Consider the following 72,089-nt stretch of genomic DNA (forward strand, 5'->3'; position numbering starts at 1 on the left):
ATCAAGTTGACTCCAACTGGCCATGTTGGCCGATGTTTCGAAATCAAAAACTGTTGAAAGAGGAAATTCAAAGTCAAATGCCCACAAGGGCAAAAATAAAAGTTGAAAAGGTTAAGTCCCACGTGACTAACCATCATGGCAAAGTTCGGAAAAGCCAGAGGTTCTCCGAGGTTAAAAATGCAATCGATATTCAGGAAACAACCAGTTGCAACTGAAAGGACCGAGACCAAGTGACTGAAACAATCAAGGCCACAAAACCAACCATCATTTCAAACTGACAAATTATTCTTTGTTTGAAAAAAAAATAGAGAAACAGGTGCAATCCAAAAGCAACCTTGCAAGAAGCAGGTGCAACCAAAACGAAATTACGCAAAGGCTAGAAACAGTTTTGCAGCAACTACTGCAAAAGGGAAGTCTTCTCCAAACTCTTTCCCGCATTTTACTCATTATCTTAAAACAATATATGAAATTAAAAGGAAAGAAAAAAAATCATAGTAGTATAGGGTCTCCAATCCCTAGCTGCGTTTTCCAACATAGGGTCTTCACTCCCTAGTTAATAATTTTTAGACATAAGGTCTCCACTCCCTAGTCTCTTTTCCAACATAAGGTCTCCACTCCCTAGTTGATATTTTTAGACATAGGGTCTCCATTCCCTAGTCTGCTTTTTCAACATAGGGTATCCACTCCCTAGTTGATATTTTTAGACATAGGGTCTCCACTCCCTAGTCATTTTTCCAACATAGGGTCTCCATTCCCTAGTTGATGATTTTTAGACATAGGGTCTTCACTCCCTAGTCGTTTTTCCAACATAGGGTCTCCACTCCCTAGTTGATTTTATTTTAGACATAGGGTCTCCACTCCCTAGTCTATTTTCCAACATAGGGTCTCCACTCCCTAGTTGATAATTTTTCAACATAGGGTATTCACTCCCTAGTTGATGATATTTTATACATAGGGTCTCCACTCCCTAGTTGATGATTTTTCAACATAGGGTCTCCACTCCCTAGTTTATTTTCCAACATAGGGTCTCCACTCCCTAGTTGATGTTTTTAGACATAGGGTCTCCACTCCCTAGTCGCTTTTGCAACATAGGGTCTCCACTCCCTAGTTGATGTTATTGTAGACATAGGGTCTCCACTCCCTAGTCGTCTTTTCCAACATAGGGTCTCCACTCCCTAGTTGATTTTATTTTAGACATAGGGTCTCCACTCCCTAGTCGCTTTTCCAACATAGGGTCTCCACTCCCTAGTTGATTTTATTTTAGACATAGGGTCTCCACTCCCTACTCGCCTTTTCCAACATAGGGTCTCCACTCCCTAGTTGATTGATATTTTAGACATAGGGTTTCCACTCCCTAGTCTCTTTTCTAACATAGGGTCTCCACTCCCTAGTTGATGATTTTCCAACATAGGGTATCCACTCCCTAGTTGATGATATTTTAGACATAGGGTTTCCACTCCCTAGTTGATATTTTTAGACATAGGGTCTCCACTCCCTAGTCTTCTTTTCCAACATAGGGTCTCCACTCCCTAGTTAATGTTTTTAGACATAGGGTCTTCACTCCCTAGTCGCTTTTCCAACATAGGCTCTCCACTCCCTAGTTGAAGTTATTTTAGACATAGGGTCTCCACTCCCTAGTCGCTTTTCCAACATAGGGTCCTCACTCCCTAGTTGATGATTTTTAGACATAGGGTCTCCACTCCCTAGTCGCTTTTCCAACATAGGGTCTTCACTCTCTAGTTGATTTTATTTTTAGACATAGGGTCTCCACTCCCTAGTCGCCTTTTCCAACCTAGGGTCTCCACTCCCTAGTTGATTTTATTTTAGGCATAGGGTCTCCACTCCCTAGTCGCTTTTCCAACATAGAGTATCCACTCCCTAGTTGATTGATATTTTAGACATAGGTTCTCCACTCCTTAGTCTCTTTTCCAACATAGGGTCTCCACTCCCTAGTTGATAATTTTCCAACATAGGGTATCCACTACCCAGTTGATGATATTTTAGACATAGGATATCCACTCCCTAGTCTCTTTTCAAACATAGGGTCTCCACTCCCTAGTTGATGATTTTTAGACATAGGGTCTCCACTCCCTAATCGCTTTTGCAACATAGGGTCTCCACTCCCTAGTTGATGTTATTGTAGACATAGGGGCTCCACTCCCTAGTCGTTTTTTCCAACATAGGGTCTCCACTCCCTAGTTGATTTTATTTTTGATATAGGGTCTCCACTACCTAGTCACTTTTTCCAACACAGGGTCTCCACTCCCTAGTTGATTTGATCTTAAATGCAGGGTATACCATTCCCCGATATCTTTGCCAATATAGGTTATCCCATTCCTTGCCCACATTTTTCCAACATAAGGTACACCAATCCTTAGTTGAGACATCCTTTTGATAATAAAAGAACACAATCCAAAAAACAAAAAAAAACACATGACATTTTCAGGGTACACCACTCCCGACCTTTTATTGCTTTCAATAAAGAAGTAGTTTAGAATTTTGTTACAATAACTCACGAAATTTTCTTAGTACAAACTGGGGCAGAAAAATTTTGTTCGATTGTTTGTTTTGGTGTCTGGTTAATTTTTACCTCGAGCCACAAGGTTCGAGATGATCAAAAGAAGAAGTCTCAATTCAGAATAAAAGAAAAGAAAAAAATAAGTGAATCCAAAATGCAAAAGCAATTGAAAAGATGTGGAATGCTAAGACATGACTGAAGCCACGAGCATTGGAGTCCCGGTTTGATTAGAAGAAGCTATAGAACAATAAACTAGAACCTAGAGCTAGCGAGCATCAAGGTTTAGATCAGAGTCTGCATGAAGAACCAGTCAAGACTCAAGATCAAGTTTCTGAAGACTCATAGATAGGAATCTTGTAACTCATAATTGATAGGCTTGTTTAGTTTCTTTTTTTATTTTGATATAATAGCAGGACCGCGGACCGGGGCCTCGACGGAACCTCACTCTACTCCTCAACTCATCATTCCACCATTCTCCTTGAACTACATGCGACCTGATTCCCCTATAACCCGGGATATGTAGGCTGTCCAAAATCAGGACTCGGTTGCACCCTATCTTTTATTTCTTTTCCTTTTGAATAATGGTTTGGTCAAAAATTAGTCACGTGGCTCACCTAGTCTTTGCCTGAAAACTCTTCATATTTCCAAGCAAAGAGGGGGCAGCTGTGAGCACCTAATTTTTGACTATATTTAAATTTTTATCACCTTCTACTATGCAAATATTTCAGAATTTAATATAAATTTTATATTAGCTTTGTTCAATTATATTAGAAAAAATTATTAATAATTTAAAAGGTCGATTATTATTATTAGTATTATTTTTATTATTATTTTTATCTTTATTTTAAAATAAAATGAATTAAAAACTGAAAATAAATAAAAATTAATTTTTATTTTTTTTAAAACAAATTTCGGATGGGAATTAAAAAATTGGAAAAGTAGAAATATAAAATTAAAAAGTAAAAGTAAAAGTAGGTAGAAATTGTTTAATAAAAAAAGTAAAAGAAAGTGGAAAATTAAAAAAATAAAAGTAAAAGAATGTGAAAATTTAAAAAATAAAAAGTAAAATAAAGTTGGAATTAAAAAATAAAAGTAAGGGTATCTGATTTTTTTAAAAAAAAAGTAAAAGTAAGTGGGAAATAAAAAAAAAAAGTAAAATAAGTGGGAAATAAAAAAAGAAAAGTAAAAAAGAGGGGTTTTAAATATATTAAAAGTAAAAATAAGTGAGAAATTAAAAATAAAAGTAAAGGAAAGTGGGGAATTATTTTTTAAAAAAAATAAAAAAAAATGGGAAGTGGAAATTCTTTTTAATTAAAAATAAAACAATAAATAAAAAATAAAAATCTGAAAATTCCGAAATTTTTTTCTATAAATAGAAGAGAAATGTGATGAAAAAAAGAGGGAGAGAGAGAAAAAAATAGGGAGGAAGGAATTGAGAGAAATTTATTTTCTTATTCTATGATAAGGAAATTTCTACTCGTGTCATTCTTTCTCCGTCTTTCTTTCGAAAAATCCAGCAAAATCACTCCCCCCAAAATAAATAGCCTTAAAACCCAGCAAAAACAAGCAACTAAATCACCGGTCTTGCAAGGTCGATTGAGGTTGCAAGTCGCGATTTGTTGTTAGAGGTTTCGTGGCCGGTGAAAGTTCCAGTCAACACTCGTCGAATTGTTTAGCGCTCTTGTAATTTTATCTCTGTTAATTTATATCAAAGGTCCGTTATTTTTATTTCTTCACTGATTATAATTGTCCATTTACCTTCTTGTCTATTGGTGTGATTATTGGGTAGCATGAAGTAGTAGTTCACTCTATTGATATTTGGATTATTTGAATCTGATTATTTCCTTGTTCATATGTTTATTGGACCATGATGTTAATTTTAGAGTTGCAAAGTTTTGTTTTGAGTTGATTTAACCGGATAAAGGATCTATTGAATCACTGTAATTTGGCTTGTTTACTAATTTTGTTCATGAGATTGTGGTGTCATTAGTTTTGTTTAAGAAATGTACAGAATATGGGATAATGAGTTGGATAATTTTCTTGGGCCACGATTTGTTTCTAAGAAAATTGATTTTTGGGCTGTTGGAGAAGAAAAGATTTTGGACTAAAAGATTTAGTCTCATCAGGCCCAACGTAATAAATAACATAGTTGGCACATCTTTCTCTAAACTAGCCTACTTTTCTATAAATAATAAATCTATTTCTTCCACAAATAATTGCATACCTCATGACCTTACAATAATCTCAAAATTAGTAATTAAATAATATTCGAATATCGTAGCTTGCTTTAGGCGTGATTAATAATAAATCATCGTGATTGTGGGTACGGTTCCCGTGGCATGGTCACGATACGTAATCCCCAATTTGAGTGTGTGTTTCACGTGACTCTACCACAACTTCAAACAATAATAAATAAAATTAAACGCGTTGTAGATTGCAGGTGCATTTCACGTGACGCGATTTGCGATGTGTATAAACAACGAGTGTACGACAACGTAACTCGTCTAATATTAATTCCATAAAAGTTTAAAATGCAGTAATGTAACAAAAGCGGTAAAAGGAATAAAAATGCACATATAGGTTTAAAATATGTATTAAATCAAATAACTAGGCCAATTATTAATAGTTGAGTGACCGTGCTAAAACCACGGAACTCGGGAGTGCCTCACACCTTCTCTCGGGTTAACAGAATTCCTTGCCCGATCTTCTGTGTTCGCAGACCATAAATAAGAGTCAATTTTTCTCGATTTGGGATTCTAAAATAAATCGGTGACTTGGGACACCATAAATTATTTCAAGTGGAGACTCTAAAAAAAAAAAAATCAAATTCGATTAATGTCACTTAAATTGGAAAAACTCCCCTATCCCTGCGGGAAAAGGAGGTGTGATACTCCTCACCTTGCTCTTGGGGTGACTCGAACTCACAACCTCTTGGTTGGAAGTGGAGGGTGCTCACCACTAGAGCAACCCACTCGTGCCGAAATTGACATAAACAATGGGAAAGTAAATGCAAACCGCACAAGTTGAACGGTCTTAGCCTTAGAAGGTTAGCCGCCCTCGAGCCAAAAGTACTTTTATCGATATCATAACAGAATGACAATAGAATAATAAGAGCTAAAAATAATAATATATTGATTTGGGATGCATGTTACAATGTGTTCAATGAATTATCATATCTCCTTTATATAGTAGAAGAGTCCTACTTTAGGTACAATTCTATAGAAGGTAAAAAATCTCTTAATATGCTGATTGCCGGTTCCTTATTGATACGTGCCGAGATTTCCGCCGCAATATCTGACCGGTCACGGATATTTCAGTCTTCTGTTAGTTATCTCAACAATGTCTCTCCAAGCTCGTTCAAGGCTAAGGTCGACATCGAACTCACCGCTAGTCGAAAGCAGGCGTTCCGACCTCGGGTCCTAGCTCGGTGGGACTCGAGGTCGATCTTCATTCCTTGGTTGCCACGTTCCAAACCTAATCTACTAAGTCGTAGGCGAGCTCGATTTCGACCGTATACAATTATAGTATCGTGCAAATAACGTTAAATAATTTTTGTTAGTGAAATGAAAAGGGAAAGGAATTGCTTTTAAAAATGTGGAATTTAGGAGCTTGTATATAATTTGGCGAACTTACAACCAATACCGTACAACTTTTCTTTTAATACTATAGCAATCGACAACTTAATATTTATTTTTGTTGCTTTGTTTCACATCTTCTTTTCTCCTATTGCGCATTTATCGATTTCGTCTGGTGATTTAGTAACCAAAGAGATTTGAATAAGGTTAATTTGTTTGGCACACTATTTTGTATTAGTCCAAAAAATTTAACATAGTTTTATATTTAAAAATAATCTATTCATGTTTAAATTATTTAGAAAATACAAGGTTATAGGATCGGCCAAACCTGCTCTCTGCACTTTAGTCCAAGTGAACACAATAGAATATAGGTTCGTTTTGTAATTTACAAATGTTATAACAATCATGGTTAAGTAATACGTATGTTCATTTTAATCTTTTAATTACTAAGATTAAATTATTATTATTATTATTTTCGTGTGATATTTACTTATGTAATTGCAGTATATGGCAAAGTGCAAAACACTGATTGGTTAAACTGTTTTGTTTCATCTGCTGCTTAGCCCTTCTTGCATAACTTAGGATCACAACTACTTGACGAAAAGCTACAAGACAAGTGCAACATTAACATAAGGAGGGGACAATGTCCCACTTATCCACTTGCTATAAACATGGTCCTAAAAGGGGAAACTTAAAAGTAGAATAATCCATAAAACGAGAACAAATAGCGAGTCAACACCTATTCTCACAAGGCAAATTCTTGAGTCATAGGTTCAGTTTTTGTGATCTAAATGAAGATTTTAAGAGATAATGAAGTTTTGTATCTTCGATTGAATAATCAGGTGTTAATATATACAAACCTATATCTTGTTAACTAAGAAAATTATCGTAGAAAATAAGGCAACCACTACTATAGTCTCCAAAACATATACAGTTTCCTAAAATAAACATAAAATAATACTACATCATATTTATAATTATGTTATATCTCCCAATACTCCCCCTCAAGTTGGAGCATGAAGATCGTGAATGCCCAACTTGCGAAGTAGGTACAAAAATTGTTGTTTCCCAAGTGCTTTAGTAAATATGTTTGCTAGTTGTTCAGAAGTGCGCACATGAAATGCAACAATGTTACCAACTGTTATTTCATCACGTACGAAGTTACAATCAACCTCAATGTGCTTTGTACGCTCATGCAAAACTGGATTTGCAGATATATATAGAGCAGCTTGACTATCACAATACAAACGAACGAGATCCTTGTGAAAGACACCTAAGGATCATAACAGGGCCTTGAGCCATTTTAACTCACACATCGTTGTCGCCATAGAACGATATTCCGCTTCGGCCGAGGAGCGAGAGGCAGTATGTTGTTTCTTGGTTTTCCAAGAGATAGGTAAATTTCCCAGTAGAATAAAATAACCAGTTAAAGAACGTCGTATCATCGGATAGCTTGCATAATTAGAATCACAATATGCATGTAAGAGCAAATTGCTATCAGCTCGTAAGAAAATTTCCTGACCTGGATTGCCCTTCAAAATCTCAGTACACTCAATGCTTCCTCCCAATGTCTCTCTTTTGGACAATACATGAACTGAGCTAATATATGAACTGAATAGCACAGCTCGGGACGAGTGATGGTCAAATAAATTAGTCGAACGACCAATCATCTATATTTTTTAGGTTCAACAAAATCATTACCATTGTCCAATGCGAGCTTATGATTCTGCTCAATAGGAAAGCTAGCAAGTTTGGCTCCAAGAAGTCTAGTTTCACTCAAAATATCAAGTGCATATTTTCTCTAACAAAGAAACAGACCATTTCTGGCCACTTCTATCCCCAAAAAATATTTTAATGGCCCAAGATCTTTCATGTAAAAGCAACGATGCAAATATTGTTTGAAGTAAGCAATAGCACTAGAATCGTCTCCGGCAATGATCAAATCGTCGACATAAACAAGAACATGTAATGTTAAACCATTTTTTATACAAGAGAATAAAGAATAATTTGCAAATGATTGCACAAAACCAAATGTCCTTAAGGAACTAGCAAGTTTAGCAAACCAATCTCTTGGAGCTTGTCACAATCCATATAAGGATTTGCGAAGGCGACACACTTTCCCTTGAGTCGAGGTCTCAAATCCGGGTGAAAGTTGAATATAAACTTCTTCATCTATATCCCCATGCAAGAATGTATTATGAACATCCATTTGATGCAACTCCCATTTTTTAGCCACAACAATGCTAAAAAAAATTCGTACAGATACCATTTTCGCCACCGGAGCGAAAGTTTCATTGTAATCAATTACAGTCACCTGCTTGTTACTAAGAACCACAAGCCAAGCTTTAAATCGCTCAATTGTACCATCAGAATTATATTTGATTTTATATACCCACTTGCATCCGATAGTCTTCTTTCCCGGGGGAAGAAACTCTAATGTCCATATACCATTCTTTTTCAATGCGTCAATTTCTTCTTTCATAGCACGTCACCAAAGAGGGTCATGCACAACATCATAAAACCTTGTGGGTTCAATACCTGCAGCAACAGCTACCAGAAAGCTCTTGTGTCTAGAAGAAAAATTATTGCAAGTCACATAGTTAGCTATGGGATACGGCATACCTGAGGACTGTGAATGAGTGGGTGATGAGCTTTGCGTTGGGGTATCTATGCACATAGTAGTATGATACTGAGTTGTGTAACATACATAATCTTTTAATCTGGTGGACACTTTATGTTCCCGATGTCCCCGACCAAGAGCTTTACCCACAGTAGTAATAGTAGTATGAGGAGTCTCTGTACCCACAATGGTAGAACTTGTGTTCATATTTTCCTCATGAATGGGACTAGGAGAAGTAACATCTACCCTCATTTCTTCATTTATGTTAGGCTCAATATCAAAACTCCCCCTTGAGTGAATAGAGGCTGCGTGATCATGTTGCATGATATGATCATTAGTGGGGGAAGCACCAGAGAAATCCAGCGGAGTGCTAGGCTCAGAGTCAAACACTAAACCAACATAAGGGAAGACTCTTTCATCAAAAATAATATCACGAGACACAAAAAAGTCTCCAGTCTCTAAATCATAGACACGCCATCCCTTCTTCCCGGAAGGATATCCAACAAAAATACATCGACGACTCCTAGAGCTAAACTTATCTTTTTCATGGGACCTAAGATGAGCAAAGCATAGACATCCAATACTTTTAGAGACTTATAGGAAGGTTCTTTTCCAAAAACTAACTCATAAGGAGTCTTTCCATCCAATATGGGAGTAGGAGTACGATTAATAAGATAAACTGCAGTCAAAACATATTCTCCCCAAAATGAGATCGGCAAATTAGCTTGGAAACAGAGTGCACGAGCAACATTCAAAATATGATGATGCTTCCTTTCCACTCGTCCATTTTGCTGAGGTGTATCAACACAAATTGTTTGATGGACTATTTTCTGCTTTGCATAGAAAGTACGAAGACAAGCAAACTCCTTACCATTGTCGCTTCTAAGTATTTTCACCCTTTTCTGAAACTGAGTCATAACCATGGAACAAAATTATTTTATTTTATGTTTAACCTCACTTTTCTCGGCCATTAAGTAGACCCACACACCACGAGAAAAATCATACACAATAGTAAGGAAATAGACAGCGCCACAAGAAGAAGGAACACGATAAAGGCCTCACACATCACAATGAATTAATTCAAATAAATTACTTTTATTCATACTATTAGGAAATATTCCTTTTGTTTGTTTTGCTCTTAAGCAAACATTACATAACTCATCTGTTCTAGTATGACTACTAATTCTAGGAAGAAGAGAAACTATCTTATTGGAGGGATGACCAAGCCGACGATGCCATAAATCAAAATTATCCACCTTATAGGTGCTATTTGTTTGTGCTCGTGCCACTAACATCAAACAATATACCCCATCGCATTGTTCACCCATACCAATCATTGTCCTCAAAGTCCGATCCTAATCACACAAAGCATATCAGCAAATATGACTAAGCAATTATTTTTATTAGCGAGCTTAGACACAGAAATTAAATTGTATTTTAATTGAGGTACATAAAGAACATGATACAATTTGAGATTATTTTCGAATATAACAATCCCTGCCTTCGAAGCCGTAGTCGTGGAACCGTTTGGAAGGCCTACTAGAAATGGTGTCACATCATATAAATTTATAAATAATTTGGCATTACCACTCATATGGTGAGATGCCCCCGAGTCGACAATCCAACGAATTCCAAAAGTGTTACTTGATAATTTATCATGGTTCTTATTGTGGAAATTAAGCATAGATACCAGTACACTCCACTGGTCATTAGATAATCTCGTCCAAGCATTAATATCTGCCTTTATTTTACTATTTGACTCAGTTGCTTGTGCAGCATTAGCAACTGCTGTAATCCCACGTCTAGTGCCACCACGTCCATAATTACCAATGTTTCCAGATCGTCCACCACGACCACATCCAGTAGTCCTTCCTCCTCCTCGTCCTGTACCCCACCATTCAGGATACCCGATCAACAGAAAACAATCTTTCTTTTCATGTCCAAGTTTTTCGCAACTATACATGTTGGTTTATCTGAATTATTAGATGTTCTGCTATTGTAGTTGATGCGAGCATTAGATAAGGATTGCACAGCAAAAGTGTTGAGGTTCTGTTTTTAAGATGAAATAGTCTTAAAATGAGGGTGAATGGGAAATAGAGGGAAAATGAAATTTTTGAGTAAAATTTTAAGTTTCCTCCTCTTGACAATGAGACATTGTCCCATATTGGAAGAGGAAAAGATTTTTGGTGGGTATATATATAATTGCTCTTCTTGTAGCTCTTAAAGAGTTAAGAAGAAAGCAAGTCTCGCGCCGTCGTCGTCGTCGCTCGCTCGGCTCGGCCTCGGCTTAAATATTTTGGACCAAATTTATTTGTTAATAGTAAATATTAACGTAAGATTATCCGCATTTATAACGGATATTTTCCAATTCGTGTATTGACCACCAGCTGCAATAGCAGCCCTTCCCACCATGGCCAAGTGCTTGCTCCACAAACAAGCTAGTGCATGATTCACCATGGAGGATGGAGGGTCGTTCATCTTCAAAGCTGGCTGCTATATATATGTGCAGCAACTGTTGAAGAAAGACACGAACGAAGAACGAAAACACCAACAAAACTGTAAAACGCTCAACTTTGGCTATACATTGCACTCCTTCCTCTCAGCATTTCCATACGATTTTCTGAGCTTCTACTCCTTCGTTCTGCATTGTTTTAACGTCAAACAAAGCAACTGTAAGTGTGATTTGCTACCGAACTTTGTGTTCGCTGAAACACTGGGGTTTGAAGTACCGCTACACCAGTGTGTGATTTGTTCTATCCTGAGAGGAAATAATTCATTACCTTGGGTACTAGGAGGGGATTAAATTCCTTAAGGAAACACTGTGAATTCAGTGGGCTCGAATTAATTACTGTTTCATTACGATAACTTATATTTTGCAGAATTATTATTTACAAATACAGCAATATTGGCGGGACTAACAAGAATGACTTTGAGGCTCCGATCAAATGTGTAACGTTCCGATGTCGCTCCTATTGTATAATCATGACATAAACTCGATTCAACGTAGGTAGGGGTTCCATGCTTAATATGTTGGAACGTGTAGTTCCAAACACATCATCATCAAGTCCCATTAAGAACTGATGTACTTTTTCTTTTTCGCGTTCTTGTACCAGTTCCTTTGATGCCCCACACCTACACCCAGCACATGTACATATCAGATTCTTTGTGTAACAATAAGTTCTTCCCACATGCTCTTCAATTTACCGTAGTACGCAACAAAAATCTGTACTTCTTGTTTACAAGATGCAAGTTCGTTTTTCAACTGATGTATTCTCGTGTCATTACCAATTGAGAATCGTTCACTCTAGTCTTCCCATAGTTCTTTAACAGTTTCTATGTAAGAGATCGTAGAACGAAGTGGACCCATGCAATCAACATCGAATTGACGGCATACCAATCATCGAGTTCAAATCCTTCTTCCTTGGGCTTTGTAATCATTCCCATTGATAAAATCCAATTTCTTTTTTGCTCTAAAAGCGTTTCTCACGGCCTTAGCCCATTCGTCATAATTGTCGCCCATCAAAACCACATGAGTTATGCATATTCCTGTGTGGTCTGCTGAAAGCAAGAAATATGGCGATGTTGGATTATTCATGGGAGTTTTGCTGCTTCCTGATTCACTGCCTCCGTCTCCGTCCTTTTTCTTGTTGGCGGCGGCCATCTCACTCAATTCCTTCTGGGTTATGGCTCTGATACCATGAAGAGTTTAAGAGAGAATGAAGTTTTGTATCTTCTATTGAACAATCAGGTGTTAATATATACAAAATATATGTCTAGTTAACTAAGAAAGCTATCGTAGAAAATAAGGCAACCACTACTATAGTCTCTTAAGCATATACAACTTCCTAAAATAAACACAAAATAATATTACACTATATTTACAACTATGTTATATCTCCCAATACTAAATGCAACATCTAAGTTTGCATAGAGTTAGTTATAGTCTACTTTATTAGGTAGCATTGCCCGTGATTATGAATATTTTGTGAATAGAAAAAATAAAGCAGTAGCAATAAGCAAGCTTTCTTTAACCTTAGCAGGAACATTTGTTTTATAACATCTAAACTCAGAAGCGCATGGGCGTATCTAGGGGGTTCCATGGGGCACGTGAACCCATGCTCCCCGCCCTAAATATATGTGTGTGCACCCATGCTCAAAGTATTATATGATGTGATGGTTATTGAGTGTACCTCTCTAGGTGAGGTTGTGAGTTCAAATCTTATGTCAATCTTGTTCCCTCCGCCTCCGTCTAAACCAGCCATTCCTAACATGGAAGTATCTTTGAACTCCTCCCACCACGGCATAGTAACATGTGGGAACAACAAACAGAATAATAATCCCATTATTGTGTTAAATAATGAAAGGCACATGGCTTTATTATAGGGTCGATTTTTCGCAATTAACTCAACATTAGGGGCTCACACTCTTCCACAAGGATGCTAGTGACACAAAGTTATGGGGAAAAAAGTCTTTAAAATAAACAGAACAAACCAATTAAAGAAAAATAAGAAGATCACAGTCCAAATGCCTTAAAGCTCAAATCTGCAAACGAGCATTGCTAACTTTTTTCAACGGGAAGAGGCTTTCTACATAAGTATAAATGCCATAATTGTCAATCCAACCCTTTACTGAATGCATCAATATTTCCAATTTTCTCCAGCTATTTTTCCTAACGTCATAATTATATCTCAAATGATCTAAAGCAGCATTCCACAATTTGATATTTCTTTTAACATGGAATGCAACTATAATTTTTTTGGAATAATTCGACATATAGATAACTCCACTAATGCAAATTCCACTTTTATATGGTAAAAACTCAGCCATGCTTTTAATCTCTCTCCAACGTTCTTCTGTTCCTAAAGTGAAAATCTAATTTCTTGTGAACCCTCTTGAAACACCAAGTGTCATCAAAATCTTCTGGTTCATCACCTAGTAAATAGGAACATTCATAGTATAATAAAAGATCAAGTTCTTTTAATCGGGGAAGAAGTCTTACTTCTTTTGTAGCGGGATTGAAAATTCTAACAGACTCTACCTTTTCCTCACAGAAGCAGAAAAAACCCATTAGCGTGTGATATATTAGGGGTGTACAAAGTACAAACCGAATCGGGGGAACCGAATCGGAGAAACCGCACAAATCGAAAAACCCGTCAAAATCGAACAAATCCAAACCGATATAGTTTGTTTGGTTAAGTTTCGATAAAAATCGAATCAGCCCGGTAAACCAAAATTACATCCAGAGACTTTTCCATCTTTCTTCATCTCTATACTATAAAATCCTTCTCTTTCTGGCACAGAGAATTTTATTCTACTCGCGTGTGTCATAGAGCGACATTGATGGATATCGACCAAATATTGATGACGTTGATGGATAACTGTTTGCTCAATCCATTTTGCTACCACTATGTGGCAACAATATTTTGGATGACCAAATTTGTTTTACAGTAGTAACTAAAGCAGCTTATCGAATTTCTTTAATGGATAGAATTTTTTTTTTTTTTTTTTACCCCTCCCAAATTGGAATTACAAAGTAAAATTCAGTTTAGAGTTGAAATTCTTATTTTTCAAGCTTATTGTTAGAACTTGAATTGTGAGCTTACAATCTATGAATGAAGAAGTGAGATCAAAGGAATTTTCTAGAAAGAGAAAGAGAGAGAAGTCTGTTATTCTTCTTACATTGTTACCGAGAAGAATGAAAGAGGGAAAATGAATTAGTACTAATTAATTTCTGAAAGTTTACTATTTATCAAAAACTAACCGACTGCTAACAAACTCTAACTTTCTCTAATTACACATTGACCCTATAGTTTTGATACTACCCCTCAAGCTGGAGGGTGAAATACATCTAACACCCCCAGCTTGGACAATAAAAGATGGTGTTGGCTTACACCTAATCCTTTGGTCATAATGTCTGCAATTTGCTCGTTGGTGGGCATGTAATCAGGTGCAATCAGTCCTTCTTTAATCTTCTTCCTCACAAAATGGAAGTCTATTTCTATGTGCTTGGTCCTTTCATGATAGATTGGATTAGCTGCTACTGCATTGCTGCTTTACTATCCGTGTATACTCCCACATGTTCTTGTACTCTTACATTGAGATCCTTTAGCAGTCCCACTAGCCAAACAATTTCAGCAGTGACTGCTGCCATACTCCTGTATTCTGCCTCTGCAGAACTTCTGCTCACTATCTGTTGTTTTTTAGACTTCCATGAAACCAATGAGTCACCCAACTTGATCACATAACCAGTCACTGACCTTCTTGTGTTTGGGCATACTGCCCAATCTGAATCACAATAGGCAGTTACTTGTGTTAGTGCTCCTTTTTTCAGAAATATACCCATGCCTGGTGACTTCTTGATGTATCTGACAACCCTCATGGCTGCTTCTAGGTGAGACTGTTTTGGATGTTGCATGAATTGACTCAGCAACTGTACTGCAAAGCAGATGTCCGGCCTGGTTATAGTCAAGTATATCAACTTGCATATTAACCTCTGATATCCATTGATATCCTTCAGTTCCTCATCATCTGTCTTGTTCATGTGTTTGTCATAATCAATTGTTGTCAGCTTCAGATTTTGTTCCAATGGAGAACTAGCAGATTTTGCACCACTTAATCATGTGTCTGAGATGAGTTGTAGAGCATATTTTCTTTGGTTTAATAGGATCCCTCTCTTGGACCTCATGATCTCTATTCCCAGAAAATATTTAAGTTCTCCCAAATCCTCATTTTGAAGTTGTTATGCAGTGTGTTCTTTGCTTCATCTACAAGTGTGTTGTTGCTGCCAAAGTTGGTGATTGAGTGTGCATTGTTCCGAGTAGGTGTCCACCCAGTGACAAAATCTTTATGCTAAATAGGTGGTTTCACTCCTCTACCAGATCTCCTCAGTTCAGTAGTGCCATTGACTGGTTGCATAGGCTCCCCTATTGAAGATGTTGTAGGTGCTGAGGCATCGGATGGATCATGTGCTATTTCTTGTGTAGGATTTCCATCTGGTTCAACTGCTGTCTGATCTGCTGCTGTTGGTACTGGTAGTTCTGTTTCAGCTCCTGTTTGATTTGCTGCTACTGGTACTGGTAGCTCTTCTTCAGCTGAATATGCTTCATCTTCTAAAATAATATCTCCAGCACTTGCAGTATCATCTCCATCTACTGCAGCAGCATTTCCATCTCCTGTAATAGAAAAATGCTCACCTTCATGTGTTGGTCTTCCTTCTGAGTGTATTAGTGCACTAGTAAATTGAGTAAATATATCCTCATTGTCTTCTGTGAGATGCTTAAAAGGAAATATGTCTTCCCTGAAGCTTACATCCCTGCTAACTAGGAAATCCCTGGTGTCCAAGTCATATAATTTGTACCCCTTTTGAGTTTCTCAATACCCAAACAAAACAGTCATCCTTCCCCTTGGTGAGAACTTGTCTTTCCTAGGTAGTATACAAGCATAACATAGGCACCCAAATACCCTCAAATGGTCTATTTTAGGTGTCCTACCAAACAACATTTCATAAGGTGACTTTCCCTTTAACACTTCAGTAGGCAACTTATTAATCAGATAGACAGTAGTTTTTACACAATCACCCCAAAATCTTGAAGGCAAACCACTTTGGAATTTTAGAGCCATAGCTACTTCCAAAATATGCATATGCTTCCTCTCAACCACCCATTTTGTTGGGGTGTATAAGGACACTACGTTGATGTATAATTCCCAGTGAAGATAGTAACTCATTACATTTGCTATTGAAGAACTCTGTTCCATTGTCAGATCTCAATGTCTTTACACAAGTACCAAACTGATTCTTTATTAATAATAAGAAGTCCATCGATACAACTATCACTTCACATTTTGAATGTAACAAACAAGCCCATGTATATCTACTAAAGTCATCAACCAAAGTAACAAAATAATACTTCATGTCATAAGGTGTTGTCTTATATGGACCCCATACATCAATGTGCACAAGCTGAAAGATACTATTAGTCTTACTGATACTAATAGGAAACTTTAGTCTACTTTGTTTTGCTAATGGACAGATATGACAATCTCTTTGTACATCTAACTTGACTTTATTTTGCAAATCTGGTAGGTGTTGCATAGCTGTTGTTGAAGCATGTCCTAGCATGTTGTGCCATAGTGTAGTGTTTATTTCTTCCCTTTGAACAGATGCTACTGCTATATCCTTCTCCCTTCTAAGTATGTACAATCCATTGTCCTCTCTACCAATCCCCAGAACCTTGCCATTGTAGAGGCCCTGAAAGATGACAAAGTAAGGATAAAAGCAAGCTGAACAACATAGTTCTTTTGTCAGTTTTGATACTGAAAGCAAGTTGAACTTAAAATCAGGGACATGTAGAACATTTGTAATTCTCTGTGTATCCATTACTATTGCATCCCCTGTGTGTGTAATTTCTGATCTAGATCCTGTTGGAGTTTGTACTTCATCATTACTCTGTCTGTTTATGCTCTGGATACTTTCCAAAACATTTTTGCAAAAAGTAATATGATGTGAAGCTCCTGAGTCTACTATCCAATCATAACATTGGGCATTAGACAGTAGTGACATAGTACCTGCCAAGTTTGAGGATGCTCCCCGAATTGAAGAGTTTTCACCTATTGAGGTCTTTGACAACAAGTTCACCAACTGATTGTACTACTCCTCAGTAAAGTAACTCCCCTGCTGAATTTGAATCTGATTCTTCCCAATGACACTTTCTTCAGTATTTGCAGTGTTGGCAAAAGGTTTGGTCACATTGTATTGTCCTTTCTTTTTGCTCTTGAAGTCAGGTGGATACCCGATGATTTTTGTAGCAATTTTCCTTTAGGTGACCCTTATAACCACAATGCTCACAGATCATTCCTGGCATTTTGTTCTTAAACACTTGGCCTTTTCCTGCTGCTAACATCGTTAAAGGATCCTTATTGGAATCCACTACACCTAATCTTCTTTGGCTTTCCTCCTGAACTACAACTGCATATTTTCACGGGCCCAAATCCTTACGTTGGGTAGCGGCACCTGCTCGCCCGTGCGGCGCTCGCGGCTCCCCTCGCCGCGGGCCAGCCTTTTTCCTGTCCCAGGATTCCCAAGCACGATCATGTGCCTGTTGGTGGGGCTCGCCCGTAGGCATGCGCCCCACCTTGTGCTGCCCGTAAGATGCCTAGGCCCTAGACATGTCGTGGCGCTTCATCTTAGGATCACAATCCATGCGCGCCCTGGGGGATTGGCTTAGGACATACCTTGTCCTTAGCCCAAGACTGAGCATCACTCCCGCGTGCACAGCCCAATCCTCAAGCTTGACACTCGCCTAGTGCATCCGCGACTAGCTCGTGCCTCGCCTGAGTAAGGCAACCTTTAGCCCTTGGCCATTGTCATGCGCCTCTTTCGTGCCATGCCCATACATAGCCCTCTTGCAGTACGCTTCCATTCCGAAGTAGTGCAGTGTCGCCCACACCTGCACCTTTAGGCCAACGGACCCTTGCTTGCAGGGTTAAACCCAAGCCATACTCACAAGTCGACACATGATGCCTCTATGACAGGTGCATCAAGTATCCAATCGGCACGGAGGTCTCGTTCCAACATTCGGTAGCCCGCGGGGCTGGCCGTTCCACACATCGAGCCTCCAACACCACTTTGATGCCCAACGCATGCCCGAAGGCATTGCGCCGTCCATACGAGTTCCCAAACTCGTGTGGATACCTTTGACACTCCTTTGAGTCATCTAGGCAGGCCCTTGAGGTTGCCCCCAAGGCAGCTCGTTCGATACGGCTCGGTGGCAGCACGTATGGGGGAGGCAGGTCGGAGCTTTCATCACCTATACCCCCTTATATATGCTTAAAATTAAAAAGCCCAAGTTGCCCGAGTAGACTACTCTACGTCAGACCATCAGAAGGACCTTTTCTCACCAGTTCTTGGCCGAAATCACAACTCCAAAATGCGAGTTGTGACAATATGCTTAATTAACACTTAAAACTGGCCGTTTCAGCAAAACATCACTCCTAACATGACTATAACTCCCATTCAGTCCCATTAGAAATTGTAGCAGCCTTTGTCTTACTAGGTGTTCTACATAAGGTCGAGATTCCTCACAATCACATGAAGGTAAAGGTGCTAGTATATCTAGCTCATCCCACGGATCCTTCAATTTTGAGAAATAACTTGTGACAGAATCTGTACCTTGTCTTAGGGTTGCAATCTCTGTCCACAACTGATAAATTCTAGTCAAATTGTCTTTATCAAATCTCTCCTTGAATTCAGCCCAAACCTTCCTTGCACTAGAAGCGTACGTGATGCTTGGTACTAATTCCGCCGAAACAGTACTGCTCGGCCATGACACCACAACCGCGTTACATCTTTCCCACTTTGTGGCCAAATCACCTATATAAGAGCTTTTGACAGAAGTGCCATCCACAAACCCTAATTTGTTCTTCACCAGCAGCGCAACTCGCATAGATCTACTTTAAAGGGCATAGTTTTCTGGCCATGTGAGTTTGAGCGAGATTAGAGTTGTTCCTGGTGCATCAGAATCTTTTAGGAATAGTGAATGATTATGAGGTAAATTCGCAATCTCGTCGTCCGCCATTGATGAACTTAGGTCAAGCTTCGAAGAATGAAATTGATGAAACAGAGTCGCAAAACTACTTCAATCCAGTAATCGATGCTCCGATACCATGTTAGAACTTGAATTGTGAGCTTACAATTTATGAATTAACAACATGCAATGAACGAAGAAATGAGATCAAAGGAATTTTCTAGAAAGAGAAAGAGAGAGAAGTCTGCTATTCTTCTTACATTGTTACCGAGAAGAATGAAAGAGGGAAAATGAATTAGTACTAATTAAATTCTGGAGGTTTACTATTTATCAAAAACTAACCGACTACTAGCAAACTCTAACTTTCTCTAATTACACATTGACCCCTATAGTTTTGATACTTATGTATCAAAAGGAAACAGACAAATATATTACTTCCAAAATGATCTGATGGACTTGAGAATTCTATTTCCGTCTGAGGACCTGGAGTGACAAACAAAAAATTAAACATAATGAAGAACACAAGTCCAAATGCCTTAAAGGTTAAACTTGGTGACGAGTTTTGCAATTTCATTCCACTGGGAAGAGGCTTTCTACTTAATTACTAATTATAGCTTAATGATTCATCAGGAGTCCTAAATCCATTTTATTATAGAAAGCGAAAGCAATGACCATACATCTAAAACAAATAAATATATAAAAGCTTGGACTTCAGTTTCTGCTCCAATAGGAAATTAGGAATCACAATATCACTCAATGGTTTTCAACCTTTTCTTGCCATAGTGACTCGAGCTATGTAAATTCTTAAAGTTAAATGGTGATATCAACCAGCTTCAATTTCAGCATATGAACAGTTGTGATTGACTGAATGTATAAAACCAATCAACCTAACTATTGCAAGTACGAGGAGCATTGCAGATTTATAATTACAATAGCAAAATCGAGGAGGTCATTAGCAACTAATAGGTCTCATCCTACTATTGCATATTCCTCGGATGTTTCCATCCGCTTCAGCTCTAGTTTGGATCTATTTGCATCGGAAAATGGCTTTCAGCTACAAGGATAAGGAAAGTAAAAGAAATCACCTACTTGTCACCCCAATGACACTTTGAGCTGGAGTCTTTACTAGTCCAATTTCATCCATCAAAAGTCTCACATTCTCTGCATCTTTCCATCTTCCAACTGCAGAATAGATCTTTCCCAACAGTACATAATTTCCTGTGTTCTCTGGCTCCAGCTTAAATAGCCACCTTGCAGCCAATTCTCCCAGTTCCACATTTTCATGTATCACACAGGCCCCTAGCAGTGCACCCCAGATGGCATGACTTGGTTCGAGAATCATAGTTTTTATAAGTTCATATGCTTCCTCAAGTCGTCCGGCTCGACCTAGAAGATCAACCATACAGGTATAATGATCTGTTCTAAGACTATCAGAGTGATTTCTAAGCATGAAATTAAACAAACAAAGACCGTCATCCACCAATCCAGCATGACCGCAAGCATGCAAAGCCGAGGTGAAAGTGACTTCGTTAGGTTTGATCCCAGATTGTACCATCTGATTAAACAGCGACAGAGAAGTCTCGCCGTGCCCATGCATCCCATAACCAGCTATTAACGTACTCCACAAAATTATGTCCCTTTCTTTCGTGGGTATCCCATTGAAGATCTTGTGACTATTATCTAAATTTCCACATTTTGAGTGTATATCAACTAATCCAGTAGCCACCTCAGTTCTTGTAACAAATCCAGATCTTACAAGATAGCTGTGTATGCTCAACGCTTGCCTGAGATCAGCTTCAATAGCAAATGCAGGAAGTACACTCTTCAAGGTTGCATCATTAGGTTTGACAGCTTCTGACAACATTAGCTTGAAAAGCTCTATCGCTTCTCTTGCAAGCTGATTATGAAGACACCCGGACAAAATTGCATTCCACGGAACAGTCCTTTTCTTGCTAGTCCTTGCAAACACCTGATAGCCAAGTCTAAAACAGTTGCATTTAGCATACATGTCAATAAGGCCAGTTTCTACATTAACATCAGACTGAAGGTCCTGCCTGATAGCCCAGCCATGCAGGCATTTACCAAGACTCAAATGAGGCAACCTAGCGCATGCAGCAAGAAGGGATGACAGAGTTACTGCATTCGGCTTTGCACCTTCAAGCTGCATCCTTTGAGAAAACCATAGTGCGTTTTTTATGTCACCATCTGAAATGAACCCGTGGATCATTGTAGTCCAAGTCACCACGTCTCTATCAACCATCTTCTCAAAAACCAACCTTGCCTCATCCATTATACCACACTTAACGTACATATCAACGACGGCATTCCTAACTGACAAATTGTCCCAAAAACTTAATTCTTCGACCAGTGAGTGAACCTTTCTACCCATCTCAAAATCCTTCAGACGCCCACACGCAGGCAATAGGGAAAGCACAGTGGCACAATCAGCATCAACACCAGCATCTTCCATTCTCTTGAAAATCATTAGGGCCTCCTTGGGACTATCATTTCGGCAATACCCACTGATCATAGTGTTCCAGGTCACAACGGTTCGAGCCTGCATTGCATCAAAGACCCTCCTAGCGCCCTTCTTATCTCCACAACTCATATACAAGGTCAAAAGTGAATTTCCCACAAAAGTATCCCACATAAACCCACTTATAACAGTCAACCCATGAATAACAACACCCTGTTGAAGTAAGAACAAGTCACTGCACGCCCTAATCACATACGGAAAAGTATGTCTGTCAGGCTTGTGTTTATCCGATCGCAGCATTTCCCCGAAGATTTTGAGCGCAACTTTAGGCAACCCCTTTTCGGTGTACATTCTTATCATGGACCTGTATGAGAGCAAGGTTCGTTGAGGCAATTCATCGAACACTTTGCGAGCGTATGAAGTGTGACCACAGAGTGCATATGCAGCTGTCAGGAGAGAAAGCAAATGATTCGAACTGAGGGACTGAAGGAGGCCGAGGGTAATGGTATGGGCATGGACTCCTTTTGTGGTTCTTAAAGATTTGGTTTTGGCGCAGTTTTCCAGGAGAGACTTGCATGGCTCTGCTGTGGCAGTTGTTTTAACGACTCGTTTAAGGTGCGTCAACTTCTTTGATGGGCCATTCATGAATTAGAACAGATGTCTTTTCTGCGCTAAAAGCAATTGACCATTTTCTATACCATCTCAGTTATAGTACTCTCTTTTTTCACTAAATTTGTTCCTCTGTTTTTATGACCTCTTTTCTTGTTTTTGGTCTAACTTTTCGGTTTATGGCAGGTCAGCTAGTTGGTTAAACTAGATGATTATATGCAACAACTATAATATTTTTTACTCCTAATACTACTCACTTCTTACCAAAACCATTTTTTGTTCATCCAAAGTTAATTTAATCAAGTTTTAACATAATGACACAAATTAATTCCTTCTTTGAAAAATAAAATTCAAATATTCAAAAAGTTGCATACCAAATTCGAATTCAACTTACCAAAAAAAGTTTTACATCGATACATTTTAGTCAAAGTTCACGTAATTTGATCCTCCGAAAAGTAAAATATGAGGAAATAAAGGATTTTTCTTTTCTTCGTTCTCACTTTCAAATCGATCTGCAAGTTATCAACGGAAGCTCTGAAAATAATATTATCAACTTGGACCTATATTTCACAAATTAACACTAGTAGTAAATTTGTGCGTGTTTAGGCTCTTTGACTCTCTCAGATTAACTTAGAGTGACTCCCTTCTTGAAACTTCCAACATATAAGCCTTTTGACTTTTCTTGAGCTGATCACCTGTAAGTTTGTTTAGGCTTTGTTAATAAGTCGACCACACTTTTATCTAGAAGAAACTTATGCATCCTCAACATTCTTTTAACATCAAGCGACAGACATAAAATGTACTTTAGCTTTCAGGACGACAAGTTTGGAATGGATTTTGTTTTCTTGTAAGTTTGGAATGAAATTAGGAGGCTTTTACTATAAGAATTTGATATTTATCATAAGTTACCACTGAAAGCAAAGTAGTAGTACTTCTCCAAATTGACCATTCAATTCAGCAATAATAAGGAAGAAAGAACTTTTTTAAAGGTTAAAACAATTCCACAAGAAATAGCCACCTGTTGATTTATTTTTGAACAAAATGCGACCTCTAACACTTCAACAATCTTCATTAAGATTTAAGACTTACAGACCAAGGCCATTACACCCAAAAGATCTCCCTTTCGTACAACAATGGCAGAAAAGAAAACAGCCAAAATCCAAAACTCCAAAACACATGAACTCTCATAACCAAGCCTAACAGTAGTCATCAAGATCAATATCATCACTAACAGTTACAAATAATTCCTGAGAATTGCAGAAGCTCTAAACTTCCACCTAATTGTCAATGCTCAGCAAAATCCAGCAGGAGACTATTCAATTGTCAAAGTTCAAATCTTGACATCTTGTTGGGAACCAACTATTCAATTGTCAACTATTTTGACACCATTTTCCTGTTGATATAATTATCAACTGCTCTAGCTTCCATCTTCACAGGCAATGGTGCTGAGAACAAGAAACTCTCAGTTTCATTCTCATTCTCATCCTCATCTCTCACATTCCTTTCATTATAACCATCATCTTTTCTTGAAATGTAGTTAATTGGATCCATTATTTCATTATCACTACTTCCACTATACCGACCTCCATCTTCTTCCTCATCAACTTCAGCGCCATCCTTTGATAAAATTCCAATTTTTTCAACTCTTCTGCTAAGGTTTTTCATGAGCTCTATCTCATCAGCATCAAATGATTCTTGCCCATTAACATTCTCTGCAAAGCTCACAGATTTCTTTTGTTTTGGTTTAAGCCCACCTTCATCCCTATTTCGTCGTAAAACCCCAGATTTTCTAGCTTCAGAAACTCTAGGATTTTTTAGGTGCTCCTCCTCTTCCTCTTCAGATTCACTTACCGTCGCAACAAACTTATCAATGGCTTCGTTAAGATTTGTGCCAAGTTCCACTTCACGGTCACTGTTAAAACACCTAGATTTGTTGCCACTCCTCACATTCTTCACTACTCTACTTGAAAATACCGAAACCCCATTAATTACCTTCATAAATCTAGTCAGTTCGTTGTTTATCGACCTTTTACCATCTCTAATTAATTGATCATCCCCCTGCAAAAAAGAACCCCTTTTTCAACACTTTTGAGCTATTCAGTCACGAATCCAGGAATTTCCATAAGGTATTTAAGATTTATTATATATGTATAAAAAATTAAGATTTGACCTATATACAATTTTTCGTCCAGAGGGTTGTGATTCCACCACAAGGTATTCACATAGGGTTATGATAAGTGTATAAAGCAAATGTACAAAATTGCAATTAGAGCATAATTATTACCTGAATAGAATCAAGTTTAACAAGTAAATCCATAGCTCTGTGAGAAACTGCTTGAGTATCAAAATGGGGTTTACCAGAAACTGACGATTTGAGAATATTGAGAGTAGTTTTGATGGAAGCCAGCTGTTTTAGCTGCCGGAGGGTTCTCGATCTACGAGCAAGGAAGGCTCTAAAGTGCGTTTGAATAGTACGCGCTGCAGCATCGCGTAGGGACTGACGATAACGAGGAGAACTAGAAGAGCTGCGGCGGAGGGATGATTCTAAGGCGGCGATCCGACGGAGAAGTGAGGTAACAATGCGTTGGGTTTGTTGGTCTTGTACTTTGTTGGCTTGATTAACTTCTTCAAAATAGTGATGATTTTGGTGAGGGGGTTGAACACATTGGCATTGGTTAGGAGGGTTGTAGGGTGGTGGTGGTGGGCAATGGGTATAAGGGGTAGTGGAGTGTGGATTTGGTGGAGGAGGAGGGTGAGGGTAGGGGGAGTGGTATGGGGAAGGGGTGGGGTGACAAGAGTAGCAGTAACAGACGGAGGAGATAGGGGTGGGGTTGGTGGCGGCCACCGTGGGGTGGTGGTGGTAGTAATGGTGAGAAGCCATTTTCCGAAATGGAATCTTTGGGAAAAAGTGAAAGACAGTGTTTGGCTCAACTTCTTTTTAGGTAAATAGACATTTGGTTAAGTTAGAGAGACGTTGATATGATCGTTCAATACTGTACTGTACTGTTCTATTTTGAGTGCTATGTAACTGTGGTTAAAGCCTAGAAACTTTATTCCCCATAAAAACCTTTTTAGAAAAAATAATCTTTTCTCAAGCACGTGCGAAGCGACAGTGAGGGCACCAACCTGGCACAGAACTGCATTTCCTATATATGACTGTTGTTGACTGAAAATTGCTTATATATTTAAGTTTGATTTGAAAAAAGAAAGGTCATTTTTACTAGTATTGTTCGGATTTAGGAAGGGGGTATTTGAAAGCTTTACAAAAGTTTTGGAGAACATTAAATTTTTTGGTTAGGGAGGTAAAAATCATATGAAAGATATAAGCCAATATTCAAGGAAAAATGATGTAATATACCTAATTTAGAACATTATAGAGCCCGTTTGGATTGACTTATTTTAAGTACTTTTAAGTCAAAATAGCTTTAAAGTCAAGTTGTAGTGTTTGTATAAAGTAAAAAAAAGTACTTTTAAGCACTTGTTTTTAAGCTAAAATGACAAAAATAAGCCAAAAGTCAAAAACTAGAATTCCTAACTTATGGCTTTTGGCTTAAAAGTCATTTACAACAAGCCCATCCAAATGGGCTCATAGTTCATCCGTCTTATATTATCAGTCGTGGATCTTAAAAATAGTTGTCTCAAATTGTTTGTCATTTTAGAAAATCACCCTTAGTAATAATTATCCTTGAAAACTACAAACATCTCAATTATGACTAAATATTAAATAAAGAGAAATTATATCATAAAACATAAATAAGGGTAAAATAGTCAAAACATATTATATTTTATATTTTCTTAAGGGACATGAAATGAGAAACACAACATATAATTTCAGACAGATTACTAAATTCATAACAGGGTCAAAGATTTTTCCCATATTAAAGGGACACCTACTTTATCTTCTCTCCTTGTAGTCAACGTTTATAATCTTCCAAACATATGGGGGGCAGGAAACATCATCTAAACATGTTTCTTTCCAATTAAACAAATTAAATCCAACTCTTGACTGCACAGTAGCCAAAAACAAGAAGTACTCCCAAGAGTTAAAAAGTGATAAAGACATTCATAGGTGTACTGTGGCCTGTGAAAAGATGTAGTAATACCATGCAAGAATGCAAAATGAACAGAAAGTAAACAGTAATGTGGGTACTGATTTGTATGCCTTAATTCTCATTATGGTTTATTCAGCTAACTGGAAACTCAAATCTTTCCTGTGTTATTACAGAAATGTAGAACTATTCCAAGACTCAAACTATCTTTACAATGATGAAATTCAAACATGCAAAAGAATCATGAATTATCTAATTCTAAAACCTTTTCAACAGAAAATCAGAATGAATTATCTCAACTACTTCCACCAACCTACCAAAGGTTGAGCTCAACAACATCTTTTTCCCCTCCATCAACAGCATTTACAGGATTATTCAGATCAAAACTTCTATGATTATCAGCAAGGTCCTCCAACTTTTTCACCATAGTCTCTTTAGTTTTGCTTTCACTGAATCCAGTGTAATGAGCCCTCTTGTGCCCTCCCAAAGATTGGCCTGATGGAAAAATCTTGAAGCATATTGGACATTTGTGATCCTTGCTTTTGATAGGCTCAGGACTTGTCCTCATTGCTTCAATTGTTCCCAGTTCAACTGGAATATCAGATACAAAGGTTGTCTCTGGATTCAGCACTTGAAAATCAACCCCTGCATTCTTAAGTGAACAAGAATTCAGAAAAGCAAGATCCTCACTTGGATCATTATCCAACCCCAGCATAGTAGTAGAGTAACAGGCCCTTGTAATCTCAGTGTTGATCATCATCAACTTGCCTGAAAATTCATCATTTATTGCCTCATTTTCACACTTCTTTTCATAACCATCAACACAGCCAGAATCAGAACAGCCAGCCTGAGACAAATTCTTTCCAGTAAAAGCATTAGCAGAAATGACATTTTCATTTTTAAGAGGCTTTGAAATTGAAATGTATTCATCCCAGTCCCTCACACCACATGAAAGCATCATCAAAGTCTTAGCAGCCTCTTCCATTTCTTCAACTTCACTAACCGCAGAAGAGGAAGAAGGGTTTGCATCAATCTGGTACTTAATCTTTGATCTCTTCTTCCGAATTGGACACACAGTCTCAAAATCAGACAAGCTTTGTTTTGATGATTCAGATTCTTGATCAACCCTTGATCTTTTCACGTGAACTTTCATGTGACCATAAAGAGCCCTAGTTGAACCAAAACCTTTACCACATTTCTCACAAATATGACTTTTTTCAGTCGTCGTCCCTTTTTTCGAATGAGTCCTCAAATGACCTGCTAGAGCTTGTGTAGAGGAAAATTCTTTGCCACATTCTTTACAGAGGTTTTTTGTTTTCAAAGAGCTAAGCTTTAACTCAGAAACCCTCCAAGATTTTCTTGGATTTTCTCTTAAACCATAACCAATTGAGTCAATATCATCAACATCGTTGGTGCTGATATTATTGGCCTTTTCTTGACTCATGCTACTGTCAGATTGCTCTGAAATGCTCAAATTTTCGAAATGATTATCAGCTTCTTCTTCTTCTTCTGCAAAACCCATCTTGTTTTCAGCTTTAATTTTCTGTTTCTTTTCTGCTGAAATCAAGTCTAAATGAACCCGCATGTGACCTCCCAATGATCTCCCACTACTGCAACTCAGGTTACAAAACCTGCATTTATGCTTCTGTTCTGGTGTTTCTTCCATTTTGATTCGTAAAAGAATCTGAATTGAATGAGAATGATCAGTAGAAAATGTTGAAAGAATAATGATGCACTCAAAGGAAAGGCAAAAAAAATTACTGAATCAAGAAAAGTGTAATGGGAGTTGTGTATTCAGAAGTAAAATTCAGATACTATGGAACTATGAAACCCTTTTAAGTCGGCCACTCCAGTTGCCTCAAAGCATAAAACTGAGTCTTGAACTTGACTCTAACTAAATGGAGAAGATGGGTTGTTACGGGGGTTGGTTTTTTGGAGGTTTTATATACTCGGAAACTAACCAATTAAAGAGTGAGCTGAAAACAGGATTCTTGAATTTTGAATTCTTGAAATTCTGGTGCGACTTTCAGTCTTTATATCTATAGGACTAACTAATAGAGGAGAGAGCCTTGCATGCCAGCAAAAATTTGACACGTGATCTTTTTATTTTTGCAAAATAAAACAAAAAAAGGACAAAAAGAATAAGTAAACTTTAAATTGTCTGGGCAGCTTAAATAAACTTAATATTATGTTTAAGTTCCTAAGATCAAATATTGAGTTTTTGAATTACCAGTCAACGATGTAAAAGAAGTGGGATTACAAAAAGGGCAAATGCTGTCCGTTAACGAAAAAAACAAATGAGAGAATAACTCCGATTAACTATCAAATGTCAATCAACCAAGTCCGCATCAAATTAGTTAAATTCCCTATCACTATTGCTCTATTTAGAGTGAACTCATATCCAACGGATTTGGTCTGAACTCATATCCGATTAACTATCAAATGTCAATCAACCAAGTCCGTATCAAATTAGTTAAATTCCCTATCACTATTGCTCTATTTAGAATGAACTCATATCCAACGGATTTGGTCTAAATTCAATATAGTTAAATATAAATAAGTTGTTTTCTTACTTGGAACCGGCTAAAAAAAAAGAGGAAATGAAGAGGCGTCAAGAAATTGGGAAATGTACAAGTCACTTATAAATATATTATATTATGGATATTCATTTAGTACTCCGTTATAAATAAGCTTCCTCAAGAAGCTTATTCATGTGAGACTCCGCCGTAAATATGTTTATCTATTTAGTACTTTATTGGAAATAAGCCTCCTGAAGAAGCTTATCCTTTCGATACTCCGTTATGGATAAATATTGTCATGGTAGAAGATTATCCATATCTGGCACAATAGCTTAGAGTAGCAACTTACAAATAGCTTACACAGCAGCTTGCAGCAGTAGCTTACACATCAGCTTCCTTTCTTCTATAAATAGAGGAGAATTCAGTTCATTATGTAAATAAGTTTGAAGTTTGAATAATATATCAGTTTCTCTCTATACTTGTCTTTACTTTACTGTCTTTATTTTATAACACGTTATCAGCACGAGACTCTGCCATCTAGAGAAAATACTTTGAAAGTATCAGAGGTACGAACTTTCTTTTTCTTAATAATGTCAAATCTTTCTAAACTTGAGTTTGTAGCCCTGGATATATCGGGCAAAAGCTACATGTCTTGGGTGCTTGATGCCGAAATTCATCTTGATGCGATGGGTCTGACAGACACCATCAAAGATAAAAATCAGGCATCAAACCAAGACTGTGCCAAAGCAATGATATTCCTACTTCATCACCTTGATGAGGGCCTGAAAATGGAATATCTTACTATTAAAGATACAGTCATACTGTGAAATAATTTGAAAGATAGATATGACCACCTGAAGATGGTCGTTCTTCCACAGGCACGTTATGATTGGACTCATCTAAAGCTACAAGATTTTAAATCTATCAGTGAGTATAATTCTATTATGTTCAGAATTATTTCCCAATTGAAACTATGTGGTGACAATATTACTGATCATGATATGTTGGAGAAAACTTTCACCACTTTTCATGCCTCGAATATGCTCCTGCAGCAGCAATATCGAGAGATGGGATTCAAAAAGTATTCTGAATTTATCTCATATCTTCTTGTAGCCTAGCAACATAATGGGCTATTAATGAAAAATCATGAAAGGCGACCTACTGGTTCTTGTCCATTCCCTGAAGTGAATGAGACGAACTTCCACCAAGCTAAGCATGGAAGAGGACGTGGCCCCAATCATGGTCATGGCCGTGGTCGGGGAGGAAACTCTAATCGTGGTAATAACAATGCACCAAAGAACCCTCCTCACCACTAGCAGTGAAAAATGAAATAACAAAAGCATGAAGCAGTGCAAGCAGCAAAGCCAGAAAATGCATGATATAGATGTGGAGGAAAAGGGGTACTGATCACGTACATGTCGTACGCCAAAGCACCTGGTTGAGCTGTATCAAGCTTCCCTGAAGAAGATAGAGAAAAATGTTGAAGCAAATTTTATTTCTGAAGATAATTTAGACTTCATGCATTTGGATATAGCTGATATTTTGCACTCCCGGAAGGAGAAACAAGTCATGTGATCGGTAGTGAATCTGTAGAAATATAAATATTTTAATTTTTGTTGTTTGCAGTAGATAGTATGGTTATATAATTATTGTACATAAATAAAAGTTATGCTTTGAAAATGATATTTACTATCATATTTATTTTGTTTATGTCATTTTGAAGAATATGGATAATCCTCAAATTATGTTTGGATCAAAGACCAATCATGAAGATATTTGTGTAATTGATAGTGGAACAACTCATGCCATATTCAAAGATCAGAAATACTTTTCTTATTTGCATAAGGAAAAAGCAAATATTTCAACAATTTCTGGTAATATAAGTTTGATTGAAGGCTCTGGAAGAGCTACTGTATTTATGTCTAAGGGAACAAATCTTATTATCGACAATGCATTGTTCTCCTCCAAGTCCCGAAGAAACTTGTTGAGTTTTATAGATATCCGCCGAAATGGGTATCATGTTGAGACAATAGATGAAAATGAACGTGGAATATCTTTGTATTACAAAGAATATTTTTCGCCAGAAATGCATTGTAGAAAAGTTACCAACTTTATATTTTTGCTTATACTATTCAAAGATTAGTACAGTTGAAGCACACTATATCGTAAACCAAAAGTTTACTGATTCAAATACTTTTGTGCTTTGGCATGGCCGTTTGGGCCATCTTGGATCAATAATGATGAGACGAATTACTAAAAATTCGAGTGGGCGTCCATTAAAGAACGTGAAGATTCATACAAATGATGAATTTTCTTGTGATGCTTGTTATCAAGGCAAAATGATCACTACACCATCACCAATGAAGGTTGGCATTGAGTCCCCTGCCTTTTTAGAACATATACATGGGGATATATGTGGACCTATTCACCCACCAAGTGGGCTGTTTAGATATTTTATGGTCCTAATAGATGCATCTTCAAGATGGTCTCATGTATGCCTACTATCATCTCGCAACCTGGCGTTTACAAAGTTATTAGCCCAAATAATTCGATTAAGGGCACAATTCCCAGATTATCCTATAAAGGCTATTCGTCTTGATAATGCTAGAGAATTCTCATTTCAAGCTTTTGATGATTATTGTCTATCAGTTGGGATAAAAGTTGAACATCATGTAACTTATGTTCATACTCAAAATGGCCTTGCATAGTAATTTATTAAACGGCTACAATTGATAGCAAGACCACTACTTATGAAAACAAAATTGTCCACTTCTGTTTGGGGCCATGCTATCTTGCACGCATCATCATTTATCCATCTTAGACTAACACATTATAATAAATATTCTCCGTCACAATTAGTTTTTGGTCATGAACCAAATATTGCCCATCTACGAATTTTTGGATGTGATGTATATGTGCCAGTAGCGCCACCACAGCGCAGTAAGATGGTCCTCCAAAGAATGTTAGGAATATATATTGGGTTTGAATCACCCTCTATTATTCGTTATCTTGAACCATTGACGGGAGATTTATTTACTGCTCGATTTGCAGATTGTCGATTTGATGAAATAAATTTCCCACAATTAGGGGGAGAGAAAAAGGAAATCAAAAGAGAAATTGTGTGGAAAGTTTCATCATTATCTCACTTTGCTCCACATACCCCCTATATGTAATCAGGAGGTCCAGAAGATCATCCATTTACAGAATATAGCAAATCAAATACCGGACGCATTTACTGATTTGAAAAGGATAACTAAGTCACATATCCATGCAGAGAATGTGCCTATCTGAATTGATGTCCCAACAGGACCATCTACTAGCATGAGAGCTAGTGAACCTAAAGAACGCCTGAAGCGTGGTAGACCTTTGGGTTCTAAGGATCGAAATCCTAGGGAAACAAATCGACAAATGATCAAAATGATATTATGAATGGATCTCCTGAAGAGACCCAAGATCTGATTAGTTCTGAGATTCCTGAAGAAATCAATGAACCCGAGACTCAAGTGAGTGAGGAACTTTTAATAAGTTCTACTGGTGATGGGATTAATTTAAATCGATCTGAAATAGTGGTGGATAATATTTTTGCATATAATGTTGCACTTAACATTATGCAAGATAGTGAGGATCTTGAACCCCGATCTGTCGAAGAATGTCGACAAAGATCTGATTGGTCAAAAGGGAAGAGTCAATTCAATCGGAATTGAAGTCACTTGCTAAAAGAGAGGTCTTTGGACCAGTAGTCCAAACACCTGCTGGTATAAAGCCAGTTGGTCATAAATGGGTTTTTGTGCGAAAAAGTAATGATAAAAATAAAGTTGAAAGATACAAGGCTCGCCTTGTTGCACAAGGATTCTCACAACGACCTGGAGTCAATTATGAAGAAACATATTCACCAGTTATGGATGCCATAATATTTCGATATCTCATCAGTTTAGCCTTACGTGAAAGGCTTGAAATACATCTAATGGATGTGGTTACAGCTTATCTGTACGGGTCACTTGATAATGAAATTTACATGAAAATCCCTGAAGGATTTAAAATTTCTGAAGCATATTCAAAATCTCAGAAAATGTACTCAATCAGATTACAAAGATCTTTGTACGGTTTAAAGCAATCTGGGTGCATGTGGTATAATCGCCTCAGTGAATATTTGCTGAAAGAGGGTTACATAAATGATGTTATTTGTTCATATATTTTTATAAATAAAATGGCTTCAAAATTTGTTATACTTGTTATTTATGTTGATGACATAAATCTTGTTGGAACTTTAGAAGAGCTCCAAAAGGCAATTGAGTATCTTAAGAAAGAATTTGAGATGAAAGATCTTGGAAAGACAAAACTTTGTCTTGGTCTGCAAATTGAACATTTAGCAAATGGGATCTTTATCCATCAATCTACATATACAGAAAGGATCTTAAAACGTTTTTACATGGACAAAGCGCACCCATTGAGTACACCAATGATTGTTCGATCACTTGAAGTGAATATAGATTTGTTCCGACCTCCAAAAAAGGATGAGGAATTCCTTGGTCCCGAAGTATCCTATCTCAGTGCAATTGGTGCACTAATGTATCTTGCTAATGCTACAAGGCCTGACATAGCATTTTCTGTTAATTTACTAGCAAGATATAGTTCTTCTCCTACACGGAGACATTGGAACGGGATTAAGCATATATTGCGATATTTAAAGGGAACTCTTGATATGGGTTTGTTTTATGCTAACAAAGATAGTGCAGACCTTGTTGGTTATGCAGATGCAGGTTATTTATCTAATCACCATAAAGCTAGATCTCAAATAGGGTACGTTTTTACATGTGTAGGTACTATCATATCATGACGCTCCACAAAATAATCTATTGTTGCTACTTCTTCAAATCATGCTGAAATAATAGTTATTCATAAAGCAAGTAGGGAATGCGTATGGTTGAGATCAATAATTCATTTTATTCGAGAAAAATATGGTTTGGAATGTGAGAAAAGATCCATAATTTTATACGAAGACAATGTTGCATGCATAGCCCAATTGAAGGGGGAATTTATAAAAGGAGATAGAACGAAGCACATTTCACCAAAATTAATCTACACACATGATCTTCAGAAAAATAGTGACATTGATGTGCAACAAATCCATTCAAGTGACAATCTGACAGATTTATTCAATAAATCTTTACCAACTTCAACTTTTGAGAAGATGGTATACAAGATTGGAATGCGGAGACTCAAATATTTAAAATAAGGTTTTCATCGGGGGGAGTAAAATACGCGATGTACTCTTTTTTCCTTACTAAGATTTTTTCCCACAGGGTTTTCCTTATAAGGTTTTTAATAAGACAGCTAGCAATGCGTATTACTAAATATGTGTACTCTTTTTCCTTCACTAGAATTTTTTCCCACAGAGTTTTTTCCTAGTAAGGTTTTAATGAGGCATATTATCTTTTAATGAATATTCAAGGGGGAGTGTTATAAATATATTATATTGTGGATGTTCATTTAGTACTCCGTTGTAAATAAGCTTCCTGAAAAAGCTTATCCTTATGAGACTCCGCCGTAAATATATTTATCTATTTAGTACTCTATTGGAAATAAGCCTCCTGAAGAAACTTATCCTTTCGGTACTCCGTTATCGATAAATAATGCCCATGGTAGAAGATTATCTATATCTGGCACAACAGTTTAGAGTAGCAGCTTACAAGCAGCTTACACAACAACTTGCAGCAGCAGCTTCCTTTCTTCTATAAATAGAGGAGAATTCAATTCATTATGTACATAAGTTTGAAGTTTGAATAATATATCATTTTCTCTTTATACTTGTCTTTATTTTACTGTCTTTATTTTATAACAAAGTCAACTTTAAAACAGTAAACGAGTCGAGCTTCTTCATCTTCTTAAAGCAGTTTTTATAGTAATTTGGCCAAGCTTCTAAAATCTGCTTATTTTGAGAAGTGCTTTTTTCAAAAGTGCTTTTCAAAATAATACTTTTGGTGAGAATCGGTTTGTGTTTGGCTAATTAATTTGAAAAGTACTTTTGAGCAGTAATTAGTATTTGGCCAAGCTTTTGAAAAACTGTTTCTAAGTGTATTTTTCTCAAAAGTGCTTCTCAAAAAGTGCTTTTAGAGATAAGCTACATTTTTCTGCTTCTCCTCAAAAGCATTTTTTTCCTTCTAAAAGCTTGGCCAAACACCTCAATTTTTGGCCAAAAGCACTTTTGGCCAAAAACAAAAAGCTTGGCCAAACAGGCTATAAGAAAGGTCATCACTTATACCCTGTTTGGCCAAGTTATTTTTGGGTTAAATTTTTTTTTTTTTGGTCAACAAAACATTTATTGCACTTCAGACCTTTTGGCCTTAAGTGCATCTGAAGTGTAATTTTTCACTTCAAGAGTTATTGGCCTAAGTGTAGCAAAATGTTTGTTACACTTCAGACCTTTTGGCCGTAAGTGCATCTGAAGTGTAATTTTTCACTTCAGACTTATTGGCCTTAAGTGCATGAAACTATTGGTTACACTTTAGACCTATTTAGTCTTAAGTGCATCTGAAGTGTAAATTTTCACTTCAAACTTATTGGCCTTAAGTGAATGAAAACGTTTGTTGCACTTCAGATTGTTTGGCCTTAAGTGCATGAAACCATTGGTTACACTTCAGACATATTTGTCCTTAAGTGCATCTGAAGTGCAAATTTTCACTTTAGACTTATTGGCCTTAAGTGAATGAAAACGTTTGTTGCACTTCAGACTTTTTGGCCTTAAGTGCATCTGAAGTGCAAATTTTCACTTCAGACTTATTGGTCTTAAGTGCATCTGAAGTGCAATTTTTCACTTCAGACTTATTAGCCTTAAGTGTATGAAACTATTGGTTGCACTTCAGACCTATTTAGCCTTAAGTGCATTTGAAGTGTAATTTTTTCATTTCAGACTAATTTTTTTAACTTCAGGCCCGATAAGTCTGAAATTGATCGTAAAGTGGGTACACTTACAAATATTTTTGCAAAGTGGGTATAGGTTCAATTGTGACCCCAAAATCGAGTATAGATGCAAAAGCCTCGACTTTTTCCTTGAAGCCCATGAAGATTAAGAATTTAATGGTACAACTGTAAACTCATTGCTTTTTAGTTTTAAAAATAAATAGTTATCTTGTATTTTCAATTTTAGTGCAATGAACCAAACCTGCACCCAACAAAAATAATTTATATACTATTAAACCTTATATAACTAATTCTACATAACTAATAGCATGTTTGGCCAAATTTCTAAAATCAGCTTATTTTGAGAAGTGCTTTTCTCAAAAGTACTTTTCAAAAAAGTGCTTTTGGTGAGAAGCAGTTTGTGTTTGGCTAATTAATTTGAAAAATACTTTTGAACAATAATTAATGTCTGCTTCTCAAAAACTTCTTCTTCTCCTCCTCAAAAACACTTTTTCCATCTAAAAGCTTGGCCAAACACCTCAATTTTTGGCCAAAAGTGCTTTTGGCCAAAAAAGCACGTTTGGCCCAAAAGAAAGCTTGGCCAAACAGGCTATAATTCTTGTATTATAATCCACAAATGTAGGAGATACAAAAGATAGTCTATATTCACTGATTTAAAATCTTGAATTTTTCTCAAACAAGAAACTGTAAGAATTCTTCTTAAAACCTGAATATGCCCTGAAAATAATAGCATGTTTGGCCAAACTTCTAAAATCAACTTATTTTGAGAAGTACTTTTCAAAAAAGTATTTTTGATGAGAAGCAATTTGTGTTTAACTAATTAATTTGAAAAATACTTTTAAGCAGTAATTAGTGTTTGGCCAAGATTTTAAAAACTACTTCTAAGTGTATTTTTCTCAAAAGTACTTCTTAGAAAAGTGCTTTTGGAGAAAAACTACGTTTTTCTGCTTCTCAAAAACTATTTCTGCTTCTCCTCAAAAATATTTTTTCCATCTAAAAGCTTGGCCAAACACCTCAATTTTTGACCAAAAGTACTTTTGTACACTTAAGGCCAATAAATCTGACGTGTAAAATTACACTTCAGATGCACTTAAGGCCAAAAGGTCTGAAGTGCAACCAACGTTTTTATACACTTAAGACCAAATAGGCATGAAATGCAAATTGCCCAGAAACAAAAAATTGTTATTCGAATTATAACAATATAATATACGATTTAATACCTAAATCTATTCCAAATGAGCTCAAATTTGAAACATAACCTCCAAATATCACCAGGAACAAACCACAATCATCAATTTGTCAAAACACCAATAAATCTAATGAACTCATGTTGCAATTAAGAAAAAGAAGAAGAAACCCTAAGCAATAGTAAAAACTAAAGCGTCATAATAGCTTGTCATTGTAAAACATCATAAACAACATTAAAATATGTTCACAGCCACCATATAAAATCATTGTCACCCGAAGAAGAAGAAGAAGAAGAAGAAGAAGAAGAAGAGAGGAGGAGGAGGAGGAGGAGGAGGAGGAGGAGAAAGATGTCTGAAGTTGTTTAAAAAGTGGATACAAGTTAAAACTTTTTTAAAAAGTGGGTATAGGTTAAATGGGGGAGCCCAAATAGGGCGCCCGTGCAATTTTTACGAAAAAGCCTAAGGTAATTTTATCCTCTCGGTGCTTTATCCATGTATTAGTTATTTATAAGTGAATTAGTTATTTCATGTTGTTGACCATATTCACAATTTATAAAGGTGGATGATTGTTAGAGTGCCATTTCAAGAAGGGGCGGGATCTAGAGGTATGGAACGTACAAGAATATTTAGATGGGAACCCTGTTCAATCTACCTGTGACTAGGAGTGAACAAACAAAACCGATAAACCGCACCAAACCGATAATTCGAGTCAAACCGAAAAAAAACCCCGATGTGGTTTGGTTTGGCTTGGTATTGGAAAATAAAACTCAACCATAATTGGTTTGGTTTGGTTTTAACTATAAAAAGTCTAACCGAAACCAAACCAACCCGATAGTACATTTATATAATTTTTAAAAATATTTTATACATATAAATATTTATTGTAACATAATTTATAAATATTTATTAAACTTTTTCACAGTTTTATCTTTTAACGTGTTATTTCAGTTTAGACTTAACATTCTTGAATGGTAAATAAATTTTAAGGCACATAAATGTAGTAACTCAAACAAAGTTCAAATCAATATTAATGCTAACAAAAGAAATTCAATTCAATACTAGGAATGGCGATAGTGTTGGATAATTATTTTAGTTTTACATTGATTTATCATGACAATGCATAACTTCGTTTATCTTTTTCTTTAGTGCTTAGTTATGTAATTAATATTAGTACTTATTAGCTATACTTATTTTAGCATGACCTATATAGTATTTCTAGATTATGTTAATTTTCATTATGGCTTATTAATTAGCAATATTTGTTTTATGTAATTTTATTATTTTATCTTTGTTATTGAATATTTTAGTATAATGCTATGACTTATCTCACATTAATGTGTTAGTTTCTTGGAAATATATTATATAATTGTATTTTACTAGGACTTAAGAAATATTTGGAGCACAAGTTACATATTTTATGCCATGAAAATTTTACCGGAAAAAAATTCGAAAAATCGAAAAGTCCGAGAAAAATCGAGATTGAAAAATCCGACTTTGTTGGTTTGGTTTATAAATTTAAAACCCGACACCATTGATTTGGTTTGATAATTGAAAAATTCAAATTAACCCGACCTATGTACCGGGTGAGCCTGTGACCCAAGGATACTGGAACCCAGCTTCTGCACACTACCTGTGACCCATTGATGCAAGTTTATAAATCTCTTTAAGCACATTCACTTTTCCCTTTATTTTTTTCTTGGGCTTTTAACAAAACGTTACAAAACACCACTCGATCTTACAACTACACTTTTAATTTGTTTCTTAGTTTATTTTTTAAAATAAAACATAATAAATGACTAAAGTCAAACTAAAAAGAGAACCGAATCCCAATTTTCCAAATCAAACATTGAAACAAAAAGGGTGAGAAATAAGAAGAGGTCTGGTTTTTAAAAGCCTTGTTGCACGACTAAGAGCCCGTTTGGATTAGCTGATTGTAAATAGTTGATAAGTTTGAAATGCGAAAAAGCATTTTTAAGAGCTGAAACTGATTTTTTAAATAAGCATTTACGTGTTTTGATAGACGAGCTGAAACTGATAATAAACAGTTGATGTATTTGGTAAAAAAATGCAGATAAGTTATTCTTTTATTAAAATGACTAAAATATCCATAAAAACTTTACAAAAGATTATAAATTAAAAAGGTTCTTTGTAAAGAAAAAGATGAAGAATGAATATGGAATGAAAAGAAAGTTAGAAAATTTATTTTGGGAAAAATATTTTGTGAATTAGAAAATATTATTAAGAATAAACTAGTAAAAACCTTGGTCAAACTAAAAATGCTTATAAGCTAAAAAACGGGGTGACCAACTTACCCAACTTATAACTTATGATGATTTTAGCTTATAATCACTTTGAGTATTTACCAAACGCGTAGATAAGCCAGCTTAGCCAAACACCCTCTACTTTAAATTGTAAGAAAAAGTTCTTTCACTAGAAAATAAAACAAAATCGGAGCCAATTTTCGACTTTTGTCACTGCCACTTAAAGTAAGCCATTGCCATTTGCCAGGTCCTTCACCCTCCCTCCAGCTTTTTTTTCTTCCTTTCATTTATTTTCCTCTTATATTATATTTGTTATTTTTTAAAATATATGTTGAATATCTTACTCATTCATTAGTCAAATTATTATGATATATTAACTTGAGTTTGTGGTAGAAATCCATAATCTTCAAAAATTCTAGATCCGTGCGGTAGAAGTTCATAAACTTCAAAAATCCCAGATCCGTCTGATTTCAAGTCGGAATACTAAAGCCAGTCTGTAGTACTGAATCTTATACTAACTAGGAAATGATGCTGATCAACATGCAGGACAGGGAAGGTTTGAAGTTTGATGCCATATGGCTATATCGATCTTTCATTTCATTAACTTTTTTTAAGTCTTTTACTTCCCCGTACATTCATTTTCTTTTTCTCATGGTGAGGAGCTGATTTGTTTAAACAAAAATTTGTCTGTAATAATACAAATTTGCTTTAAAGAAAAACAGATTCTGGTCCAAAATTTAAATACCTTTCATAATCGAACAAATAAATCCTCCGACATGACAAGTAAATGATAAAAAGAAGTTTCATCAATACAAAAAAAAAAAAACTTAAAAACATCTTACATACGACTCATATCAATGATGGTTTTATGACTACAAGGGACAAAATGAAGCAGAAATTGAAGTGGTAAAAAAAATAGTAAAGAATCCCAGCAGACTGGCTGATAACTAATATCGTTAATACCAAAACAAGCAACTCGAACAAAGTAATGCTCTTAAGCGACAGCAGGCATGTCCTTAAGCCAGGCATCGAGCGGCTTACCAATTGAGTAGACAATAAAGCCAATCTCTCTTAGCTTGTCAACATTCACAACGTTCCTGCCATCGAAAATGAAAGCGGGTTTTTGCATGTTTTCATATATCCTCTGGTAATCAAGGGTCTTGAACTCGTCCCACTCTGTGAGAATGCAGACAGCATGGGCATCCTTTGTTGCCTCGTAGGCATCCCAAGTCACACTGACTAGTTTCTTGGTTGTGGGACTCATTGGCTGGAGGTGAAGGGGATGATCCCAGTCAAACTTGTTCATTGAGAGGTCTCTCTGGATTTGGTCCTCTTGCACCTGAGGATCATATATGCTCAACCTAGCCTTATCCCCCAACAGTCCCTTGCATACATCAATAGCAGGGGTCTCTCGGGTATCACCAGTGTCTTTCTTGAAAGCAAAACCTAGGATTGCAACTTTCTTGTTTGAGACTGTGTTGAACATAGAGGCTACAACGCGGTTGACAAAACGATTCTTCTGATAGTCATTGATCTTGATAACTTGTTTCCAGTATTCAGCAACCTCAGGCAGACCATTGCACTCACAAATGTAAACCAGGTTCAGAATATCCTTCTGGAAGCAAGATCCACCAAAACCAACACTAGCGTTGAGGAACTTGGGACCAATCCTTGAGTCCTTACCAACAGCATATGACACCTGTGAAACATTTGCGCCAGTAGCCTCACATAGAGCTGACATAGCATTCACCGAAGAGATTCTTTGTGCCAAGAATGCATTGGCAGCCAACTTTGAGAGCTCAGCGGACCACAAGTTGGTGGTAATGATACAGTCTTCAGGAACCCAATGAGCATAAACATCCTTCAATGTTTGGATAGCCTTCTGGCCTCCTGGAGTTTCCCGGCCTCCAATTAGGACTCTGTCAGGTTTAAAGAGGTCTTCGATTGCGGTACCCTCTGCAAGAAATTCAGGGTTTGAGAGGATCTGGAAGTTAATTCCCTTGCTGTTGTGGGTCAAGATTTTTTCAATTGCCTCAGCAGTTTTGACTGGAACAGTTGATTTCTCAACAACTATTTTGTCAGATTTCGAGACATCGGCAATCATACGGGCTGCACTCTCCCAGTAAGTAAGATCTGCAGCCTTGCCTGCTCCAAGACCCCTAGTCTTGGTAGGAGTGTTGACAGAAACAAAAACTATATCAGCCTCACGTACATGTTTCTCCACATCTGTGCTGAAGAAGAGGTTCTTGCCTCGGCACTGCTTAACTACATCGTCAAGGCCTGGCTCATAGATGGGAAGCTGGTCACTGTTCCAGGCAGTGATGCGAGGCACGGAGATATCAACAACAGCCACTTCAATGTTAGGGCATTTGAGTGCAATGACGGCCATGGTGGGGCCACCAACATATCCAGCTCCTATGCAGCAAATCTTCACCATTTTCCTTTCTTCTTTATTAACTCTACAACAGACAAAAGTTCACGTATTTCTGAGGCTAAACTTCTCACGGCAAAGCAAAATCCATAATGTAAGGAATAATAAGGAGCACATTGGAGAACATGCATAAACCAATAAACTAAAAGCTTAAACATGTTATAACTTTTGACCTCTTCAGCTAATAATTTTAGGTCCTATCATGATATTCGTAATGAAAACAATGATACCACGAGCACACTGCCTGCCCTATACTTACCACCAGATTTTAACTCACAAATGTAACATCTAACATAAAAGACTACTGTTTTATACATTTCTCATTGCAGAGGAAACAAGCTGAGAATGCATAAGGATATGCTGCCAAGACAAGGATACAATCGAAACTGGAGACACACAAGGGTTACAGCAACACAGAAAAGACAAAAATCTAGAGTTGGTTTAGAGTAACACCGTAAAATCAAGTCAAAATAAACAACAGTTAAAGGATGACATTAATTCAAACTATCTATCACATACACTACTGCTAACATGCAATTCCACAATTCAACCTGATATATAATACTCCCTCAGTTATATAACTTAGTTTGACTGGGCACAAAGTTTAAGAAAGATAAGAACTTTTGAAGCATGTGGTCTTAAATATGCCATAATGTGTATCTATCAGACTTTTGAAACTTCTTAAACAATGTATTTATCAACTATAAAAGTTTGTCATTAAGATTAAAATGGGAATTTCAAGTTAACTTATATCAAAAATTCTTTCTGCAAAAGAAAGAGTTTCATTCATTTTGGAACAGAGGGGATAAAACAACTGAAAATAGAGCGAATTTCACTAATTCGACACAGAAATTAATAAATGTTAAAGGCAATGAGAATTAGCAGGCATGATCTTGACCAGATCTAAGCCAAAGGCACTCAGATCGTCTACTAATATTCATATTTCAGATCCATCAATGAGTGATCTGAGCAACCACTAGATCTAATCAAAATCTAGCATTTTCACCATTAAATCGGAAAAGAAGAAAAATACAGCTTTTTCCTCAAATTAACCTTAAATACACCACAAAATTCACACTTTATGATCTATGAAATCGAACAAAATATAGCAAAGCTGAAGCATAAATGCATGCGATGTGACACAGGGAATCGTGTAAATGCAAAGTGTATGTAAAGCTGAAATTAAGAACGGAATAAGAAAGACAACTTCGCAAATTCGTACCTGTGAGAGATGATGAATTTAGGAGAAGTAGAAAGAGGAAAAAGATGGATCTGAAAGAGAAGAGGGCGGGGACCTCCTTTATATAGTCGTAGCAGATCTAAGATCTATAAGCGGAGTGAGGAGTCTTTAATAAGGGAACTTTGAGAAAAAAAGTTAAAATAAATATTCCTACTTTTTCACGTTTTCAGCACTGATGCGGAGGGATCAACGACATGCCTCCACACGTAAAGCGAACAAAGTATTCGTCAGTTGCGGAGGTTGATCAATTGTCCAAAAGGCCCTTCACCTTCTCCGCAAAAAAATTGACTTGATTAACTATAAACAACATCTAATTTTCTATTTAAATAAATATAAAATTTATAAAATTTTAAATACACTCATATTTCAATTTATGTAATACTATTTGATTTGGACACGAATCCAAGAAAAAAAATTATTTTTAATTATGATCATAAACAAATCATGATATTTTTCATAGTTATAAACTATGTTATTGTAGATAAAATAAAAGGTTAAATTAATTTATTTCTAAATAAATAAATAATAAATGTGTCATTCTATTTCTTACCTGATAATAAGTAGATGGTGCCATATTAAATGAAACAAATAGAATAATATTATAAAATTACTATTTTTTCTCGAACCGAGAGTTTATCGGTAAGGTCTTCATATACTTTATTCTTCCCAAATTATATTTGTAAAATTTTACTGGGTATGTTGTAGTTAAAATAGATTAATATTTACATATTTATAACGGTATGAAAAATACATAAATTATACGTAGTAGTTTGAATCCCTAAAATAATTGGTAGGAAAAATGCCAATTGGAGAGAATAAAAGAATGGAATAGAAGTGAGGAAGGTGGAATAGCAGAGATAGATATATTTTCCCACGCGTTTTGACGGTTCACGCACCACTGTCAAATCAGAACGGCGGCCGGTGGTGTTGCCCTTCCAGGAAAGGTGCAGTACCAATCCTCAATCCTGTGACTGTGAGAACCAATTTGTATGGACCATGGTTTCAGAATTCAACCCTTGAGTTGCCTACTTTCATTCCATAAACTGACACTTTTGCTTGCTTTTTTTCTTATTCAAATTGAAAATTACGAACTTGACTTGGCCTAGAGATTACAATTGAAATTGCGTATTACAAACTCCAATAACAAATAAACATTTCTTGCTTATTTCATTTTTAGTTGTGCGGCGAAAAAAAATTTAATGTGACTTGTTGTACTCCACAACTTTTATCTCGTAATGGTAATTAGACTCCAAAATATTCGTGAATAGTTTGGTACGGCCAATATCTGTTAAAAATTTATGAGGTACGGATTGTTTATACGGTAAGTAATAATAATAATATACTATATATTGCTATACGATATATAATAGTAGGAGTAATACATAAAATGCTCGATTTTCTTTTCCTTTAATTATTTTTATCCATATATTAATAGTATATGTGTGATTATATTTTACATTATATCCCGCATAAAATAACAAATTTTCTGCCTAACTTACAGAAGTTTAGTAAGACAACCAAACAATGTATTAAATTGTACAAAGATTTTTTTTTTTATATGGCCAACCAAAGAAGGTATTAATTATGTACAATTTTATACTGAATTTTTTTTTTTACCAATACAATAAACCAAACCAACCTCAGTGAAATTTTCTCCTTAATTTTTAAAGGAAAATGAACATGTTACAATTATCTCCTTTAGAATCAAGTTTCAACGAATCAATGGAGTAAGAAGTAAGCATTAATTTCACAAGACCAATTAAATCTTTAAACTTTTATTGCGTGATCTTATTCAGGAGTATTTTAGTTCCATATATATGAATGTTTAATGTAGGATTGGTGGGATACTGTTTTTGTTTTGTTTCTGTTGGCATTTGTCTTTCTTAACCAAATACTGCCACTACATCAAACAGTTTTGTGTTATAATTGGACGACACATAGTGTATAAGTCAAAATCTGCCCTAAAATATTTAGGACAATATAGTACTAAGGAATGGGTCAGTCGAAGTCGACCAGGAAACATCGAGGTTTGTGATCGAGATGTCAACAACGGGCGAGATCGAACACCGTTTGCAGAGTTGTAACGGCTAGTTTTCAAAATGAGATATTAAAGAAAATATTTTGGTGTATATTCTCTGCACTTGTACTATTATGGTGTGTTAGGGGTATGTCTCATACATATAGAAAAAAAGACAGTGATGTAGGGCATGTGACATTTATTTGATAAGAACAGACTTTTGAGAAAGAATCTCTCTCTTTTATAAAGATACAGACAATGCCTTTTAATCATGATTCTTGTTCATATTATTCCACACTTTTTCATCAAATCCGAGAATAATTCGAACATTCGAGGATTTAGGATTTATCTGTCATTCATTGTTGTCAGGAGGGACAATCATCTAGTTCATCCTTTATTGGGTGAATGTCACGCCCCAAACTCGGAGAGCGCAGCCGGCGCTCAACCGAGTAAATCCGACTGAGCAAGCCTGTTAGATTTCATTCTACCCAAACTTATTCATGAAATAATAAGAGATGTACTCCATTAATCAAACACTGAGAAAATTTCATTAACAACTTCTATTCGTTCCATTAGCAACTTCGTTCATAATTTCCAAAGTATTACAAGTTTATAGATATAATAAAAAATATGTTTACTAAATAGCAACAATTTTAGTTCAATTCCCAACACCATACACCACCCGCAACTTGTCTACGGAGCCTCTAAATATGACAGAAGAATAGTATGGAAGTGCCGGCAATAAGGCCCTGGCTATACCTCAAGACACAAAGTGTAACATCAAGTGACATCGAGCCCGAAATAGAGTAGGGCTCACCTAAACCTGCTGAATAAGGAGTAACTTCTAATGAGGACCAAAGTTGCACCGCTGATGAATCACCTGCATCCATTGAAGATGCAGCACCCCCGGCAAAAAGGACGTTAGTACATATGAAATAGTACTAGTATGTAAGGCTAACTGTCCTCTTTCAAAATAGAATACCAATGTAAGAAAGGGAAATACATAGAAACAAAAAGTCATAATCAATGATATTCAAATGTCAAGTTACAACATAATAATTTCCAAAATATGAAGATAACACCATGAAATGATAATCAAATTATGATGATAATATTATTTTTTTGTTGGGAGAACTTTAGCACCGATATACCACTGTTCACAATATCACCGTTCACAATACCAATATTCACAATACCAATATTCACAATACCAGTGCCACCGTACTTTTAGCACGGAGTCCGATCACGGAATCAACCACAATTACTATCAATATCAATACCACCGTAATTTTAGCACGGAATTCGATCACGACCCGATCGGTTAGGCTATCTCATTATAGAATCAACCACAATTATAATCAATACCAATACCACCGTAATTTTAGCACAGAGTCCGATCACGACCCGATCGGTTAGGCTATCTCATTAGAGAATCAACCACAATTATTATTAATACCAATATCACCGTAATTTTAGCACGGAGTCCGATCATGACCCGATCGGCTAGGATATCTCATTAGAGAATCAACCATAATCTCAATTTTAATTTCCAGCACAATTACCACCATGTGTGCGACATGGTGTCCGATCACGACCCGATCAGCTAGGCTGTCTTATTCGAGATATCAACCCTTTTATATCAATCAATCTTATCCCAATTAATAGGAATAATTTTATCGCATCAATCTCATCCCAAATAAGAGGAATAATTCACAAAAATAACATAGGTGCAAATGTATTTACCTCATAATCTTTCACATTATATAAATCTCCATTAGTATTTTCAACCAATAACAACAACAATATTTCCTTGGCTCTTTTGGCCATTTACAAGATTCTTTGTTCAAGGCACGGTGGCCATATTTGTTATTCCACACTTTCATTTCATCCATCTCATGTATCATCATGATAAATATCAACATACATATAATATTCCGGGAATCACAACTTTAAGTTCATTAGAAATGAACAATTTAAGCACAATAGATTTCTTTCTGAGAAATAGAGTAAAATAATTGGCAATTGATGCGCAAGTTAAAATCATCAGCAAATAACACACCATTTATTCTTGACACCTTTTCCCCAAAAAGGGGAATACATAAATTTCCACTCACGAATATGTAAGAACGCAAAACACATTGAAAATACTCACATTTAGGCAATTCTATTTTCGAAGTCAATTCGGAATAGTTGAATCAAGGCTCATTTTATAACCTTTATCACATCATTTCATTTCATTGGCTCCATTGGCCACAAGTATAACTTTCACTTATATCTATCATCGCATTTCATACTTCTTTCACATCTTTTAACTCCATTGGCACCATTAGCCACAATTATAACTTTCACTTATATCAACCATCGCATTTCATACTTCTTTCACATCTTTATAGGTTATCAACAGTAAGACATTTCCAATCAAGGGTTTAGGTATACATATGAGCAATTAAGAATCTTAAGCATATTGAGTTTTCTCACATAATTTGGAATCATAACCTTCATTTGAAATACAACTCAAAGACATAGTATTTTAATACACATATCATTCTTGAACACATTCCCAAAGTAAACATAATGTGTTAGGAACATTCGGAACACGTTTTGAATACTTAATTCTCGATACTTTGCTTATTCGGGACAATCGAATTTATTGGGAACAACTCGGAACATAGAATAAGGAACTTGAGACAACCATACTTGAAACTTATGAGAACATCATTGAATTCAATTCTAAGAGAGAAAGTTTAGCCAACATACCTTGCTTTGAGCTTTTCTTAAATTACTACAACGTTCCGAAAATTCTAGCAACTTCAATCTATTTAGAAACATAACAAAAGTAAACCATAATTAGGAAGATATTCATGGGTTCACCTCACTTAAGCATTTCATCAAACACTAGGTGTGCAAATTGGTTATAAGGTTCTTCCACAAAATTTCCTTCACTTCACAACCCAATCTTTACTTATTTGAACTCAACAAACTTCCCACAAACCTTATTGGTATATTCATGTATAAATAATACTCTTACACCCTAGAATCATACCCTTAATCAACCATCTTCTACCCAAATTTGAAATTGAAAACTAGGGTATGCAACCCTTACCTCTTAGATGAAGAACTTGAGAGATTTCTTGTTGGATTTCAAGGCTTGAACAAGATCTTGATGAAAAAATCACTTGAATTTTTTTCCTCTTTTTAGAATACTCTCACTTCTCTCTAAAAATATAAGATTTTTGCTCCAAAATGAGCTTCAAGGGTTATTTATCCAAGTTGGGTCGGGTTATAAAGATAAAAGAATGGATACTCCAAAATTTTGGACCGGGCTACAGACCAGGCTAGGCACGCTCTGTAGCCAGCTATAGACCTGGCGAGTCACGCTCTGTAGCCAGCTATAGACCTGGCGAGGCACGCTCTGTAGCCTGCTATAGACCTGGCGAGGCACGCTCTGTAGCCAGCTATAGACCTGGCGAGGCAAGGGATATAGCACGGTCCAGCACGCTACAGACCTGGCTAGTCGAGGGATATAGCACGGTCTAGTGCGCTACAAGCTGGGCGATGCAAGATTGAAAATTTTCAACTACCGAACACACCGTTCAACCCAAAAACTCCAAAAATATAATACATTAGCCTACCTTGGCACCCCGAAACTTTAAATTACTTAACGAAATTTTTTGGGGCCTTACATTCTCTCCCGCTTAGCATCGTTCATCCTCGAATGAGAAGTAGTGTCTGCCCCAAACACTTAACTTAATTTATCTCTTTTCTCACACACCTCAATCTCCCAAATTTTACTAACTCCAAAATATTTTTCAGAAATTTCGGCAGAGTCTTCCCTGTATTTGGACCTAACTACCTGCTAGAGTAACACCAAAAACACCCTAACAACATTTTCATAACTCAATCGAAACGTCGCAATATATATATATATATATATATATATATATATATATATATATATATATATCAACAACACTAATCTCAACATTGAGGGCATTACATTAACAAAAGCGGTATTTTGACATGAACCTTACACATTTAAATCATAACACATAGAAAATACCTTTTGAACCACAACCATTTGGCTATACAAACAAGTGAGGATATTTTCTTTCCACAATACTCTCGGCCTTCGAGGTGACCTCCTCGACTCACAGACTTAGCCACAACATTGTAACGGAGGCAATCCCAACTTCCGAACTTGTCTAATCAAGGATGATAATTAGGTACCACTCATAAGCCGATTATTCATTAACTTCACCTTCTCTAGCTTCTGCCGGAATGATAGACAAAGGATTTCCAACTACCTTCTTGGACATAGACACATGAAACACTGGATACATGGAGGACAATAATATGGAAAATACCATACTCATAGTTTGGCCTATTTTGTTCAAGATTTCATAAGGCCTAATGTGACTACACACACTTTACCTTTATTAACAATTCACATAGCATCCTCATGGAGAAGATATTGAGAATAACCCGTTCACTTTCTTCAACTCTAAATCTCTACGCCAAATACCCAAACTAAACTTTTGACGATCTCCAACAATTACTCTAAGATGTGCTAGTATGAATATGACCATAAAATTTCCTATCCAATATATCTGATCACGAGATGGTGTTTATTCTTTGACATGTTTGAACATTCAACCCTTTTAGGTTACTATAAATATGAATAACGAGGTTCGAGATTGGATAGAACTATTCAAGAATATATCAATGTGCTGAGCACGGTATTTCAGGAGGTTATATCCTAAGAGACATGAAGGTTTCTACCAATAGTACTGACATGGTTAATCATTGTAATAACTTCGTTTATTTGACACATGAGGCACAGAGTTGCCTAATAGGCATTGATAGTGTAGGGACAATATTCATGATTCTGAGATGTAACAGAAGTGAGTCATGAAAAGGACATCAACAATGATTTCATTCCATTCGTGCCTTATTTGGCAATAGTAGGCCTCAAAGAGAGATAACATTTATGTGACACCAGTTGCCTCTTGGAATGTAGGGAAAATCAGTTTAACTCGAAATGAGAATATTCTAGCACCCTGAATGTGATATGGGTTACAAGATACACGAAGTTGCATTACGATCTTAACTGTATTTGACAGAAGGAATCTATGTCACAAACCCATAAGGTTGAAAAAGAAGTTGAACACTTATGAGACTATTATCATTCTGACAGCTTAACCCTTGCCAATAGTTGATCCTATATGAGAGGACTAGAGATACGACGAATTTGTCTTTCAATTCAATATGTTCTCATGTTACTAGATGGTGAAAAAAATTCATGATAATATACACAAAGGAACAAAGTGATTGTTCAAACCATATGAGCCACATACACCGGAGAGAAAAATAGTAGCTCAAGAAGGACCTCAACACTAGGCCACTATACATTGGATTTGATACCACATAGGTAAACTTTATGACTGTGCATGCATAAGCACAAGTGAGCAGATGTTATCCATTTGAATCAAAAGGTTCTTTAAGAAATTCATCAGGTATAGCCTCTTGTTGAGAATTTAGGAAATCAAGTGGGAAGTATTACTCCTAGAGTTATAACTCAATTCAAGGACATAATTATATAGCTCAATTCCACAAGAGGTTGTAAATAAGAGAATTTGTGATATAGTGGATTCACGAATAACGCGTCTCGTTCAAAGAGTAGGTACATGTATTGTTTTGTGATTCAACATCTTGTTAAGACTATATTTATGAGAGCTCTTCAATATGGGTGCACATAAACAACAAGTAAAAATTATGTGGAGTTCATAACGATATAACAAGGAGTGACTTACTTGGTAACTTTAGATTGATAAGGTAGTATCTTACTTGATTCCCCTAAACTCCATAACCATAACGTATTTCAAGAGTCATTCAACATGTTCCCAAGTGGCGTTTCTTACAAATCAAACATTCGACTTATTGGTATAAACAACCCTCTTTCGTTTCTTAGGTGCTCTTACCACATGATCTGGTGGCACGATAACATTAATAGGGACAAGTACACTTCTCTTAGAAACTGGTTCTTTCAATACCTCCTCGCTGCCTTGTCATGACCCCAAATTCCCTCTGTAGGAGGTCGTGATGACACCTAATCTCTAAGACTAGGACACCTAGTCTCTAAGACTAGGTAAGCCTATCAATGCAGAATAATCATAAATATCTGAAATAAATAAACCACAATTCAAATAATTACAACTCCCAAAATCCGGTAGAAATAAGTCACAAGCTTCTAAAAATTTATTCTCAATGTCTCTATGTATCAAGGTCTAAAAAACAATAAGGAAGCAACATAAAAATGATAGAAGGGGACTTCGGAGTCTGCGGAAGCTGGAAGATATACCTCGAAGTCTCCGTGCGCAGGTAACTCACTGACACCTAGACTGGTAAGTACAAAAAGATGTGCAGAAGCGTAGTATGAGTACACCACAGCGGTACCCAGTAAGTGTCAAGCCTAACCTCGGTAGAGTAGTGACGAGGTCAGGTCAGGCCCTACTGGAGAATAGATAATGACATGGAAAAATGTTTAAACAATTTAATAAGATAAAATGATAATGAAAATGAATCAAGTAGTATGTCACATTTAATTACATCAAATAATGGCAAATAAATACCTTGTGGAAACAAAACAGAGTTTCTTTTCAACTTTAAGAAAAATCACAATAAAAATCAAAGGCAACTACGGCCATAAATCAATATCAACAAGGGCACTACCGAGGTACCGCCTCGTAGTCCCAAATCATAATTAAATTCACAATATCTCATTTTCTTATCTCACCGCGGGAGCCTTCACAATTTATTTTAAAGAAAATATTTTTTCCGAAATAGCATCCCGCGTTTTAGCCATCCTTATCACACCACATGACTTCTAGTAGTTCCCCCTACTAGCCACGCGTATCAAGCCACCCTTATCTCACCGCATGTGTTTCAATACCCAAACCTTATACCACTGCATGCGTATCAATATCATAATATATCATAATTTGCACCTCAAGTGCTCAAATAATTTAACGTGCCAACATAATTCAACAACAATATTTTCCAAAATAAAGAGATCACGGTTCATGCCAAAATAATTCATAAATAATATTTTTCCACAATAAAGATCTCATGGCTCCATCACAATGAGTACAAAAATCTTACATAAATATTCAGGAATAAATAATTCAGCAAAATATTATTTCAAAATCTTTAATACGTTGCTTCAATACCAAATTTAAAATGTCAAATATTTCATATTAATAATATTTAAATTTAAGAAAATCAATTTTAAATAATGCACATAATAAAAGAAATCAAGTTTCAACTAAACAGGTAAAACAATTAGCAGGAAAAGGTCAAGCAAATTTAAAGTATACAAATCAAATCAATGATGGAAAATATAACAAGATTTAATAAATTAATTAATATGCAACAGTGATCTTCACAATTTAAAAATATAATCCTTCACATTTAGTCCATATACACACTCGTCACCTCGTGTACATGACTTTCATCACATTACAATTAATACCACCACACAAGGTTAGGCAAGTCACTTACCTCGACTTGCTCCAATTTAACCAAGTAGTATGCTTTTTCCTCGATTTTCCGATTCCGGTCGACTCGTATCTAGTCATAATTAATTCGATATAGTCAACAAAAATTATAGAATTAATTCTATAAGAAAATACTATATTTTTCAATAAAAATCTGAAATTAACTCAAAAATGGCCCGGGGGCCCACGTATCGGAATCCGGCGAAAGTTACGAAATATGAACGCCCATTCAACCACGAGTCTAACCATACCAAAATAACTAAATTCCAATAACAGTTCGGCCCTCAAATCTATCCAAGAGGGTTTTTAAATTTTTTCAACTTAAATCATCAATTAAATATTAAAAACAGTGATAGATTCGGGTAATCTAATAAAGATTGAGTTAAGAACACTTACCCCAACGTTTTCTCTGAAAATCTCTCAAAAATCGCCTCAATCTGAGCTCCAATTCGTTAAAAATGGACCCATTTTCTGAACTTAAACATTATGTCCAGTGGTTTCTTCTTCGCGAACGAGACCCTTGTCTCACGTTCGGGAAGCACAAAAGTGTGCTGCCCAACTTTCCTCTTCGCGAACGCGACCAACGCTTCGTGAACGCGAAGCTTTGCAAACTCAGATCTTCGCGAACGCATCCCTTACCTTGCGAACGCGTAGAACAAAAGACTGGGGTTCCCAGCTGCCTCACTCTCCTTCGCGAACGCGACGCCACTCACGCGTTCGCGATGCACACACTGCCCTACCCTTCGCGTTCACGTCCTCTCCTCCGCGTACGCGTAGAACAAAAATCTCACCAACCCAGAACACTCTTCGCGAATGCGAGGCTCCTCTCACAAACGCGAAAGAGGAAACCAGAAAAATTGCAGCAGCAGATATTAGCCATCTCACCAAGGTCAAAAATAATCCGTTAACCAAACGGAACACGCCTGAGCCCCTCGGGACCTCAATCAAATATACCAACAAGTCCTAATACATCATACGAACTTAGTCGAGTCTTCAAATCACATCCAACAACACTAAAAATATGAATTACACATAGATTCAAGCCTAATAAACTTTAAAACTTTCAATTTCTACAAACGACGCCAGAACATATCAAATCAAGTCCGATTGACCTCAAATTTTTCATGCAAGTCATAAACGACATAACGGAGCTGTTAAAATTTTCAGAACTGGATTCTGACCCCGATATCAAAAAGTCAACTCCCCAGTCAAACTTCCAATCTTAAATTCCTATTTTAGCCATTTCAACCCTAATTTTACTATGGACTTCCAAATAAAATTCCGATCACGCTTCTAAGTCCAAAATTACCATACGGAGCTGTTGGAATCATCAAAATTCTATCCCGGGGTCATTTGCACATAATTCGAAATCTGATCACTATTTGAATTTAAACTTTTAATTTTATTTTTTTTCAAAATTTCATATCTCGGGCTAGGGACCTCAGAATTTGATTCCGGGCATACGCACAAGTCCCAAATCACGATACAGACCTACCGAAACTGTCAAAATACTGATCCGAGTCCGTTTGCTAAAAATGTTGACCAAGGTCAACTCAGTTGAGTTTGAAAGCTCTAATTCACATTTTAATTCATTTTTCGTATAAAAACTTTCCGGAAAATTTTACGGACTGCGCATGCAAGTCGAGTAATGATAAATAGTGCTTTTTGAGATCTTAGAACACAGAATTAATTATTAAATTTAAAGATGATATTTTGGGTCATCACATGCCTCGAACCTGTGGGTTACTCATATGGAAAATAAGATGTGACAAGGAAATTAACTTCCTATCTTGAGCTCTATCGCACGATATGGAGTATCAAAGAAGTATGAAATTCCTAAATGTCCAAGTAGCCTCCTCATTATAGATATAGTCGACAACACACCGATAATAGGACTCTACTGGACACGGCTCCGAGACATCCTAGGACACTTTAAAACCTTAGGCTCTGATACCAAGTTTGTCACGCCACAAAATCGAGGAGCGCGACCGGCGCTCAACCGAGTAAACCCGGCTGAGCAAGCATGTTAGATTTCATTCTACTCAAACTCATTCATGAAATAATAGGATATGTACTCCATTAATCAAACACTGAAAAGATTTCATTAACAACTTCCATTCGTTCCATTAGCAACTTCGTTCATAATTTCCAAAGTATTACAAGTTTATAGATATAATGAAAAACATGTTTGCCAAATAGCAACAATTTTAGTTCAGTTCCCAACATCATACACCACACGCAACCTGTCTACGGAGCCTCTAAATATGATAGAAGAATAGTATGGAAGTGCCGGCAACAAGGCCCTGGCTATACCTCAAGACACAAAGTATAACATCAAGTGACATCGAGCTCGAAATAGAGTAGGGCTCACCAAAACCTGCTGAATAGGGAGTAACTGCTAACGAGTACCAAGGCTGCACCGCTGATGAATCACCTGCATCCATTGAAGATGCATCGCCCCTGGCAAAAGGGACCTTATTACATATGGAATAGTACTAGTATGTAAGGCTAATTGTCCTCTTTCAAAATAGAATACCAATGTAAGAAAAGAAAATCCATAGAAACAACAAGTCATAATCAATGATATTCAAATGCCAAGTTACAACATAATAATTTCCAAAATATGAAGATAACACTGTGAAATGATAGTCAAATTATGATGATCATATTATTTTTTTGTTGGGAGATCTTTAGCACCGATATACCATTGTTTACAATATCATTGTTCACAGTACCAATGTTCACAATACCAATATTTACAATACCAATGTTCATAATATCAATGTTCACAATATCAATGCCACCGTACTTTTAGCACAGAGTCCGATCACTACCCGATCGGTTAGGCTATCTCATTAGAGAATCAACCACAATTACTATCAATACCAATACCACCGTAATTTTAGCACGAAGTCCGATTACGACCCGATCGACTAGGCTATCTCATTAGAGAATCAACCACAATTACTATCAATACCAATACCATCATAATTTTAGCATGGAGTCCGATCATGACCCAATCGGCTATGTTATCTCATTAGAGAATCAACCATAATCTCAATTTCAATTTCCAGCACAATCACCACCATGTGTGCGGCATGGTGTTCAATCACGACCCGATCAGCTAGGCTGTCTTATTAGAGATATCAACCCTTTTATATCAATCAATCTTATCCCAATTAAGAGGAATAATTTTATCACATCAATCTCATCCCAAATAAGGGGAATAATTCACAAAAATAATATAGGTGCAAATGTATTTACCTCATCATCTTTCACATTGTATAAATCTCCATTAGTATTTTCAACCAATAACAACAACAATATTTCTTTGGCTCTTTTGGCCATTTACAAGATTCTTTATTCAAGATACAATGGCCATATTTGTTATTCCACACTTTCATTTCTTTCCTCTCATGTATCATCATCATAAATATCAACATACATATAATATTTCGGAAATCACAACTTTAAGTTCATTAGAAATAAATAATTTAAGCACAATAGATTTCTTTCTGAGAAATGGAGTAAAATGATTGATAATTGATGCGCAAGTTAAAATCATCAGCAAATAACACACTATTTATTCTTGACACATTTTCTCCCAAAAAGGGTAATACACAAATTTCCACTCACGAATATGTAAGAACGCAAAACACATTGAAAATACTCACAATTCATAACGTCTGTTAAAACAACCACATATGAGCATGACTTGAGTTTATATGCTTTTAGGAAATTCTATTTTCGAAGTCAATTCGAAATAGTTGAATCAAGGCTCATTTCATAACCTTTCTCATATCATTTCATTTCATTGGCTCCATTGGCCACAATTATAACTTTCACTTATATCAATCACCGCATTTCATACTTCTTTTACATCTTTTAATTTCATTGGCATCATTGGCCACAAGTATAACTTTTACTTATATCAACCATTGCATTTCATACTTCTTTCACATCTTTATAGGTTATCAACAGTAAGACATTTTCAATCAAGGGTTTAGGTATACATATGAGCAATTAAGAGTTTTAAGCATATTGAGTTTTCTCACACAATTTGGAATCATAACCTTCATTTAAAACACAACTCAAAGTCATAGCATTTTAATATACATATCATTCTTGAACACATTCCCAAAGGATAATATAATGTGTTAGGAACATTCAGAACACGTTTTGAATACTTAATTCTCGATACTTTGCTTATTCGGGACAATCAAATTTATTGGGAACAACTCGTAACATAGAATAAGGAACTTAAACAACCATACTTGAAACTTATGAGAACATCATTGAATTCAATTCTAAGAGAGTAGTTTAGCCAACATACCTTGCTTTGAGCTTTCCTTAAATTACTACAACGTTCCGAAAATTCTAGCAACTTCAATCTATTTAGAAACATAACAAAAGTAAACCATAATAGGAAGATATTCATGGGTTCACCTCACTTAAATATTTCATCAAACACTAGGTGTGCAAATTGGTTATAAGGTTCTTCCACAAAATTTCCTTCACTTTACAACCCAATCTTTACTTATTTGAACTCAACAAACTTTCCACAAACCTTATTGGTACATTCATGTATAAATAATACTCTTACACCCAAGAATCATACCCTTAATCAACCATCTTCTACCCAAATTCGAAATTGAAAACTAGGTTATGTAACCCTTACCTCTTAGATGAAGAACTTGAGGGATTTCTTGTTGGATTTCAAGGCTTGAACAAGATCTTGATGAACAAAGTACTTGAGTTTTTTCTTCTCTCTAGAACACTCTCACTTCTCTCTAAAAATATAATATTTTTGCTCCAAAATGAGCTTCAAGGGTTATTTATCCAAGTTGAGTCGGGTTATAAAAATAAAAGAATGGATACTCCGAAATTTTGGACCGGGCTACAGACCAGGCTAGGCACGCTCTGTAGCCAGCTATAGACCTAGCGAGTCACCCTCTGTAGCCAGCTATAGATCTGGCGAGGCACGCTTTGTAGCCAGCTATAGACCTGGCGAGGCAAGGGATATAGCACGGTCCAGCGTACTACATACCTGGCTAGGCGAGGGATATAGCACGGTCTAGCGCGCTACAAGCTGGGCGACGTGAGATTGAAAAATTTCAACTACCCAACACACCGTTCAACCCAAAAACTCCAAAAATATAATACATTAGCCTACCTTGGCACCCCAAAACCTTAAATTACTTAACGAAATTTTCCGAGGCCTTACAGTGAACCACTTTTCTTATTTACATAAATATCATTTAATGTTATTTATTGTTAGTTCTCTCCCCATTATTGCTCACATTTTTTCAGAACAATCAATATATGTTATAGTCAACACATTTCCAGATCTGTCTAATGTTACTCATATTTTCAGAACTCACATCTAGAGATATTATTTTTTAACTAGGTTTAACCTATTATTATACAAACTCAACTGTTTTAGCCGAAAGTCATATTTTTTGGTCAAACAACATGAAATTTAAAATGTTATACTCCCTCCTTTCACTTTTACTTGTCACGTTTTGACTTTTCACGCCCTTTAAGAAATAATAAATGAAGTACATAATTTACCATGATACCCATATTAATTGATGGATATTTTTAATGGTTTTGAGAAAATGATTTGAAATGAGTAATTAATGTTGTGGGTATAGCAAGAAAAAGAAAATTATCTTATCTTGATATGCTAAAAGTGACAAGTAAAAGTGAAAATCTATTTTTAGAATACTGGACAAGTAAAAGTGAACGGAGGGAGTATTAACAACAATAATAGAAAATATTAAAATATTTTTAAGAAATAATTAATTTGTTACATAAGATGTCATGTTGGGCTTATTTTTAGTGCCTTTCAAACTCTCTAGTTAGATCGTTATTCGACCCCTTTCTTAAATTTTAAATTTAAATAAATAAACAAAATTAAACTTTTAGAAATTGCCGTGGACGGGAAACCATCATTGCTTTCAATAGGGACTATAAATATATAAACATAATATGCTTATTCATTTGCATACGAGTTAAAAAGAAATAAAAAACATAAATTATGGTGAAGTAATTAGTGTAATAGCATGAGATTATTTTTTGTGCTGTGGCTATTATTGCATTGATGATTTCAGTTGACAATTTAACACTAATTACGGGGAAAGTAAGCTTCAAATCAAAGAATCAGGTAATCGATCTACATGTGGTGTGGTGGGCACAACATGAAAAGGGGGAAATGGCCTTTGAGTGAGACGCAAGTGACTCACAACAATACTCCCTCCGGTCCGCTTTAACCGACTTTTTGAATGTTTTTACATATATTAAAAAATTCAACTTTTAGTATTAATTAATAATAAAATAGATGATATTAACCATAATTTGTTCATTAGAAATATAACAAATATTCTTAGTCTCTTTACTCCAAAAGTAACTTTAGAAGAAAAGGTTAATTCCTTTTTGATATCTAAAAAATTAAATATTGTAAATCACAAAAAATACCAAAAATTAATTAAAATGAACTGAAAGGAGTCTAATTTTGCAAATGGAGCGAATAATAATTAATGATGAAATTTGGGTCGGGTGGCTCTTTTTAGAGCGTTAGTCAATGAATAGCCATCAATCGCAAAGTTTTTGGAGAATAATGTCATGACCCGCCACATCATCATGCCACGTAGGTGTCATTTATCATATATTAATGCCATATGGAACCTTACATATGAAATAGACTAGCACATGTGGGAAGGTTCTAGAAAAATATAGAGATTTTTGATGGAAGACCTTAAAACCCTATGAAATTGCTAGGAAAGTTAGTAGAAGTTTCTAGTTATGTAGAATATTCTAGAGAAGGGACATACTTGTAAATAATAAGGGTATTGTGTATAATTATTATTTACTCACTAGCCCTATGAAACTAGTATATAAAGAGGGTTATTCATTTGTAACTCATCAAGCAAAATAATCAAGTTCTCTACAATAAAAATTTTTATTTGGCAAATTTCTCTTGTCTTTCTTTCTACCATTCTCTTAGCGATCTTGAGAGTAGTAAGGCTGACTTGGCATCGCAAGAACACGAGCAAGTTGTGCAAGATCGTGAGCGAGTTGTCAAGTGCTGCACGTGTACTTAGTTAACGACTAAGGACGTGACAATAGCCCCACATGAAGTTTCGAAAAATAGCCGGTAGAAGCTCCAGGACAGTGTACAATCATTGCTCACTTTTCACTATATTGACCATATTTCAGACTTGGCCCAACAGAGCGCCCATTTCAAATGTGAATTGTGGAACCAGAAGAAATTCCCACATCGAGGAACTTTCTAAAAAGCTAGCAGATGAAACCAGATATAAAGAGCTTGTGCATTTTAACCAATCTCACGCAGCTACGCAGTAAGCGCATAGCGAACTATTCTTTCGCCTTTTACTAAAGAATACCGTGTGCTTATTGCAAATAGTGGCATACGCCAATTTTTAGAGGGGTTTTCTTTAAATGAGAACCCTAACAAATAAAGTTAGAAATTATTTATGTGAAAATTTGAAAACGACTCAAGCGAGTCCTTCTGAAGATTGTGTTGTATTAACAACAACAAATCAAGTTGTATTATTATGTAATCTGTTTACATATTCAATTTTCTCTTAAGATTACTGAGAATCGAAGTATAATATATATCTATACATAAAAATGTTGCAATTTGTATAGATTTGTCTCCACGTGAAAATTTGTATGTTTAATTGAGATTTGTATTCATCAATATACCTACAATTTTGTTTTCCTTTCTTCTTGTATTCATCATTATAGCTACAGGAATTGTTTATTTTGTTTGAAGGAAAAAAAAAAGAGAAATGCATACTAGAAATATGTAATATATCAAAATAGACATTCAACAGAAATAATCATGCATTATACAATTTTATATTATTAAATCTTTACATTACTGAACCTTTTTATAATTTGTTTCTAAATGAAACGACTCTTTATAAGAGTAGTTGAACAGTTAGAATATGAAAAAATTAAATATAAATAAATACTAAAGTAGTAGCGGTAATTTTAATGCTAATTGAAATATAGGGCATTGTCTCTTGTATTGTGTGAGAGAAACTATTCCTCTCGAAGAAATAAAAATTTCCTGCGTGAAGTATAAATATTAATAATCCGAAGAACAAAAAGGAAAGGATAAAAGACATCGGTTGACAACAATAAATTAGAAGAGAAGAAATGCCATCCTCGTTCTCATTTAAAGGCGATCAAGTGAATGGCAAAATTTAGTCACACCAAGTAACAAATAAGTCCATTTAATTATATACCACTAACAAATAATTGCATGACATATGTTCTTTACATGTTTTAAGATTTATTATGGTTAATCAATAAGTCCTCTCACTACCAAAAAGTTGGGCCAGCACGGCTATACCGCTATTTAATTTGTACTTACTTTTAATTCTTTTTTACACATCTACCTACTTCAGACATTAAGTGTTGAAGTTAGGCTTTGTAACTTAGCCATATGCATGAACTTCAAGCAAAAATGGCTAAAGTCAAGCAAAACAATGGCTATCATGATATATGATAAGGAAATGAAGAATACTTTCTTTTGTATCTTTGTGTATGCTAGCACTGATAGAGATTAGGAGGAAGCAATGGTTCAAATTGATTCATAGGTCTTCTAATTGGGGAAATCAATGGATGTTGTTAGGAGACTTTAATGATATTGTAGATATGACTGAGAAATCGGGGGGAAATGCTCGGGCTCCTTGGAGCTTTAATGATTTTAAAGATCTCATCTTTAAGTTAGGGGCTGTTGACTTAGGATACAGAGGACAACCCTGGACTTGGTCTTGCTATAGAATGAATGAAGGGTTAATCCGGGAAAGATTGGATAGAATTTTAATTTCACTCGAATGGAGATTGAAATATGATCATGCTACTGTTCTTCATGTTAAAAATGATGCCTTGGATCATGTCTTAATCCTCTGTTCCACTGAAGGGGTGAACAACCTGAGGCACATAAATTAATTGAAAATGCTTGGTCTAGGGAAAGTGATGGCTGTAGACAACAGAGGGTCTGTTTTAAGATTAGACACTGCAGAAAAAACCTTCTGTCTTGGATCAAGAAGAGCGGATCCAATTCTAAAGTGAAAATTAAAGTACTAAAAAATCAACTCGAGGAAGCAAAAATAACCGAAAAGGACCCGAATTTGCGCGCATTGAAATATTGAAAAAAGAGTTGGGTAAGGCTTATAGGGATGAAGAAATTTAGTGGAAGCAAAAGTTTAGGGTGCAATGGTTAAATGAGGGAGACAAAAATACCTCTTTTTTCACATGTTTACTCTTCAAAGAAGATGCCGAAATCTAATAAAAGGAATTGAGAGTGCGTCTGGGGAATGGATAAGTGAAAAATATGGTATTGTGAAGGAACTGAAAGATTTTTATAGTGAGTCGTTTATTTCTTCATGTCCTTCAAACTTCCAGGGAATATTACAGCATATACATTATACATAATACCATAAATGAAAATATGAATCAAGGTCTTCTTTCTGAAGTCACGGACGAAGAAATTAAAGTTATTGTTTTTTCAATGCAACCCACAAAATCACCTGGTGTGGATGGAATGATGCCTCTATTTTTTCAAAAGTTTTGGTCTTTAATCTCCAATGATATGTGTTCAGCAGTTAGGTATTTCTATGAAACAGGAAATCTTTTGCCTCTTTGGAATCAAACATTGATAACTTTAGTTCCAAAAATAAAAACACCTACTACTGTACATCATTTTAGACCTATTAGCTTGTGTTCTACTTTGAATAAAATAATTGCAAAGATTTTGGCAAAGCGTATGAAACCCTTGATGCCTTTAATATTTTTCCAAACCAGGCAGCTTTTGTGGGAAAAAGACAAATTATGGATAATGTTGTTTTAGCACACGAGTTCATGGGACTACTGAAGAATAAAAGAAAGGGGAAAGAGAAACTGATGGCATTAAAATCGGATATGTCAAAAGCATACGATCGTGTGGCATAGATTTATATCCAACACATGATGCACAAGATGGGTTTCCATAGGAAGTTTGTAGATTGGATCATGACATGTGTGACTACTACATCATTTTCTTTCAATCTGAATGGGAAAATTGTAGGTTCTGTGAAGCCATCTAGAGGTTTGAGACAAGGTGACCCTCTATCACTCTATCTTTTCTTAATTTAAGCTGAGGGTTTATCAGCAATGTTGCATTCAGCAGAGCAACAAGGAACACTGAAAGGAATTAAATTTAGTAGATATGGCCCTTTTGTATCTTAATTATTTTTTGCTGATGATTCCTTTATCTTTTGTAAAGCTGATATGAGTAGTACATCTCATATTAATACTATCTTGGACACTTATTCACAATGTTCTGGACAGGTTATTAATTTTGAGAAGTCTGCTATCCTTTTTAGCAAAAATACTATTGAGAGTGAGAAGTCAATCATTTGTTCTTCTCTGGGAAACATTAAGATGTGCACAAGAGGGACTTATCTTGGCTTTCCAGCTGTGGTGAGAAGATACTAAAAAGGACTTGTTATCTTTTATAAAAGAAAGAGTTCTTTTTAAAATAAAATGCTGGAAAGACAAATTTTTAAGCCAAGCTGAGAAAGAGATTTTATTAAAATCTGTCTTGGCAGTTATTCCCTCTTATGCATTGTCTTGCTTACAGTTACCTAATGGGTTGTGTAAGAAAATTACAAGTTTGTTTGTCAAATTTTGGTGGGGTCACATAGAAGAGATATTGAGAGGTGGGATAAACTATGTGAACCGAAATTCAGGGGTGACTTAGGAATTCGAGATTTCAAAGCTTTTAATATGGCTCTTTTAGCCAAACTAGAATGACGAATATTGACCGAACCTAACTTATTAGTCTCTCAAGTGCTTAAGAGCAAAATACTTTACTGATAAGTCATTGTTACAAGCCCAAGTGAATAATTCTACCTCTTTGATATGGAAGAGTATATTATGGGGTCATGATTTTTTGTGCAAAGGAGTTAGGTGGTGTGCTTCAGATAGAACAGATGTAAATGTGCGGCGAGACCCATGGTTGCCTAAAGAAAGTTCTTTTTATCCTTCTAGGTTGATACGGGGAGTGTCTTGTGAGATGAAAGTTTCTGAACTGATTGATAGAGATCTAAATTGCTGGAATATTCAGACTCTAAATTCACTCTTCAATCAAGATGATATGCTTGCTATTTTATCAATCCTCTTTCAGTTGTTGGGGGAAATGATAAACTCATTCGGCATTATACTAGTTCAGACAACTATGAAGTGAAATCTGGGTGCCATCTTGCTAAGTTGATATTAATGAATGATAGGCCTTCTAAAAGTACTCCAGGTTGTAGCTCTCATGTTTTTTCTAAATCATTTTGGAACCATATGTGGTTCTTAAAGATTAAAAATAAGCTGAAACACTTTTTAAGAAAGTGTATCTTGAATACTTTGCCTGTTAAAAGTGTTATTGCTAAAAGAATTCATTCCATGGATCCAATATGTCTAGTTTTTGGTATAGAGCGTGAAACCTTGAAACACATATTTTTTCGATGTTTAAGATCTGTTAATGTATGGAAAATGAGTCCAGTTCTTTGGCCTAATGTTCAGCTTATTACCGATTTTTCAAAATGGTGGTTTGGTTTGTACTTGAATACTAATGAATACCCAGAATCTAACAGATTGCTAGAACTTTCTGTATCCATTTTGTGGATGATTTGGAAGGCTAGAAATGACTGGACTTTCAACTCTATGCTATGGAATGAACCTGAGCTCTTGTCAAGAGCAATGCATGATTTTAACGAATTCTCTGATGTAGTTCAATGTTCTAAGACACCTCCACCTAGCGAATTGAACTCAATGGCTCTAACTCGTTCTTCAGAAATATACTGCATTTTGTTGATGCAGGGTTGGATCAAAAGACTCAGAAAGCAATCACTGGGATGGTAGCCTTGAAGGCTGACAATGTTGTGCTTCATGCCCATGGTAGTCCCACTCAGTTTGTTGGGAAGGTTGTGATAGGTGATGTGAGCACCTAATTTTTTACTATATTTAAATTTTTATTACTTTTTTGTATTTAATATTTTCTAGGTTTAATCTTGATATTTTAACTTTTATGTTATTTTTATTTGTAGGCTTTATAGAGAATGTGTAATATTTTTAACAAAGTCTATTACATAGAGGGCGGAAGAATTTCTTTTAATCACGGACCAAATCTAATAAAATAACTTCCTACCTTCCCTACACTATTTTCTTGTCTCATCACCCACCTACTACACTATTTACTTGTCACATCTTACTCTCCTTTCACTATTTCCTTATCCCATCGTTCATTTTCAACACTCTTCCTCTTTTTTTCTTCTTATTACTTATACACCCACAAATCCCAATAAAAAGGTAGCCAAAAATTACTTTCTTCCTCCTAAAAAATACCATTCTTTTCAGCCCCAAAAACTCTGTTTTTCAGCCATGAAAGTCAATCCCTAAAGTTCCTTTAATCCATTGAAAAGCAGCTGCAACATGTGCAGAAATACAGCAGCAGTTCGCCTTTAAAATCAGTCCAAATTTCAGCCCGAAATTACCCCCAAAACAGTCTAAAAATGAGCTGAAAAACAGCTGTAAATTCACCCCAAAAACACCCCAAAGACCAGCTTTAAAACACCTCAAACCAGTCCAACAAACATGGCAAAAACAAGCAAAAAATTCAGTGAAACAATCCCCTTTCGCACAAACAATAGCAGCTCTAAAGTTGGTTGAAGCGAGGTCGCCGATGAGGTTCCGATCAACGTCTGTAACTCCAATATGAGATCCTTGTTGATTCGAACAAAGCTTGGCACTTAAATATTCAGCAATAAAGGTCTTTTCTTCATCTAAATATTTCAAATGCAATGTTATATTTATTTTAGTTGGTTTGTTTAAATTGAATATTTTGTTTGTTCTCTTTAGTTAGCATCTTTGATGTTTTCCTTGTTTTAAATCATTTGTTTCATTTGCAATCTGTTTTAAATGCCTAAGATATGAATTTTTCCCTAATTTTTCATTAAATATGATTTATTTAGATAAGTTTTGGTTCAATGAATAAAAATGAGTTATTGGGTGAGTTTAGAATGAACCCGTTTTTGTAAAGCTAATATGGGTTTCTTAAGACTAATTAGTGAGAGAATGATTTTTGTCAAGTCAATATAGGACGTGAGTTAATTATTAAATATTGTTGGATTTGGGCCTTGGGGGTTTGTATCAATATTGTAGGGGCTGAAATTTTAGCACGTAAAGAAGCTTTGGGCCAAAATAATTTCTGTCAAGGCTCAATTTAATAATAACAAAAGCTGACTCATTTTCCTCAATTGTTCCATAACTCCATGACCTCTCAATAATCTCAAATTAATTTAGAAAAATAATTCAAGTGCGCTAGTTGTTTTAGGCATACTTTAAATAATTAAATATCATAGCTATAGGTACGGTTCCCGTGGCATAGCTGGGATGACGTAACCCCAAATACAAATGCGCGTTCACGCGACTTGACCAATCAACTTCGAAGTAATAAATGTGTTATTGATTGTGTACACGTACGCGTGATATGATTCTTGACGCGCCAAATAAAATGAGTATACATACGCATGACTTATTTCAAGATTATTTTCATAAATCTAATCAAGCACTAAAAGCGGATATAGGTAAAATATGAAAACCAATAAAACACAGTTTATCCAAAAATAATATAAGCCAAATATAGTCAATAAAGCGACCGTGCTAGAACCACGGGACTCGGGGAATGCCTTACACCTTTCCCCCTATCAACAGAATTCCTTACCTGGACTTTAGTTTTGCAGACCAATAATAATAGAGTAAAACTTTCATTTGACTAGGGATTCAAATTAAAGGTGACTTGGAACATCCAAAAATCAATTACAAGTGGCGACTATATAAATAAAATAATCCATACTCAAGTTTGTCACTTCAAATGGAAAAACTCTTTTAACCCACATAATCCATAACACATAATTTCTTTTTAAGGTAAAAAAAAGGGGTGTGACAGCTCTGGCGACTCTACTAGGGACAACCAGAATTCGAGCTTGTACATATTGACTTTTATTTGAATTTATTAATTTTGTATATACTGTGATTTATTTGGGCCTAATGTGCTACTTGTCTGCTTTTTACTGCTTTGATATTGTTGAACTGTACATATAAATTGTCTTCTCACGCACTCCCATCTGAGTCTTCTTGAAATTAAAATTGGGCATTTGCTTGACATAGCCCACTTTCTTTAAGATAGCCGAGGTGCTTTCTACCCGGTGAAGGATTTTAGTCACACATGATTTAGGCAGGGAGCACCACCAGCTAAGCCGGAAAGCAATGCTACCGGTATGCTGACCCTCCTTGGCTCGAGTTGTCCGCTTGAGTAGGCCAGTCTAGATACATTCTCATCAGGATTTAAACATAGAAGAACAAACCTCATGTCGGATATCCCTAGTAGGTTTGCGTTATTTGCATAACGTGCATTTGACTTAGCAGGGCTCGACACAGGGGCTGAGTTCTGTTTTAGGACAGGTACCTTGTTGAGACCATTATGTTCATGTTATGTGCTACTTGTTGTATTATTTGGGAAGCTTGCATGTTGACCGAATAGATTAGTTGAATGAACAGAAAAAAATGATGTGGTCTAGTGCGTATGGTTTATAAAGATTAATTTTCATTAAAAAAAAGAGAGAGATAGAAGGAGAAAAATAGTCTGTTTCATCGAACTACGCGGGTCTGATTCTCACCGGATGTGAGATACGTAGGCAAACCTCATCGGTTCAGGCCCCAATTTTTAAAAATTCAAAAATATTTTCCTTTAATTTCTTCTTTAGAAATCTTTCCTTAAAAAATCCCAAATAAAAAAAATTTTAAACCAAAAATATTTTCTTTCTTTTTAGAAGTCTTTCATTCGAAAAAGAAAATCAAATCATAATCCAAAAAAATATATTTTTTTTCCTTCTTTAGAAGTCTTTCTTCGAATTTTTTTCCTTTCTTCTTTAGAAGTCTTTCTTTTCAAATATACACAAAAAAAAAAATTCAAACAAATCGAAATCCAAAAATAATTTCTTTCTTCTTTATAAGTCTTTCTTTCGAAAATTTAAAAAAAAAAGAAAAAAATTTAAAATCCAAAAAAAAGAGTTAGTTTATTTACTTTATTCCCAATTTTCTCGAACTGCGCAAAGATCTTATTCATGTCCAAATATGATACGTAGGCAACCCACATCAGGTTCGATCGAATCATCTAAAAAGTGAAAAAAAAGTGGTAAAAAAAAGAAAAAATGAAAGAAGAGAGAGTGTTTATTCTAACATACTTGTTGTTTTGAAATAAAATCTAGTCAAAAGTGATCGATTTGTTGGTTTGTTGGTTTGCAATGGTGAGTCACAAAAACAATCTAAGATCCCTAGAAAATAAAAGTATCTTCTCAACCACACCACTGTTGTTGATCCAAGGTCACGAAAAGGCAAGTAAGCAAGTAAGTTGGCGGTGTAAAATCAAAAATGGAGTCAAATGTAGGGTTGACTTTACCAGATTTGAGCAGTAGAACATGGTCTGCTCGGGATGATTTGTGATAGGGAGACATGAGAATTCGTCCAAGTCCTTTGGCAAATTAGTTACTGTGAAAATTCCCATGCTGTCAGTCTGAAATTCGATAGCCAATATCGGGAACTAGTTTGATCAAAAAGTCAAAATTGGAATATTGATTCCAAAGTAATCTTATTGAATTTCGTAGTAATGTTGATGTGCAAATGCGTAGCTAAGATGTAAAGCTTGGTAATTGGAAAGTCACACCCCTCCTTGTCGGGAAAGAGTCTTGGTAACTTATTTTGTCACAATTTCTATCACCTGGATTACTTTGAGGTTGTGATCCAGATGGTGTTTATTTGTCTTGTCATCAAACCTATCTATCCTTTAATCAATAAAATATAACTTTTCGTTTTGTATCATTTTAATATATTGTGTTTAATTCTTCTTGCATATATAGTTCTTTTCACGCCAATTTAAGTGACATGACATGCATGTTAAGTTTTCAGCTAGATTTTAGAAAGCATGTCCAATCTTGAATTAAATCGAGAAAAAAATACTTTGAAGATAAGGAAAAGGTTGAAACACTTTGATGGTAAGCATGTGTCAAGTTCATGAGGAATCAAAATAGTTATATCTATATCCATAGATGATAAAGATCTTCATCTCAATCTATCATAAAAATCCGGCTTAAGAATATTTGAATGGGTTGAAGTTTTGTTGGACTAATTAATGAAAAAGTTTTTTTCCCACGACCTGCCATAATTTAATCATATCAGGGAAGATGACCCAAATCTCCAGAGAAGGTGCATTCCAGGAAATTTTAAATGGATTAGCTGGTACTGAAGTGCATCATTTCACATCAAGATAAAGACCAAGAAAAGGTGGCTCCAAATTGTCAAAAGTTTATTTGTTGCAAATACGATATTGACGATGGAGCTATACCACTGACAAAACCAAGAAGACAGTCATGTCCATCAATGCCGAACCTGAGAAGAGATAGAATGTTTGGCATTCTCGAGGCTGGAAGTCCTTTTTCTGTTACCCAAACACTTTATATCTTTCGTCACCCCTTTTGAGCTTGCTTTATTTTTCTTTGACCCTCATCTTTTGAAATCAAGTATAGAGTCCAAAAAAAAAAATCAAATATCTATGCCACCAGAAAATAGGAGCTAGGACAATTTGATTATATAAAAAAAGGAAAATAGAAAAGAAAAAAAAGAAAGATGAAAAGAAAAACAACAAAGAAATCTTTCGTGTTAGTTTGAACTACGTTTGATTTGATTCTTTTAAAGGATGCGTAGGCAACTCTACACTAGGGTTCAGTCCAACCAAATCAAAAATAAAAATTCTCAGTATCTGAAACTGGGGCAGACATGTTTTATGTTTTTCTTTATGAAGAGCCGATTCCAAGAGTTGTAATTTACAACCCTGTAATCTAGAATCTATTTTGGGCCTTCATGCAACCCTTTCTTTCTAACCCTATCCAAAAGCCTTCCAAATAAAAATCTCCCAGTTAGTCATTAAGAATGCCAAGAGAAGCACGTAATACGCAATAGTTTTCATACGACATAGAACGATGTCAAGTTGCTCGCACAAAAAGAAAATATGATAATGTGTAGGGGTAGGCATAATACCGGCTGGACCATAAATTTTAGTTTTTCGGTATCTGTTTAATCGGTTATTCGATCGGTGTGCGGTTTATAAATTATTAAATTTCGGTATTCGGTGCGGTTTACGGTTTTAATGTTTCGATTTTCGGTTAAATCGAAAAACCTAAGTTAATAATTGTTGAGTATTCAGAGTTAATTTTCTTATCAGTTTCTTCTGATGTCTTACTGATTCTGATTGTTCTGCTCTTTCTCCGTGCAAACTATGCTGCCTTCAGGAAGAAGTATTATTCCCATACTCATCTCACTGATGTGTTTAGATTGTCTCTTTCTGTTTTTCGTTCTCCTATGGTGAAGTTCCCATACCCATACTCTTGCTTTCCTTCAACAATTGTAAGGTGCTTATGAATCTCAGTGTTTCGTAGTTTTACTCATTTCATGAAAAGTAGTAAGTATTACCTGAGGATAAGGCTGTCCAAAGAGATGGGTCATCCCGTCCCGGTCCCGGTCCCGTATCCCGTCCCAGCCCACTTAAATTTAAACGGGATGAGCCCATGTTAAACGGTACATGGGATGGGACGGGATGCACATTTCGTCCCATTTATCCCGTCTCCGTCCTGCCTGTCCCGCGTGTTTTTTTTTAAAAATATTATGGTATATTTGTGGAATTTCTATTGTATTTGGGAAGTATAAAACAAATCCAACCTATCAGCAGCATCAGAGAGTGCTTTTAGCGCGACAAAATTTTAAATCGGAGATCATAAATATTCATTAGTGGAAGACAGCCTAGAGATTTCAGTTTTATTCAGAGATTGGATTAATTTAGAAAGAGAAAATCTTGATTTTGAAAAATTAACCATTAGGGAAGAAGAAGAATACAATGAGATACTTAGCACTGCGAGCGATGATGGCATGGAACCCATGGAACATCAATCAACATTGCCAATTCCAGAACAATGTCCAAGAGAAATTATAGATAAGTTACAACGAAGCTATATAAGAGCTTACAAATATTAGTATGATAATTTGTAATTGGCTACTAAGAGGTCTAGTTCAAACAGAACCCTTCCTAGAAGGTGACTGCGTATATTAGGTGCTTTTCTAAAGAATTATATTTGTATGTGAAATTTGAAAGTTCTATTAATAAAAGAAAAGGCTCTAAGCCTTGAATTTTTTATGAATTGTCTTACACTCTTACTTAGTTCCTTAATGGCTTGAAATTATATTAAATAAATTATAACTCTTTTATAATTACTAAAATATTTCATTACAAGTATTTTGTTTTGATATTTTATAATTTTTTACTTAGTTTTCTAATTTTCTTATAATTTATTAAGTTTAAGTTTATTAAATAAGTCAAAAAACTAGTTGTTGCAAACTTTAAAAAATTAGCCGTTGCCAAACTTAATACTTAAATAATTATTTTTTTCTAAAATATGACCCACTTAAGGCCCGCGAAACCGTTCCGTCCCGTCCCATCCCGTCCTATCTCGTCCCATCCCGTTTGTTAGCGGGATGGGATGTGCCTACCGTTTTGTCCCGTTTAGGCCCGTCCCGACACCGTCCCGGCTAAATATCATTCCGTTCCATCCCGTCCCGTTGCACAACCTTTTCTGAGGATGAGGGAATTTTCGGAGCATAATCTGTGCTTTTAGTGCCACAACTAGATTCATCTCCTTTCTGGTTTGTATGCAATAAGTTATCCTCCTCGACACTATCAAGGTGGATATCACTGTTAATAACCGTAAAAATATTGCACTGTTAAAAACCGAAAAACTAAATCGAAAATAACCGAACCGAACCTTGAAAAAACCGCACTGAACCGTATCCGTAAATGCTTTGGTTTGATTTGGTTATTAATATTACACAACCGAAAACCGATAAATCGAATCGTACTTTCATAATAACTAACCGACGCCCACCCCTAATAATAAGTGAAAATGAGAGAATCTTATTAGTGAAAACCCTCATGGGCACTGTAAGGCGATGGTAAGTAGAGATAAATAAATAATAGAGGTCGGTTAGTGAAAACCTTTCAGAGCACTGCTGATCGAAGGTGAGATGTGATTTGATGCAAATGATTGGCACAAAGAGGCCAACTTCAAATAACAAAGGGAATAGCAAGAAGAAATGGTATATTGACGGGATAGATTTGGCTTCTCAATCCAAAATACTTGTCATGTTTATTAAAGTTGGCTATGACATTCAAAAGATCCCCTTCTTTCTTTCTTTTCCCCTAAAGTAGCATTTTTAGTTAAATACTATTCCTTCTCACTTTTACATTGCGTCATTGTATCCATTTGCATTATTATTTTGAGTCAGTCTTTGTTAAAACACACAAGAAATGTTTTCAAAATCTGTTACCAGCTTTCTAACTGTACAAAGCGAGTTCTCTCCTAGCACATCAAAGAGGACATACCAGGAAGCAACATGCACAATAAGTTGTTAAAGTTAAAC

General features: G+C 35.8%; 5 protein-coding genes and 1 non-coding gene across 6 annotated transcripts; 1 reads left to right on the forward strand and 5 right to left on the reverse strand.

Moving 5' to 3' along the window:
- Positions 1–18,660: 18,660 nt before the first annotated feature.
- LOC142171996 (uncharacterized) lies at positions 18,661–19,155 on the reverse strand. The gene has a single exon (XM_075235745.1). The coding sequence runs from the start codon at positions 19,153–19,155 to the stop codon at positions 18,661–18,663; it is 495 nt and encodes a 164-aa protein (XP_075091846.1).
- Positions 19,156–19,910: 755 nt separating this feature from the next.
- Positions 19,911–22,497, reverse strand: LOC107777395 (pentatricopeptide repeat-containing protein At5g39350-like). The gene has a single exon (XM_016597404.2). The coding sequence runs from the start codon at positions 22,355–22,357 to the stop codon at positions 20,318–20,320; it is 2,040 nt and encodes a 679-aa protein (XP_016452890.2). The 5' UTR covers positions 22,358–22,497; the 3' UTR covers positions 19,911–20,317.
- An 814-nt stretch (positions 22,498–23,311) lies between these two features.
- LOC107777396 (uncharacterized) lies at positions 23,312–25,329 on the reverse strand. Its single transcript, XM_016597405.2, has 2 exons — positions 24,606–25,329; positions 23,312–24,379 (listed from the first exon to the last, which is right to left on the reverse strand). Exons 1-2 carry the CDS (start codon positions 25,200–25,202, stop codon positions 23,696–23,698), a joined length of 1,281 nt encoding a protein of 426 aa, XP_016452891.1. The 5' UTR covers positions 25,203–25,329; the 3' UTR covers positions 23,312–23,695.
- A 1,160-nt stretch (positions 25,330–26,489) lies between these two features.
- Positions 26,490–28,122, reverse strand: LOC107777399 (uncharacterized). The gene has a single exon (XM_016597408.2). The coding sequence runs from the start codon at positions 28,034–28,036 to the stop codon at positions 26,684–26,686; it is 1,353 nt and encodes a 450-aa protein (XP_016452894.1). The 5' UTR covers positions 28,037–28,122; the 3' UTR covers positions 26,490–26,683.
- Positions 28,123–39,981: 11,859 nt separating this feature from the next.
- LOC107777397 (UDP-glucose 6-dehydrogenase 3-like) lies at positions 39,982–43,154 on the reverse strand. The gene is made up of 2 exons (XM_016597406.2): positions 42,912–43,154; positions 39,982–41,717 (listed from the first exon to the last, which is right to left on the reverse strand). The coding sequence occupies exon 2, from the start codon at positions 41,693–41,695 to the stop codon at positions 40,253–40,255; it is 1,443 nt and encodes a 480-aa protein (XP_016452892.2). The 5' UTR covers positions 41,696–41,717; positions 42,912–43,154; the 3' UTR covers positions 39,982–40,252.
- A 16,697-nt stretch (positions 43,155–59,851) lies between these two features.
- Positions 59,852–59,969, forward strand: LOC142172307 (U5 spliceosomal RNA). The gene has a single exon (XR_012701675.1). It is a non-coding gene; the product is annotated as a U5 spliceosomal RNA (small nuclear RNA).
- The last annotated feature ends 12,120 nt before the right edge of the window (positions 59,970–72,089 follow it).

Source organism: Nicotiana tabacum, chromosome 17 (assembly GCF_000715075.1).
Source record: "Nicotiana tabacum cultivar K326 chromosome 17, ASM71507v2, whole genome shotgun sequence".
In the NCBI taxonomy this organism is placed as follows: domain Eukaryota; kingdom Viridiplantae; phylum Streptophyta; class Magnoliopsida; order Solanales; family Solanaceae; genus Nicotiana; species Nicotiana tabacum.

Excerpts from the sequence above, each read along its gene's own strand:
- LOC107777399 (XM_016597408.2), bottom strand. The coding sequence starts at position 28,036 with ATGGAAGAAACACCAGAACAGAAGCATAAATGCAGGTTTTGTAACCTG.
- LOC107777397 (XM_016597406.2), bottom strand. The coding sequence starts at position 41,695 with ATGGTGAAGATTTGCTGCATAGGAGCTGGATATGTTGGTGGCCCCACC.
- LOC142171996 (XM_075235745.1), bottom strand. The coding sequence starts at position 19,155 with ATGCGAGTTGCGCTGCTGGTGAAGAACAAATTAGGGTTTGTGGATGGC.
- LOC107777395 (XM_016597404.2), bottom strand. The coding sequence starts at position 22,357 with ATGAATGGCCCATCAAAGAAGTTGACGCACCTTAAACGAGTCGTTAAA.
- LOC107777396 (XM_016597405.2), bottom strand. The coding sequence starts at position 25,202 with ATGGCTTCTCACCATTACTACCACCACCACCCCACGGTGGCCGCCACC. Across the intron at positions 24,380-24,605 it reads TTAAACTTGATTCTATTCAG|GGGGATGATCAATTAATTAG; the intron begins GTAATAATTATG and ends TCTTTTTTGCAG.